This window comes from Sinohyriopsis cumingii, chromosome 5 (assembly GCF_028554795.1).
Source record: "Sinohyriopsis cumingii isolate HCF-2022 chromosome 5, ASM2855479v2, whole genome shotgun sequence".
NCBI lineage: Eukaryota > Metazoa > Mollusca > Bivalvia > Unionida > Unionidae > Sinohyriopsis > Sinohyriopsis cumingii.
Window position 1 is genome coordinate 54,180,806 of NC_142965.1, and position 60,948 is coordinate 54,241,753.

The following is a 60,948-nucleotide window of genomic DNA, read 5'->3' on the forward strand; positions in this document are numbered from 1 at the left end:
AATCTATGATATGTATCTTCTCAAATGTGTATTCAATAACCCACTTGTAAACATATGCCAGACTTGAACCGTCATGTGACAACAATGCGTATTTCAATATTCTGAAGGATATTATCCACTGGATCATCACAGAAATTGTCTGGATCCTTAGTCTATAAAAGTATACACACTTACTGAGATGAAGAGACAAATTTATACAGCCAACTGGCATTAATCAAGGGGTTCAATTTTACATGTCTTGAATAAACTGAATGGATTCCATTAGTTTTTGTTCAACCTCACAACCTATGAAACAAATATAGAAAAATATATTCCAGTACATATCTGTCCATCAATCCATCTTTTGTGGACATTGCAATGCACATTTTCATTTACTTTCTTTGAAACTTGATTTTTATACCTAGCAGATTCGGACATCCATCTACTGCAGTGTCATGCAAGATAAGGTCGTACTTTATGTGAATTCAGAGATAGAGAGAGAAGACCCCTGGGGATTGATTGTAGATTTGGTGTGTCTCGTGTGCTGTTGTCTGACCAAGGCAAAACAATTTGAAAGTCCTATATTTAAAGAACTTTGTGACATGTTATAAATTAACAAAACAGGAACATCTCCGTCTCATCAGCAGTACAATTTTGATGGTGGAACGATTTAACCTAACTTTGTGCCTGATGATGGTTACAAAGGCTGAAGATAAACTAGAAAACGGAGCCAGTGCACTCCTCTTATAAGTCTATCATGGACCCGACCACACTTTTGGATTCACTCCAACCAACCTGATGTTGGGTCTAGAAATGAATCTTTCTACGGACTGTTTCGTTGGTACACCAAAAAAGGCCCAGAAGAAACTGTTGCAATTCGTGCCAAAATATAGCATGGTTGTGTGACCGGCCACCAAGGAAACACGTGACTAAATATTATGTCACTTGGAAAATTACAACACTGATTAAAAGAATTTAAAGCTTCAATGGAGCATTATATTTTCAGACAGAGTATGATTAATAACCTGTTATTTAGTCCATGTATGTCCATGAAAAAATTCGATAAGAGGCGTACCAATCTGCGGTGCAAGAATTTTGTGCTTTTTATTTGTCCCCCCCCCATTTGTCAACACACTCATGCAAAAAATGATGAAATTATGTATTTTTGTATTCAAAGCTTTTTCTAATTTAACAGAAAAAAGGAGGTTCCAATAAACTGCTGGTGCATGCCTAATAATAAAACAAAATTTAGATCACATACATGCAAAATGTTTCTGCTTTTGTTTATGTTTTGCACCAACAACATAAATTGTATATGGGGATAATGGTTTCTGCTTTCACTTAAAACTCCTGCAAAAATCGATAGAATGCCATATTAGTTAAGGACTGATGAGGAACTTTTCGTGACCTGCAAATAATGCAACAGTAACATTCATTATATGTCTTTATTAGAAATAAAGTTTAGGCAAATGTCACCAGAAAAACTGTTCATATCACCCTTCATTTTCATTGGCATAATGTCAGGAAATTGAATATAAAAATAATAAAACTCAAAAGAAAGCACATAAATATATCTAGACTAGTTCCTTCTGATTCAGAAGTAGCAGCTTCATTCAAAATTTCCTGTAATGACAGATGACTTCCATAGTCTTTCAGCAGGTCTAGTACCACACCATTCGTCCATCCAAATCCCTCCTGTTATGAAAGAATGATACAAATCTTAGAAATAAACATCAACAAATATTTACTTTTATATATAGGCTGGTAAATATATTTTCTAATATAACTATGTTAAGGAATACATCTAATGTCTTCCAGCAATAAACATAATAAAACAATATAATACAGCAATAATTATGATAAACAATATAATACAGCGATAAACATAATAAAACAATATAAGACAAGGATAAAAATACTTGGAAAATTGAGTACAGTGAAAATGACAATAGCATAGCAATTTTTTTTTCTGTTCGGAAGCTAATTCGATCTTTGTTGAAAATTACATTGTGAGTTGGCAGGAGAAAATATCAATGCAGTTTTTTTCAGTTTGTTGAGTATGAATTAATATTCTAAAGATAAATATAAGAAAAAACAAATATAAAAAATTTTTTGGCATCATACTATATTGTCAGAAGAAATTATAATCTGGATAAACTGATGTTAAAACATGTACATGTTTATGAGTGATTTACAACCCATTGTCAAAATGTTTTTCTTCGTGCAATGTGATATAAAAATGGATACAACTAAATGATAAATCATCATTGAGCATGTTTGTGAGCAGGCTATAATTAACAATTCATGATAATAAAGATCATACGCATAAAAACAACAACATAGCAGTAACGTCATCGGCAACAACAAAATGCGAACAACAACAATAACTGCAATAATAATAATAATAATAATAATAATAATAATAATAATTCATATTATCAATGCATACAAAGAAGAGTTTCAACTTTGTTGATAGGTGTTTGGCTGTTTTCTAAAGCCTACAAAAAGCGACACATATGAACTTTTGAACTTTTTTTTAAAGATTAATTTCCTTGTAAATAAGCAAACAATATTAACTAGAGATAGTAGCATGATTTAGTACCTCTCCCCATTAAAAATGCCTCCTCATCCATCTGATTAAAATAATAATAATAATACAGTTGTTTCCAAAAAACAGAAATAAATTTTAAAAACTGTATAATAATACTTTTAAAAAAAATCATGTTTCTAAAACGTGTACCAGGGTCAGTACAAAGATAGTGAGATCATGTGTTGTACCGAACCTGTCTACAGGAACAATTAGCATGTAAATGACCTATTATGATTTGTATTGCCCATTTCTTCATGAATGCTGTATGTGATGTAATTAACCGAAGATAACCAGTGTGACTCATGAAATAAATGAGTTATTCTTTTATGAAACAAAAGGTGATGTCAAAGGTCATGTGTATGCATTTATTTTTTGTATTAAACGACATTTGGTTATTAATGAGAGCTTTGAGTTCATTTCTCCCTGAACTGTGACGTAGAATGCATTAACAAATGCCAACTACTTGGTATGGTAAACTCATTCCTTATACGTTGTTATCTATTGGGCAGACAGATAGGCACACCAAGTGTGAATCTGAACTTCAGACTATCATAAAAAGACAAAAACAAATATATTTTGTTTACATAAATGGATTATGTTACGTGCTTGATGAGTACGTGAAAACAGATCCCGTTTAAAAAAGAGGACATTTGCATCTAATTTACATATTGTTGATAGCCACACCATACCCCTCATCCCCAACGGGCCACCATAGGAAAAATAAAAAAAAAAAAAAAAAGTAAGTACTGATAAATCAAAGAAGATTTCGAAGTCAATATTATCCTTCTCAGTATTTAGGAAGTTCAAAAAGCAGATACCTTATCTCTGTTTCAAATTAATTATGGAAGGAATGGAAGGGAAAAATTATGCTAAGTGTATTACAACCATAGAACAAAATGTCGACTAATCCTTGCGAATATTCTAGTCATTTTACAACAGGAATTCTTACATTTGTGAATATATATGTATTTTGTATTACTTATATCTACTATTTACCTGAACATCATATTCTCCTCCACCACCCCTCCTACCGATTGCTGTGGCATCATACTGAAAAGAAACACACCTGTATTTATAACTGATCATCTACTTATCTTCCTCAGAAAATTACTGTGTGCATATATATATATATATATATATATATATATATATATATATATATATATATATATATATATCCATATTTTTTGTAACTCCTGGTACATGATTTTATCTAATTTTTATAATTTTTAATGATGGCTGTAAATTATACACCATATCTTTAGTCAAATTTTACATACGTGACTGGAGTATCTTAACAGTTTAGTATAACATAGGATCTATAAATAAATGCTACTGTAAGTAGTGAATTACGTATGTGCTGACGATTATTAATAATAATCCTAATAATAAGACTTAAATGGCGCTTATGGCTTAATTTCTCTGTGGCTGGTAGGGTTTCAACGTTTCTGTATTTTCCCACTGCTTGGGCTAGGTCACATGAATAAGCCAATTCGATGAGAAGTGTATTCTGTCATGTGGGGTCTGTAATATTCGAGAGTAAAATCATTTGTTTGGACTGTTCAGTGGGGAAAAAAGTGCTAATTATTTGGACTATATTATTATTCTGGAGCTGTTATAAATTATTCAAAGGTATTCTGGACAATGCCATATCGACAACGTCAAGGTTCTTGAAGGACCAGTAGATTTCCGGTTTTGAAATTTATAAGGAACTTTTCGTTCATTTTGGACTTTCATATACCATTATATTGGATTCATGACATTGTGCTGGAAGGTCCTCTGACATTTTTCATTTATAATCTTGATAATTAAATTATTTGTTGAGATTTACAAAATTTGTTAGTTTTGGTTTCTTTACATACATACATATATATATATATATATATATATATATATATATATATATATATATATATATATATATATATATATATATATGTATGTATGTATGTATGTATGTATATATATTCCTGGCGATTTAGAGGGAATACCTTCTCAAACATCTTGCCAGTCTGTTTCCATCCTTTCCAGTTGCTATAGATCCATTTTGATGTCAGGTTCAGGGCTTTGTCTCTAGTAGCCTGTAGTTTACCTCGTGCAAGAGACTTGATCATCACATGTTGAAGAGGAGGCCACGCATTGGGGAAATCCCATTGTTGCGTTGTGTTAATAGTGGAGGCAGGAACTCCTCCTTCATAATATAAAACTTGATGTTGCTGCAAAGATTGATTTCTGGCTGTATGAAAAGATGGACCGAAAATTGGGCAAATAATGAAAAGACAGATGAAGGTTTCAGACTGTAATGCATCATTCATATGTACTGGTATTCGAGGACAAATTACATCACATCAACTTGTCAATATTTAAGTCATACATAGATACATTATTGTTGTTTGTATATAAAGAAATACTTCAACATAGTGCTTAACCACTGTTAATAAGTTATCGATTTAGCCTGAGATTATCGCGAATAATAGTTTTCTGTCACAAGTCGTCAATATATTGATCTGAAGTGTCATTAGTCACATCTTCATTTTCCTTTTGATCGCATCTTTCAAATATCGAACTGAAAGTTCCATTTAAATTATCAGCAATTTCTATCATTTGACCAAAAACAATAATACTTAAAATGTCCATAATCGTTTAAAGTTAATTGTTGTTGTTGTCTACAAGAAATTAAAATTTGAACGATTGGGCTCGAGACAAAAAATTAAGTTTTTTCTCATCAGTTGATGGACATAAAATCTCAAAATGCTTGAATATTTATAAGTACCTCTAAATATTTCATAATTCTTTTCTCACTCTCAACAGAATTCTGATCTTCCGAGACACAGTCTGCAAATAGCGGGTAAATATGGGAGGCATAGAAGTAGTCGCGATGACTGTCACGGCTGATTGAGTAATCTTGCCATATGCCGGCATCGTTGTTCCACAAAACATCCTGTATAGATGCTCGTCTTCTATTATGTTGATCTTGGAAGAAAGCTGACTTGGTAACATTTCCTTCAAAAGATAAAACCTTTTTCTTCATACGAAATGAACCATATTTTCTTTGCAACTGAACGGAATGAGAAAAGAAACAAAAATTTCTAAGATGAGCTCGGAAAAGAACTGATTTCATAACATTTCCTTTGAAAGATAAAACCTTTTGCTTCAAGCGAAATTAACCAGATTTTTGGGGTTAGGATTCAGCAATTTAATATGATTAGAAAACAAAATGATTTTCCTGTAAAGATTCATAATATTTTCCTTCTCGATATTTCTGTGTTTGTGTTTTCAAGAAGCAAATAGGTTACAACTACATTTTTCTTTGCTCATACATGGATCGCTTTATGTGTACATTCAGGCATTTTGTAAAGACATTGCTACATCCCATTTACAAAGATAAACAGAATATCTTTAAACCTCCTTCAATTGTGCGAAATGGTACAATGATAAAAAAATTTTTTTTATCCAAATGAGCAAGAACCACATAAGTTAATAAAGTACTTTACGAAAGACTATTTCACAGTGAAGAAAATTTAGCAATTTGGCAGGTTCAAAATTAGATTGTAAAAAATGCAGAGGAAATATACAACTTAAATAGTGTAACCTAGTAAGGTTTACACTTGCCTAAGTAATACAAACCATATTAAAATCCTTACCTTCAAAATCATGATTTTTTAGCATCAGCATGAAAAATGCGACAAGTCCGGATATTTTAGGTTAAAAAATGCAAAACTAATTTTCTATTACTTTTTTATTTCAATATCAATATGCATGAAGTGCATTTAACTGCTGACCATGAAAAATCGAACATTGCAATGTTTAATGCATTGATGTGACCCCCGTGCGAAATAATTAGGCGGATTCCACTGAGAACTTAAGCAGATTCCAGTCAGAATCTGCCTAAAATGTTAAAAATCTGGTTAATAGAAAGGCAGACATGAAAAATTGGAGAAGTCAAAATTTCTGCTATATAATACATCTTTGGGCATCATTTTGGACTTGGTTTTATTTTCCATCCACCATCTATGTGGAATTAGGAACTTAGTCACAGGCATCTATTATATGAAAGGAGGAATCTGGACTTAGTTTATTTTCTAACCAACATCTAGGTGGAATGAAGAACTTAGTCATTTACAGAAGTTAAATAAGGCAGAATTAGGATTGGCTTTTGCGTCTGTAAAGTTAAATGACGGAAAATATAGTGATATTTTGTGATTGTAATATCACTGACATTTCAATAAAAATATCAATAAGATATAATAAAATGTATCGTTTCCTGTACAATTTTAATGATTTTCAGCAGCATTTATTGTTTCCTGTTTCTGATAGTGTAATTTTATTATTTTGGGCACAATTTATAACTTCTTTCCACATCTTTCCTTTTATATTTCTTTTTCAAATTTTTGTTGTTGTTATTGTATTTTTGTTTAACTTCAATTGGATTTAACTGCCTTCAAAAACGTTTTCATCTTGTTTTCTGTTTTAAAACGGAATTTCGCTTTCCTCCAGACCCGAATCTGATTTTCCTTGATATGGACCCTTTTTTTAATATGGTCTCCGAAACTGTTTTTTTTTTTTAATAATGCTCTATCCGGTTCCATTCCGCAACGAGCTTTCTAATAAGTATTTGTTCCGTTTATTGTTTAACAGATGATTGCTGTAAAGAGCTTTCTGATTTGTCAAAATGTTGTACTTGCCCAATGAATCGTCGTGTAATGGAACCTGATGGGAATGAGCATGTTTGCTAAACATGAGGATTCGAACTTTCGAGCGGGATACGAGATTGAATAACCATTTGAAATATGTGCGGCAATGAGAATTGCTTGAATGCAATGTCGATGGGAACATAATTGGTCAATCTGTATGAAAACTGAACGCCAAGACTAGCATTTTGCTTTTTGTGCCATAAAGAGCTTTACCGTAGCGACTAACGTGCTAAATAGGACAAGGAATTGAACCAGGATGATTTCAAAGTTATATAACTCCAAACTGATTAACTTCAGAATTTAAGGAGGGACAACGTATAGATCACTGGTGGAAATTGTTGCCAGATACCCATGTCTATCTTTGCGGAATTTTCTTGGTCGAAAAGTAGAATCATCTTTTAATATCGTGAGAAATTATTGTGTATATTATCAAAATATTCTAGGTGTGTTAGAATTTCATTGTAAAATAAGAGTAATTATATCATGATAAATGTTTGTCATGGCTGCTTATGGAACAAGGACTAATTCAAGAGACCACAACAACATCATAGTTTGTACAATAAAAAATCAAGTCTACGGTACAAATGACAAGGCCAGCTCCTAGCATTTCTTCTTTTCATAATCAATGTCTCAAATGGATGCTTTTCTTTAATTTTGCATCATTTTCACAGTTGAATTTTGCAATGCAGATTAGTATTTTATATATGTTTATGTGTTCACAGGTGACTATGCATGTTTCAGGCTTAAATTAATACATGATGATGTACTTTGATTTTTAAAATCACTTAATTATTTAGTGTCAAGCCAGATTCTTCACATCATGTTGTATATACTGTAGATGTTGTGCATCACAGATAGAAGGCCTCAAGGTAGATTAGTTCTGTAACTGAGTTACCTTCTCTAAAAAAAGGCTTTATTATTATCTTTATTATTATTATTATTATTATTATTAGCTCATATCTCTTGCCTTGGATGTCATATAATTACAATATCTGTATATTTTTTTTTATGCACACTTAAATATCACCTTGGTTAATAAAGTCCTGTTTAAATCATATCCATTATTTCTTTGAAATGTCTGAAAAGCTACTGAAACTTCAGTAAAATACTATATAATGATAAAAATTTTAGTGAAATCTCATTTACGTTTATGTCAAATTTCAGTGAAGTTTTAGTGAGATCTCACCAAACTTTAAAGTGAAATGGAAAAGACTTAAGTGATGTCATCATGGCATAGGTTTTGTATGCAAGAAAGAAAATGAGGACAAGAAAAACCTAAATCTTATTTTATAATGTCTGTCAAAATAAAATTTATGATCCATTGTAAAAATTATTTTGAATATTTATCATTGATTCCCAATAATGTCTAAGAATCATTAGGCAGTTTAATAGAAATCTGAAGTATATTTTTTATGGTTTAGGCAGAAAGGGCTTAAAAACCCCATCTGAAATCCACCTTGACATTTTCATTATTGGATGGGGTTTCAGCAGGTATTTGCATCTAATTAGACAGAAGTAAAGATTCCACCTAGTAACAGCCAGAGTAATTTGCATATTTCGAGCTATATTCTACCCTGAATCCGCCCTGAATCTGCCTATAAGTGATAATAAGGGGAATCTAGGCCTTAGATGAAATCCGCTTTAAAATTCCACCTGGAATCTGGTTAAAGTCAGGGTGGAAGTTTTCGTACAGGGGTCACTTATTAAATAAGTTCTATACTCTCCATCAAATGAAACAGCAAGTCAGTAATGAACATAAGACCAACAAAAGAAATGTCTATTTTATGTGGGAATAAATGTTTTACTTTGAAGAGGCAGTTGTCCTAATGAAATGGTATCTTGTACATTTTCAATACCTGGTGTTTGCTGAGTCATACCATATTTATCCTGGTAACTTCATAAATTTACAGTATTAAAAGTACCATTCTGGAGTTAATAAAATTGAAGCTATTTAGTTTATGGTGTCATCATGAACAAAATGGGTTTACGGACTAAGGGCATCTGCAGGTTAAAAGATGATACATAAATCTCGTCATTTCACTGCCTCATCAAAGTACCAATCAACAGATACTTTTCATCAATGTATTTTGTTAATTGTGCACTGTAATTGATGTTCAGATCGATGCTTTTGACTTTGTCTCAATCATTGATCACTATACATAATAAAGGAAAACTCACGCACGTCTTACAAATAGGTTTTGAAATATTTGCTCTCAGGTTTTAATCTAATTATGCATACTTCTTAATGTGTATGAATGACAACTACAACCAGTACAAGATGAGAAATTAAGGATTAAAACAAAAACCAATGGATTGTACGGTTATTTTCCTTTCAATACATAGTCATATAATTATAATTATTGACAGAGTAAATTATAGCATGTTGAGAATAAATTATATCACATTATGATGACTCAGTATAGTCATATTGAAAGAGTAAATTATATATGTCTCAGTATACAGTTAGTCATATTGACAGAGTAAATTATACCACTGTATGATGTCTCAACATTAAAATACTATATATAATGCTAGAACCCTCTTCACTATATATATATATATATATATATATATATATATATATATATAGTATAATCGGTTCACGATAACATATTTTTGCAAAATTACAAGGAAAGAATAGAACGTGAAAAAGAAAAGGTTACGGTGAGAATGAAAGAGAAACAGGAGAAAAGGAAATGAATAAAAAGAGAACTCACAAGATGTATACAGAGAATGATACCATCTCGTAGAATGAATCACTATAGCTACGATGACCATTGCTTCTTTTTATTAAATCAACTACAGATATGCATGTTCTCAAAAACTCACCAAGTGAATATCATGATTTTTTTTAACCAAATTTATGCAAGGCTTCAAAAATAGGAACATTGGCTTCATATGATTCAAACACTTTGTTATATGAGAGATTATCTAGAGTTAAGTTTCTTTGATGTGTTTGGGTTTGGAAAAGCTCATGATGTTGTTCACAGTGTAACATGTTTTCTATAAGAAGACATCATTCTATAATCAGATAAATCAATTAAAGACTAGTATTTTCTTATGCTAACTCTCAGTGACACTGAAATCGATGAACAATTCCAAAACAAAAACGTAAAAAAGGCTTTCCGAAGAGAAAGAACAAAATAGTGTTGCTCTTGAAACATTAAAGAATCTGAAAATGTGAAGTCTAAAAATGTGAACACTCTGGAAATGTAAACAGTCTGAAAAAGTAAACAGTCTGAAAATGTAAATGGCTCAAAAGACAAAACTCTGGACATAATGGCCAGAGTACTCACAGAAGCATATACAAATCTTAAAACTGGCAAATGTGTTCATCTATTTTCGTATTCTACCGATGTGAGCATCACCAGGGGTAACTTTGTAGTACAAATATAATTGCAATGTGAGTAATAATGCAAGTGAACAAAAAGCTGCTTCAGGAAATTTCCTAAGTTAGAAGGAAACACAGGAAAACAAATGAAATATACAAAATATTTCCAGAGATAATAATAATGCTGCAAAGAAGAACAGAAAACAACAAAAGAGAAAACAATGCAATAATGGAAAGTTGTGACACCACCTGCATAAACAATGACAAGGACTAGCTTTGTTTCAGGCTGTAAGATGAAGATGAGAAAGGGCACGTGGACATGTCGTTTCCATGGTGAAAAGGGCAATAGGCGTAATGCTCATTCTGTTGCAACTAATCTTTTACATTCATTATTTAAAATGAAGCATATATATCTCTCAATTATTTTATGTTGCATAGCCTATTTTGTACAATAGTCTTCGTTCATCATTTCAAATTCTGCCCCTATTTAAAATGCTTATATGGCCAATTAAATGTGAATACAATGATAGGTTGGGTCAGCATGACGTCACAAGCTTAGCGACCTACTTTCCGCTATATTGCAGAGGTGAAAACAATTGCTTAGTAACAGCACAGTAGCGTAAGTTATGTTCGATATGCAAACCATTTTAGTTTACCTATATTTTGTTTATTATTTCTGTTTTCTGTTCAGAATTGCTGCATAGTCTTCTGTAAAAGCAGGATATAAAACCATGAATGTTTCTGTTGAATATTTTTATAGACGTAATATATTTTAGGTTGATAAGTGTGGTAGTGGTGTGTACGTGCACAGGAGTCTGACGTTTTATCAATAAAGTACGGCGAAATCTCAGACAACATGAAATCACCTTATCGGTAATATAAATGAACACAAGGAGTGCAAGCGTGACCACAACCCTCCGCTCGATTAGACTTTTCTCACGCGTCTTTTATCGCTTCAGAATCGCAAGAAGACTGAAAAACTACACATATATATTCAAAAGACAGTGACGTACGCATAACACTCGGATGATCACGTCATGAATCCAATCCACCGAATTAACCATTATTTTGACCATTATGGTCACAAACCCTTTCAGTTAGAATCCACCAGACAGAAGTAGCCCAATCTACCAATGTGTTTGATTGATTTTCTAGAGGTTGCCACCTGGTAAGATTATCTGTTGTTTCTACTGATATTTTTTTCATAACAGAAAATAATAGTGGAGAAGAAAATATGATACTTATATGAGAGATGTACTATTTATTATGATGATGATGAAAATGATTGACAGAAGAAGGGTAAAAAAAGACAATAGGAAAAGAGAATATATTACCGATAAGGTGATTTCATGTTGTCAAAGATTTACCGTACTTTATTGATAAAACGTCAGACTCCTGTGGTACGTGTCACGTACATGTGTACACGACAATATACGCCAATTAATGTCAAGGCAGTTTGAAGGCTGTTTGTTTTATAGTTTGTGTATTGTACACTTTTCTTTTATAAAATGAATATAAATGCAAGGTTCATAAGATCAGTTGGCCATTCTTGCAATGTCTTACGTTTACATAGAGACGCTGGATAGCGATGCTAATGCACAATATTTACAGAAACTTAAAAGTTGTGGAAATTAATGATTGTCCTTATAAATTTCCAGCAAATATTTGGGTAAATTACCCGACAAAATGGCCTGAAGTGACTTGGCCTGACATTTGCAACTGTCTTACAGATACTCCTGGTAAGTTTGTTTTTTAACAAAATATTTTGTTGAAGTAATTGAACACCTTTTTCTCAAACCTATTTTTCTTTAATTAAACTATATCAAAATCTGAAATTTTCAGTCAGTATTGCTTGTGAATGTGATCCTAATTATTTTTTGAAAGTTCTCATTAATTTATATTGTTCGATAATTATTATTCTTTATTTGTCCTATTAAACCTTGATTAATAAGTACTAAAAGTTGTGTATTTTTCAACCTATGTACATTTATCCACACTGCCTTTATAACAATAATTGCAAATCTTAGGCATATTTTAAAATGTTGTAGAGATGTCACCCACACGTTCCTAAAGTCACTAGAACAATGGCGGTCGTTTTCACCTCGGCGGTCGCAACTATGCACTGAAAATGCCCGGATGTGAAAAAGTGTCCGGATTCCCGACCCAACCTATCTCATCTGCACACATTATGCTCTAAAATGTAATGCTGCTCCTTAACAAAAAAGGATTCTCAATGTATACTTAATATAACTTAATTTAGGCTTCTTTTTACAAGGAAAATCAACGGAAGCATGTGATCTTTAGCAACAACTCTTTTGAACATAGTACATACTTAGCTATTGTTATGCATCATCTTGGCAACGAGTGTATAGGCTAATTAATGTCGGATATTTACATGGAATAAACATGATTTTAGCTTAATCAAATGTCAGACCCTTCCAGACAGACACTTATTGAAATTGGGTTTACAACTCAATGAAGAAAATTAAAAGTGCACATATTCAATTGCATTTCTTTTTTTATACATTAAAATATTCAGTTTTTCATGTAGTTATTTATTATAAGTTTTTCTTGTAAATTTATTTTTTCTGCATGTATCTTTAGTCTTAAAATCAGATTTTTGTTTATTTCACTTTACACATAAGAAATAAATATAAATGTATATGTTAACCAAGATGATGTTACAAATAATTATTATTGTAATTCTTATTATTGTCATTGTTATTATCGGTGAATAGCTCTGACAAGCAGATGATTCTGTTGTTTCAATATCGAAATATCGACTTTAAATAGGAACTTTATTTTGCCTGTCAATGAAGCTATTGCATGCTTCAAATATTTACTTGAAAGACAGTTTAACTAATTTCTCCGCATCGATAAAGCTAGTTTCTCCGCATCGATAAAGCTAGTTTCTCCACATCGATAAAGCTAGTTTCTCTCCATCGATAAAGCTAATTTCTCTCCATCGATAAAGCTAGTTTCTCTGCTTGGATAAAGCAAAGGCACAATCTGCTTGGTTTCCTTACTTTCTGATAGCATGTGTTCAATTGGAATGTATTCCATTTAATGATATATGCATTTTCAAGCTCAACTTCCCTTATATTACCATAATAAGAAAAAACATCAGACTGAACCATAGTGACTATGTCAATACATGAAATGTATGTTATGGATTTCAGGTAAAGGGGCTTTCAAAATAGAATATGTTTCAAAGAAATAGTGAGATGTTCGTCATTAAAAAGGCCTCAGAACTTTCCTCCGCACATCCCATCAGACCTGAAAGACAATTAAACTCATGGAGCTTGTTCCTCACATCCCAACTGACCCTAAATGCCCAAGTGATAGGTGATTGAGCCCTCAGGACCTATCCTCACTCCCTATTTGAAACAAGAAACCTGATAGAATACCTGATATGTTGTAAAAATAAGCCATAATTTTCTCGTTCCAACACAGAACACTGTTGAGATCTACAGGTACGATGTCCTTGGTGATTGTAGTGTTTAGCGTCAGGGGCTGATGAGGGTCCCTTGTCATCCATCGGGAAGAGAAATCCCAGCCTGACTCACAGGAGGAAGCTATATGTGGTAAAAGAGTCCTCTTCTCCACTGAAAAAAATTTACTGAATGTTTTTCATTGAGAGTTTTAGACAGAATTCAAAACAATTTACCTTTATATTAATCTACAAAATTTCCATGCTTTCAACATTTCATAAAAAGAGTAGTTGTACTTTCAGAAAATTGACTTGTAATAATATCGCCGCATTTTTTTATGTTTGTTTGCATGTCTTTTTGTCCTAACAGATATTATGTCATGATTAAACTCATTGCTTCAGACACAAATTATCCTTTACAGCACTGAAAATACAGCAGCCATGTTTCAGACACAAATTATTCTTGACAGCACTGAAAATACATCAGCCATATCGCCCATGATCAGCGTAGACAGCATGAAGGTATTTCAAACCAATTTGCAGACAGCATTAAGTGTATGTGGAACTTCATTATTATACAAAAAATTGAATATCCTTTTCATTACATCAACGAACCAACAAATAAAATGAAGATTATTACCAGGCCTCCATGTGTCCCTCTATTGTTTACTTAATTTGATAAAAATCCATACTGACCTTCTGTCATTCCATTGAATGTGATAATATCCTCTTTGTAGGACTCTGGTCTGCAAAATTGAGGAAATATATATAACTATCTTAGTGCAAAAGCACATTAAATGGAACAGAAAGACCGCAGATAAGGAAATGTATGGCCACTTGTAAGTTTACAAAACCCATCATGCTTTTGAAAGTAACCATACTTAAGCAAACTAAGTAACAAACAGTTAAGATTAGGTGACATAAAATCATATATATATATATATATATATATATATATATATATATATATATATATATATATATATATATACCTTGTCATTCAAATCAGTCATGTAGTGTAGCTGTAGTTACGTTAAAAGTGTTGTCATAGGTATTAGAGATACTTTGTATTAAGATAGGGTTTAGAGTGTGTGAAACAGGCATCACTTTTGTATAAAAGAGAAGGAACATATAGGAGACACAGCTAGAAGTATTTGAATTATATACTTACCTTGGCCTAGTTACTGGTGATGCATAATGATTCAGTTGATGCATTTTACCATTTTTCTGTATAGAAACAGTTCTATTCCGTTGCCAGAATTCATATTCAGCTTCCAGATATTGAATGTTATCTTGCAAGAACTTTAAATCGTGGGTTGTTCGGTAGTATTCATACACCATCGGAATCAGAAACGGTGGCTGAGAACGCATCGCATAATATATTCTTCCACCATTGGGGATGAATCCAAGTCTAGTAAAGACACAATACCATAGAGATTGTATAATTATGGCCTCATACGGCAAAATCAGTAGGATCATAAAGTAATTACTTTGTTTTTTCTACCAGTGTTACATCTGTCAACAATTCAAAGTTGGATAATTCGACTGGTAATAAAATTTACTATCTACCCTTATAGTGATAGGGAGTGGAAAGAGTTCGATTTTTCAGTCTTGTATGTCATCAACTGAGGAACTATGAGACCTAAATGCCCATTCTCCTAACAAACATTAACAGGGCTGAAGTTTAATAATAAACATTTTATTTCAACCATATTTTGCAAGCACCCTTATAAGCACTTTCATAAGACTTAGAAACATTCTATTTCCGTGGTTCTACAACATCATGTCCATGAGATAGCCTCTGATTGCTTGACCTCCTAACATTGGTTTCCACAACACAACTTTACCAATATGTGTAGGCTTTTAATCAAATTAGGCATTAGCTTAAATACCAATAATGGCTGAGTTCGATTTTCAACCCAAAACATCATATACAGGAGTTATATCTCCTTATTACCTATTCCACAGACTTTGTTTTTCGCAGCATAACTTTATTATGGACTATTTGGTTTAAACAAAATTTGGTATACAGATTTACTGTGATGAGAACATGACTGAGACTGGTTTTTAATATTCCACGATAGCATTTAAACTGAAGCTATTTTGCCCTAATTACCAGGCATAACATTCAATTCAACAACATAGCTTTACAAACAATTGCTGGATTTCAACCAAATTTAGCATTATCTTTATATTTATCAGACCTGAATAGAGTTTGATGTTCACTATTTTTATTTGTAGAAGCTATGGCACCCTAGCACTCTTTCTGTGTGCGATCATTTTCCAGCATAACTTTGATAAGGATTGTTGCATCTGAACTAAAATAAACATGTAATTTTTGTTTGTTAATATTGTTACACTGGAGTTCAACGATATACTTTAGATGATTAAGTTTCGATCCTCCTATGTTTAGTTTCCACAGCATAATCTTATGCTACGTGTTTAGGCTCTAATAAACAGTAACAAAAATGAGTGAAAACAACAAGCTTTGAAAAATTTAACAAAATAATTTATTTCCCTAGAAAAACAATGTTAAAATGAAAAAATAAGAACTTAAGGTTTTAAGAATCAAATCCAAAAATAATCCAAGAATAATCAACAAGTTAAAGTTTAGAAGTCCTAGTAATGAAATATTCTAATGAATTCGAGTTTGAGTCCCAACGAAAAATCCAAAATGGAAGGCAATGACGTATACTGTAGTTAGTATAGTGCTGACATGTTTACAGTTCTTTGTGAACCACAGAAAATAATATTCCAGTGTTTTAGTTGTGAACAAAATTTAAATAAATGTCTTTGTCCAAGAATTCTGTATGAGCACTAAAATATATCCAGGAAAAAGAATGAATCTTTTAGAATCCAAATAATATGAATAAAAAATTAAAATGTTACTCCTAACTGGTCACAACAAAATGAACACCTTTACGTACCAGTGTTTAGAAGCCCGAATGAGATTATTTCTCTATAGACAAAGGTTATACAGTCAAATAATGTGCAAAACAGATACACGTATGAGGGTCACATGATCACATTCCAGAACAGTTTAAAAGGTATTTACATGTCTAAAGTCATATATTCCAGTACAGCCTTGATTTCATTATTAGCATTCACACATTAAGAATGAATTAAAAAAGAAGTTGTTTACTTGATTCTCAATCAAGGCCAGGAACTAGGTCAGCAAAAGATACAAAGTTCGGTGTTTACGACTAAACAATCAGGTAAAACTAATTTCTTGAAAGTATCAAATTTGGACAAGTAATGAAATTAAAAATAAAAAGATTTTAAAACTCACAAACAATTAAATTAAATTAAATATAAATAATTAAATCAAATATACATAACAATAAATTTTAGTAAGGATTGTTGAAATTCATCCTAATTTATCATGCATTCTTATATTGATTAGTTCTTAAATAAGTCAAGCAAATTTCAAGTCAACTTTGTATTGTGAATATCGTGCATGGGTTTGATTGCCATCATTTTATATCAACATTTACATAATTTTAAAGCATTTATATTTCTCTTTTAGTTTCATTAAGTGCAAATATAAACAAAAGACAAAGTCAAAGCATAAAAAGAGTTGTTAAACCATAAAACTGAATTAAAATTTCTGTAACATTTGAAAACTAATTAGCTGGCTAGCTAGCAAGCTAGTGTAGTACCTTTTTACAAGACTGATCATATTCTCCAGCATTCCTTTGACTGTAGTTTGCATTTGGCAGGCAAGAAGACCTTTGACAATCCAGTAGGAATCCCTGTAACACAATCAATATATCATTTGCATTAGGCAATCCAGAAGATCATTAACAATCAAGGATAAGTCCTTGTAAAGTTTTCATTTGCATTAGCAAGGCCAGAAGAAATTTGAAACTCTAGTAGGAGTCCTGTAAATTTGTCAACTAATTATTTGTATTAGGCAGGCCAGAAAACCTTTGACAATCCAGTATGAGTCCCTGTAACATAATTGCAAGATCTTTTGCATTAGACAGGCCAGAAATTCTTTTACAATCCAGTAGGAGTCCCTGTAACATAATCGCTGGATCATATGCACTATGCAGGCTAGAAAACCTTTGACAATCCAGTAGAAGTCCCTGTAACATCATCGCAAGATCATTTGCATTAGACAGGCCAGAAATTCTTTTACAATCCAGTAGGAGTCCCTATAACATAATCGCTGGATCATTTGCATTATGCAGCCTAGAAAACCTTTGACAATCCAGTAGAAGTCCTTGTAACATAATCGTAAGATCATTTGCATTAGACCGGTAAGAAATTTTTTTACAATCCAGTAGGAGTCCCTGTAACATAATTGCTGGATCATTTGCATTATGCAGGCGGGAAAACCTTTGACAATCTAGTAGAAGTCCTTGTAACATAATCGCTAGATCATTTGCATTAGGCAGGTCAGAAGATCTTTAAAAATCAAAACGTCCCTGAAGATTTATCAGCAGATCATTCGTATCAGGAAGGTCACAAGACCTTTGACAATCCAGTAGGAGTCCCCGTAAATTTATTGACCGATCGTTTGCGTTAGGCAGGCCAAAGTACCTCTGACACTCAATGGGAGTCCTTGTATATTTATCAACCGATCACTTGCATTAGGCAGGTCACAAGACCTTTCACAATCCAGTAAAATAATAAACAATGCATGTTGTTAGATCCGTGGGACAGTCATCCAGATGATTAAAGTAGTATCATTAGTAGAAATCGAATGATGATTATTATTATTGACGTTATCAGAGTTATCATCATTATCATCATCATGGGTATTTCCTTCTGTAATTGATGCAGCTGCTCATACTTTGTTGCTGTTTTCAGTTACTGAATGTAGAAAGTACATTCTTGATTGACAGTTCTACTTGGTGTCTCAAACGAATCAAATTCAAACATTTCACTGCAAGCATTACTTGAAGAGTTTGATCTCAAAGAGTGAATTCGTATTTTCTGTTTATTTCTGTAAAGATACTCTGTGGGTAACATTATATTATGGAACACAATAATGGATCTTTATCTTGCATCATAGTTTCTTAGTTTGTGCATTGGCATGGATTTAGTCTCTATAATACATTCAGATGCATTAACCTACATCCTTGAAACACCAAACTAACTTAAATATTTGAAAACAAAAGTGTGTAACTAGTAGACTTAGCTTTAATTAAAAATGTAGAGTAAAATTCCATGATGTATAACTTTAACTTTAGGCATTAGCTGTATGTTTTAAAACAACTGAAACAATACTCGACATGAAGTATTGAAAATTAAATCGCTGATAATAGCCTATGTTCTAACAAGGTAAAGCCAAAATCTTCCCCTGCAAAAAACACCGAGGAAAATGCATCATTTGTAATTTGAATATTTTTATATATGTTAATTTCGGACTGAAAGGTCTAAGCCAGTAAACAGATTAGATTCAATAAATTCAGTTTGTAGTAATATGATTACATGGTAATATTTCTAAATCTGAGCATACGTACCAGTAATATACCTCTCTGAATCTTTTTCCAGGTACAATAAAAGGATGTTCCAGATATAGCAAAGAATATTTTCCAGGATTCTGTTTAACGTCTATATTAACCTGTAGAATAAAGTGATCATAATTATGTGTGGCCTCTAAAGCCAAGGAGTGCTAGATGAAGAAATGAATGGCCTAATAACTGAGCTTAAATTCTTTCCTGTAAAATAATACTACCTTCCCTTCTCTTGGTCAACAAATTCTTATTTGTCCTTTTCAACAGGCAAACACAAAGTAAAATATAAACTTAAAAATGAAAAGACAGACTGCATATTTAACTAATTACGATAGGTACAATAAAATTAGGTTTTCGCAATAATATTCTTGCTATTAATTTTCAGTCAGTGGTGATCTTACCGTTTTTCCCAGATCAGACCAGATTTTACAAAGGTGTTTTGCAAAGTCCTTTAAATCAGCATCTCTGATGTCGGCCAAAAACGAAGGACTACAAACGAAACAATATTATGTAACAATGAAAAGTACATGAATTTGATAATGAAGTATATTACGTGTACAGACACACCTATATGTATGCGGAAAAAGCTAAACTTTCTTGGCAAAACTAATTTTAGTGTCAAAACTGCTGAATATAGTTTAAAAATGAAATTTTTTTTGATTTTTCAAATAAGATTCTGTAGATAGGTTCTAAGTGACACAGGTCAAAATTGCTCAGATAGTATTTTTTTCTTGTCTTTTCGTCTTGATGGAGCAAACTCCAAGTATGAGATAACCATTCTACTATCAATTCTTCGTTAGGCAAAGATGAGATAACCTATCTAAATATCAAGTCGTCCTTAGGCAAAGATATGAGATAACCTTTCTAAATGTCAAGTCATGGTTAAGCAAAGATGGCATTGATAGGCATCATATTGCTGTTAAAGTTATCCGTCAAAGAATTATATCATACAGTTTAATTTTGTTATCCGTCAAAGAATTATATCGTACAGTTTAATTGATTAAACATCTGTACCTCGGCTAACAGTTCTTAATTTTTCAACAGCGTACAGTGATTTTCTATACAAAATGAGTAACAAAACTGAATGAATAATAAACGAGCTGACCAAAAACTCGAATACTAACAGCATCGGTCAATAAACGATTTTTTAATATTCTTGCTGACTTGGCAGACGTATTGCAACTTGCAATACTAGTTCATGGTAAACAATACTTCTCAAGGAATAAATGAGATATGATTTAACAGGTTGCAACTGACGAATCCTTGAGAACCCTACCACCGTTTCCTTTAAAACCCATATTAACGACATGAGGTATATATTCAGAAAAAAAAATATTTCTAATGGTAGGATTACACTAATTTAAGAGAGTAATTTCAAAAGGTTTCTGAATGTAAGAAAAGAAGCTAAACTGAAGATTTGTCAGAGATAATCTGTTGGCAGATTATTTGTTTGCAATCTGTAATCGCTGGATCAGATGACTTGTCCACTGGTAGTTGACAACCAGTTTCGATATATATATATATGTGTGTGTGTGTGTTCTTGTTTCCTACATACTCTGTTTGTGCGGATTTGTTGCAAGCAACTATCACATGAAAGTGTATTACAAACGAAACATTTAGTGTGTATGAAAGAGAGAGAGAAAGAGAGACTTTTCGACAAAATCTGGAGGTTGCCACTGCTGCAGTTCCTCTCCTGGCCCGGCGAAATGATCTGTCACAAATTTGTGTAAATCATCCTTGGAATAGTTCCCAAGCAGTTTAAATTTTGCAAGGACATCATCTGAAGAAAAGAGTGAAGCGGTAATAGCAATGTATTTAAGTTATGTGATATTAATTCTTTTAAATAACATGTTCTATCAACTGATTTTTGTGCGATGCATCTTGTGCATGACAACATCTACAGGCATAGTATAACAAGCAAACTTGTCCGCAGATGGCCGTCCTCTATCCCCTAAATCTTGAATTGGCATTTACGTCCATTACAAACCAGCACATTTCTCAAATGGTAATTGTAATGTTCTAATATCTTTCCATCCAAATCTAAAAGCTCCATGTGTCCTCTTAGTAAAGTGTTTAGCCATCCAATGAGTTTCCGTATGACTGATTGTATCTCTTTTGACAATGTAGATTCTTGTTCGTAGAGAACCTAAGCGGGTAGCTGATTGATCGTACAAGTGAATCTAAATCATTTTCTCGTCTTAGGGTCTGCGAGAAGAACCTTTATCAGCTGTAAAGTGTTCAATATTTATTCTGAAAACAGGTTTCTGCTCACGTCTACTTTCATTAGAATCGCTCCGGAAACTTGGTGCACACAATCATAAAAGCCGTCACTCATGTATTTGTGCCAGGGGTTTGATATTCACCCGCATTGAGGGCGTATTGCATGTAAATATCATTGAAATGCAGTGTCTATTCCGGTCAATAATTTAACCTTTTCTGGTATACCCTTTGGTGGGAACGAAAGCAATCAAACTTAGATGAGTTCCTTCGTCGACCACATTTCATCTACAGCATTACTAGCGGGACACACATGTCAAGGTTATAATCCATTGGTAAGAATGTTTCTCCAGGTTCAAATACGACGAGTCTTCCCCCATTTTATCCGACTGTGCGCTTGATGGAAAAGGAAATTTCGTTTGAAAACGCCCAAGCACAGGCGCGGGCAAGTGAAAAACTGATTCCTATCTAAGCAAGGAACAAAAAATACATCTATCTCTGGTAGCTTGCCGATCTGAGACAATGGTTTTGAATTATATTATCTTCCGCAAAAGCTTCGCAAATGGCATAACAGAACGCTGCAAGATATCCAAATCTGTTGCGAAATCCCCACCCCCCAATTTATCCATCTAAATTAAAATGTGAGCCTTATCCTTTTGATTCTCAAGCGATTTCAAATATTCATTTTGGCCCTGTCCTTTACATGGTGTTGTCATCATAATATGATGGGCTTGGATAGAGACTGACATAACTGTTATATTATTACGTGTTGAAGTCACATGAGTAGTAACTTTTCTGTTCGTCAATGTGAAACATTTCAGAAGATTTTATCATTTAATATTGAAGTTCTCAATCAGCATAAAGGTACACTATCATTCTCCCATTATGTATATGATTTTCTGTATAATACAATTCAAAGTGGGGTATTCCAAAATGAAATAACATTAGATTCCTTTAAATTGTGGGCGAGTGCAGCTCTGTTCTCGTGACGTTCAGTGAAAGTCAAAATAAAAAATTGTGAGGCGACTCTGTCTCGGCTAAAGTTGATTAATTTGTTTGCAAAGATGGCATTGGATTTCATGTTTTTTTCTATACTATACAATCAGCATAGCGTAAACCACAAAGATAATCCTTAGCGCCATATTGTAACGGTTGTTGTGGAATCAATCACCTTCAATAGTAGTGGTAGTAAAATGAAGCTTTTTAACCACTCGGTTTGAACAGTTGTTTTTTATTTAAATAATTTTTTAAAGGTCATAGCCTCAATCTCACATGACTTTTGTTTACACTCTAAAACGCCACGTGTGTATGTGCAACGTATGGATCATAATCAGTGAAAGTGATTCATAAAAGAGGACAGTTACCGGGCATAGAACGCGGAGACTTATATTTTTAACAGACAAAACCCCCATTATGATACTTCAATGGTAAACGCCTTTGAGACTGTGACATGGTGTTCATTTATTTAAAAGGAAATTACTTGACGTTTACTTCCTGTGAATCTGCCACCACATGGTTCATTGTTTGTGCTTGGAGTTGTCTATGATTTCCCATTTCCCAAATGATTTGCCTCGAACTCAGCTGTAATAATTATTTTATCCTCCATTCACCTATGAGGGTTTGTTGTTGCTGTGATTCCAGCCACACTAAGACCAACTGTTGTTAGCGCGGCAAGTCAACAAATAGCATATGCGACCAAACATGCGCGTATGTATTTCATGATCAATGCGATTCTTCTGGTGATTTCATTTTGCAGATGATTTTCCGCTAAGATGATTTTCCACTAAGATTATTTTTTCACGTCGATAACGTTGCGAAGTCATCACAGTTCTTCTATTGCCTGAAAATCATATAAAGAAACTTCGCTTAGCTTGCTTTAGAATATAATGTGCTACGTCTATTATTAATTAGCGATCTTTTCGAAATTCAATAATGATTCTCTTCATTCTTCCTTGCTGTACGTTTGTCCAAGTGACCATGCTGGGAAATATTGAGGTCAGAAGAACATGCACACTCTTATATACTGTTTAAGTCAAGTTTACCAAATTACATTAGCCTGAACATGTGTATGCAGTAATGAGCTTCAAGAAACATTTACGTCAGCAAACACATCTGTTGAAATCCTTGATTCATGCATGTATTTAGGATTCGTCCCATATTAGAATAAGAGTAAATAAAGAAGCGTCCAGCATTTAAGATCTGTTGATGAATCATGACGATTGTTCTACTTTAAGACAATGAAAGTTTAACTCCATCCTGGTTGCACATGGGTTGTTTTCTGACGTAGCAGCAGAGAAGGCGAACAGACCGACTTTGGGAGCGTCCAAAAACCGAAATAAGGCTTCTAACTAAAAATATTTCGAGCTGAATATTTGCTTGAAATAAATGATTGTCTAAACAAATTGAGGATTCTCCGGTTAGTTAGACCATTTATTTTCGTAAATTGCTTTCCTGATCTGAAATTTCTTCCTGTTAGAGATTCATTCAGAAAAAAACTACAAGCGCAGCAACAATCACAAGTTGAGTACGAAGAAGATACTGAAAAATTATTTAAACCCGTCACTGCAGCTACTAAGAAAGCTGCAGCGGCTGTTGAAAAAACTATATGGGGAGATATTGCGAAGGAAGATGAGAAGAGGAAAAAGGGTATTTTTCCAGTATTAGAACAAGCTGCAGAGCAGACTGAAAAAATAGCAGCGAGAACTAAAAAAAACAAAACAGATTTTATGAGATCTTCCAACTGATATAGCTGCAGCTCAACCTCCACTCGTTGGTGAAGAAATACTTGAAGGTATTGGAAAACTTCGTACTGAGATAGGTGATATGAAAGATTGTGAATTAATAAAACCAGAAGAAGAGAAATACGATGAAAGGGAAATGATTACGCTGAGCGATAAATTTACCAAGGGGGGTATCACATTTATAAGAGAAATTAGGGATATTGATACGTTATGAAAACTTGCAGCAGAAAGTAAGGATAAAAAAGAACAATTTTTAAAACCTGAATATAGATCCGCTTGTATTAGTAATCCCGAAATCTGGTATAAATGGATATATCGTAAATATTACAATAAAGATAGAGTTTATTCCAATGATGAGGTATATAATGAGTATCGCAGAAAAACAGACATGTATCTTGCACAAAAAGAATCAAAATTATCACAATCTCTCAGAATAATAAGTGAGGAAGAAGAAGGAGCAACTGGAAGTGGTTTAAATATCCTGATACAGCCGGAAAATAATCTTGTTTGTCCTGATAATATCCTCAATGACGTGTCACGGATAGAAGTTCTCATAGGGGGAAACGTGCCGGAAATAATTCAACAGAAATAACCAATGAAGCAGCTGATATTTGTCGGCAGTTATTTCAAGGTGGTATCATGGATATTGGCGTTTACCGAGAACTTATTGATGAGCTCGTTGATGATTAGTCACCGCGATTAGATAAATGGTAAATAAAATAAGATGATCGTGCACAATAATCATCGTAAATCCGTAAAGGTCAGAGCGGTAAACTCACGATTACCAATCTATAGAGTTATTTACGGAGATGGACTTGGTGATGTTATTCAGGGATTATTTACAAGGATAGCTCCAAAAGTAGCACCTGTTGCAAAACAATTATCGATGAAAGCTATTGATATTGTTCGTGAAAAAGCTCCTGGTGCAATTGTCAATGTTGCTGGTAAGGCGTTCTCGGCGATCAAAGATAGACTAGCACGATTAATAAGACGAAAACAACAACCAGTAAAATTGCCAAGTATTGAAGTGATGACCGCAGACATAAGTAAAATAATAAATCAAGCTGCAAATCAAAAACTAGCAGCGTTAGCAGATCGGGGACTCGGTGAATCGGGAAATAATATCTCAAGTTTAATATCAGGATGTGGAACTTTCCGAAGTGGAATTATCCGAACGCGGTAATCAACGTGTTAGACGAAAATAATTACAATAAAATGTTCAAGCACGTATCCGACACAGCATTTGACATGGAAGCACCTGTCCTTAAAGATGAATCAGTACGTGATTATAAGTTTTATTGTTATGACGCACGAACACCAGATCAACGTGGAGGAAGAATTGAACTACAAGTTCATGACACAAGTAGATATTTTCTACCCGTTGAGGCTTTTATTGAGGTAGAAGGTACAATTGTAAGAACAACCGATGCTAATTACGGAAATGAAGTAAAAGTTGGTTTTGTCAACAATGGGATCATGGCATTATTTAGTAGCGCCACGTATATGATTGATGGAAAAAATATTGAATCGATTCAGAATGATGTCGACGTTGCTACAACAAAATAGGGTTGGCAAGATATTCTGATGATTATACAAGATCAGCAGGTACCACAATGATGTTTGTGAAAGATAATTCTGGTCACCCCAACGATGATCCGTATAATATAAGACGACCAAGAAATTTTGCCGGAAACGCTGATGCTGATGTGACGCCGGTTGTTCATGGTTCTAATCCAGATTTCAACTTGGGATTTGCAGCACGTTGTAGGAATATTAAAAAGGTTATTTTTGGAGCTAGACACACAGTTGTTCTTGTAAGAAAGGGTGATGATAACGATGCCCTGTGGAGACCCGCTGGTGATGCTGGTAAAGTAATATTATCGAAACTTTCACTGTGGATGCCGGTAATGACTCCAACAATCGCAGAAGAACAAAAATTGATTTCTTTCATGGACACAGGCGGTAAATCCTTGTTGTCATGGTTAACAACAAGCACAGATAGTATGCAAACTGACGTTAGCAATCACTTTACATGGCATATAGCATCACAACAAGGTGTTTCTGCACCACGGGATATTTTTATTGCGTTTCAGAACCATGATCATTTAGGTAATCAAGAACGTACTCATATGATATTTGATAAACTAGGTATCACAAATATTTCCTTACGGATAAACGGACAACAAGAACCAACAGAGAATATACAACTAAATTATGAACAAAATAGTATAGGACGTGTATATCATCGTTTGATGTCATTCATGGGACGTGATCAAAATGTTGATACTGGGTTGCAAATATCACAGCATGATTTCAGAACTTTGTATCCAATTTATTATTTTTCACTGGAGCATCTTGATCTATCAAAACAATCTGTCGTTGATATACATCTTAAAGCAGCATTAGATACAGGTGGTGGTGTTGATTATAGAGCAATCGCGGTTATACTCAGCGATAAAGCCATGTTACTTGAAGGTGGTAGTGGTCGAATGAGAGTCGTTGATGCACCAGTGGAAAATCTTTAATCATTATTTGGAGCGTGGCAAGTATTTATCATAAAATGCCATATCATCATGTTAGTGTCAGTCTTACTCCTGGTCAGATTAAAAACCTTCAATCAAATTCAGCAAAAAACTGCTTAATGAAAATATCACTATAGCGAGATCAGATCACGGGTGGTCAAAATAAACTATCATTATCAGAACGCCAGCTTAAACATTTCAACGGCGCTAAACAATCAAGAACAGGCGTCAAATTTAATCTCTCTGCGGGTGTGATTAAGGACATAGTTAAAACAGGCGGTATTTTTCCACTTCTCGCGGCTATTCCAGCATTAATAGCTGCTGCCGCTCCAGCCATAGCAAAAGCAGCCGCGTTAGGTGCTGTTGGAACAGCTACTAGAATGGCTTTAAAGAAAGCAACAGGAAATGGGTATAAAAAAGGGACGCGGCCTAAGATTACCGAGATCTCGTTGGGGAAGAGGTCTGAGGCTTCCAGGATCACTTTGTTAGACGCTGAAGCATCACATTTTGATTTACTTGATGCTGCTAAGCGATTAAAAATAAAAAACTTCAGAGGTGTTTTTATGCGAGATCAATTACCAAAACAACCGAACAAACTCGAAACAGGTATTATTAATCTTGACTCGAATTCAGGACCTGGTACTCATTGGGTATCATACACGGTTGATCCACGTGGAATCGTTTATTTTGATTCATATGGGTTAGCTCCACCCATTGAGTTTATCAAGTATGTTGCACCACTTCACGCGCAAGTTTGGTATTCAACGCTACCCATACAAACAATGATAAATCCGCCAATATGCGGCCATGAAGTAATTAATGTACTTAACGCTATATTAAAATCATCCAAACCGCCACATAAGGTCGTAAATGATTATACAAGCAACCGCTTCATTGCGCGTAAAGCATTTTAAACAGATCTTAGATTATAATGGTTGATATTTACAGAAGAAGATCTTCTTCTACGGTTAAGAAAAAGTCTGATAACATTGATCTGTCAAAGTACGCGACTAAAAATGAACTCGCTGATATTATGAATCTTGCTGGAGTTGACCCAGATGAGGTTGTTATTTTTCAGGACCGATACGGAAAACTAAAAACGAGCAATATCAAATGGAATGATATAATTCAACGAGTACTCGGTGCGGTCACGGATAATATACCCGTGTTTACTGACAGCGGCAGAATTAGGGATTCAAGTATATCGTTTATAACCATCAGAGATCAAATTAGACCAAGTGTTGCTAATCGCGTGAAAAATACCGGTGACACAATGACAGGTGAACTCAGCATGAACGGGAATAAGGTAGTAGTTTTGACAGATCCAACATCCGACGAAGACGCAGCAACAAAAAAATACGTTGACGTCAACTACAACACCGTAGATGGTAAATTATCCACGTTGCGGGCCGAGTATGACAATCACGTAGGCGCTTTTGGAAGATTTTGAAGAAATTTTCAAAAAAAACGATGAATCCATAGATAAATTCTTCGGCACTCCGCACGCCATTGACATAAAACTCGTTGATATCAAGACGAACATCAACACGATCAAACAAACACAGCAAAACATCGTAGCGGGTATTCCTGAGATCGTTAATAAAACCAGTCTGATTAAAATCCCACCCTGAGTTACCCCCGGGCATATTACCAACATCGTATACACGGTATCATCGGGATTTGCATCATGGTGTCAGCAAAATAAAACTATCAAATATACCGCAACAGTCACTGGCGTGTACAGGCTGTCTGTGTTTAGTGCTGCAAAATTTAAAATATTTACATAGTATCCATGGCGTCATTCAACTGATAAGTTTTCCGGGGTTGTATCTGTTATATTAAATAACGGAAACGAGGAAATATTTATTCTGGAAGCAGTTGATAAGAAATTAACCGCAACATCTTTCTGGTGGTGTTTGGAATTTGTAGCTGAAACACCTCAATTGGTTACTGCATAAAATATAATGAGTACCTCAATCGACGTTCAAAAATTTAGGTACAATCAAGCGCGTGAATGGCAGGCAGTGTTGAAAGATCGAATCGAACAATATACAGTAAAAATAAAAAAGTATCAACGAAGATTAGTTATCATCGACGTTGTTGTTTATTCGGTATCCGCTGTTGTTGCTGGAGCTGGAATAATATTATCCGCGGTAACAATGATGGCACCAGTAGCTGTGACTATTTGTATTTCAGCTGCAACAACCATTGCAGGTGTGCTTAATATCATTGCAAAAAAAATATGTACTTGCACGAATGAAAAATTATCCGATTACATGATAAAATTACACATAGCAACTGTCGCATACTCGAAGTTATCCTCGTTGTTATCAGCGAGTCTCAGTGATGGAATTATATCCGATTCTGAATTTTCAGAGATGATTAAAATATACAACTGCCCTGGTATTAAAGGTACGAGTATTAATAATGACGGAATTACTCCAGCAGATCGTGACGAACACAACCCCGCACAAGACCACGATGATCTCGGTAAGCTCGATTAATCCTGAATTTAACATCAATTTTCCAACTGCGATTCGCGCGAATGAAATTGCACTAGCGCAATTACGAGTATACCATAGTTGGCCAAATATCAGATCGAGATTATTTAATGGTACACCAGCAAATAATTCGCTTGTATTTGCTAATAAAAACAAACCAGATGGAACACCTGATTGGGTCGTTGTTGGAATAGCAACTGGCAGTTATGAGATCGCACAAATCAATGATGAATTTGCGCGTAGAATAAAATCAATAACAGAAAAAGAAGCAAAAATATCAATTACTGTTCATGAGCCGACGCTATCTTCTGCAATCGAAATAAACTCTCCTGATTATGCCGTTGATATTTATCAGTCCACGATAAGATCCGTACTAGGTTGGCCTGATATTGCGCCAGAATATCATGGACCACCAGAACCAAAATTAATTGAATTTCTCACTGACGATGCCAAGTTTATAGCAACTCCAGAATACAAAGAAAACTTTTTCCAATGATTATTTTTTGACTGAATATGGTACATCATTAAGATTTGTTTTATAAACTATTTAAGTTCGCAACACCACCGACTCATCTGGTTGTCCAAGATGAATATTTTGATTTTCTTTCAGGTATAATTACTCCTGAACTTACACGCTCATTTGATAAATTAAGAAATTTATTTGCAGGTATTATGCAGTATTATTCTGATGACCTAAAACAACAAACTATCGAAACAACTCAGCATGTGAATCAAATTGTGGACGATATCGAACATACTAATCGAGAAATTCGTGACTCGGTAATTAATGAAGAGTATTATAGATTCCATGGAGAAAGAGAATCGTCGTATTATGTATTTCTTGATTATTTTAAAATAACCGAGCAACAATTACCGACATTTGTAATACCAGCACTTGCAACCGAACAAATAAAGAAAAATCTCAAAGATATTATCAACAAAAACTTTCCTGAAATACTAGCTGCGTGGAGAAAAATAGCCCCACCAGCAACTGTTCTTAGATATAATAATGATCCACAATGCGGCGGCAGACACGTATCTCCGGGAATCGTTAATATAACATCGACAATCGCGGTTAATCTAGTTTGTGACGTAATCGAAGGCAGTTATCAAATAGATATTGGAAGATCAAATCAGGCTCAACCAGGATATATCCTATACACGTTCACACCACAAGTTCCTCCTGGGGATTTGATCGTGCAAGTACCAACCAATCCTGTTTATCTACGTACACATAATTAGTATTTGTCACGAATAAATTTCAAACTCACAGACCACATAGGATGATTAATTGACCTGCGTGGGGAGCAATTGATTGTCAATCTACATGTAAAATCATAGATTTCTGATCGTAGATCTTCGTCTTAAAGAATTTTATCGTAATGAGTTTTGATCAGAAATATTTTATTTTATTTTATCATATATCTTTGATCTTAATATTTTTATTTTATTTTATCAGAAATATTTTTATTTTATTTTATTTTATCAGAAATATTCCAACATTTTTAGTCAAATTTGTTATTTTTAGTCGATTTGTCAAATTACAGTGTTTCGTCAGGTCAAACCTCGAGCGGTTCTCTAATTGATTTATCGATAAATCGTTAAAATACTCATTTTTTTTCGAAAATTACCAGAAAAATTAACAAAAATCGCATGAAAAATCTCATTTTTTGAGCTAATTTTACTGATTTTTAACGATTTATCGATAAATCAATTAGAGAACCGCTTGAGGTTTGACCTGATGATATTGGAAAATTCATCAATTTTCCTTAACAAATCGACTAAAAATAACAAATGTTGAAATATTTTATTTTTTTCTGAACATTTGATCATTTAACATAGTTCTGAGTGCAACTAGCCCATCAAAATTACGAAATTGATTGGTTTGCATGATTCTGAGTACCAACTAGCCCATCAATTTCAGAAAAAATAAAATATTTCAGAATAAATATAAAATATTTCAGAATAAATATAAAATATTTCAGAACAAATATATAATATTTCAGAATAAATATAAAATATTTCAGAATAAATATAATTTCAGAATAAATATATAATATTTCGGAATAAATACATAATATTTCAGAATAAATACAATTTCAGAATAAATAAAATATTTCAGATAAAATAAAATATTAAGATCAAAGATTTATGATAAAATAAAATATTAAGATCAAAGATCTATGATCAAATAAAATATTAAGATCAAAGATCTACACGTGGTCAGCGTTGACAGGGACCCCAGTCACCGAAACTTTCATTTTCATTTTCACCAGAATTATTTTGTACTACTTCACCAACGAGGTTACTTTGGATCGTTTCACCAGTAACGAGGTTACTCGCTAACATAATTTTTCTTAATAGTCTTATGCGAGTACTAATTGTTTTTTTTTTTGCCTCGTACTCGTGGGATAACTCCAATCTAACTTTTTCTACTGTGGCAGAGAGAGGAACGAATTCCTTCACCTGATTATCTTCTACAGTAGCTAGCCACCGGAACATCGCCGCCTGAATCCGTTTCATGAACTTGTATTCAGATGATAGTGTCTGTATTCCTTGGTTTTTACGTTCTTGTAAAATTTCAAAATCAGAAACTATTTTTTCAGGATTTAGTTCATCGGATATATTAATTCCATCTTTTTCCAATTTTTTAATAGCAACAATTACATCATTAATATTTTCGTAGTTCATTATTTAGTGTATATATATATATATATATATATATATATATATATATATATATATATATATATATATATATATATATATATATATTTCCCCTATGAACATATTCGAGTCTTTTAGCAAGTTCAGGAAGGGGCACAGCACAACATATACAATGAATGCAATGAGTGAATGAAATGAAATATACACAATGAATGAAATCTTAATTAAGGACGGCACAACCCAGAACTCGTAGCTTGCCACCGCATTCTACCAAGTTCAACAGGCACACGAAATGCTACCCCCTATGAGAGCCCCTAACCCGTCAAACAACGGTCTAGAGGCCCAAAAGGGAGGACGGCACAAACATATGTTGAATGAATGAACCTCTATTCGAGTGTTTTAGCAGGTTCAGTAAGTATGCAATGAATGAATGAAATGGAATATATGCAATGAATGAGTGAAATGGAATATATGCAATGAATGAAATCTTAATTAAGGACGGCACAAACATAAATGAGGCCATTTTCTACGCTCAACAGAACACACCCCCAATAATCAGCCCGTGGGTGATACAAAACATGTATCAACCACCAGTGACGTGTGGTTGGAGGGTTCTGTTGAGCGTAGGGGGATGGCGGTGCCCCAATTCATTATAAAAATCGCTAATATGCGTAACCACCGACGGTTGTCAGTCATGGGATTCGATTCTGGGACCGTGAGCATCACGGCCAGATGCATCACCAATTGAACTATCGAATCAACTAGCAATATATCTTTCAAAGGTTATTATATAGCTACAGATCGGTTTAAATATTTCTGCATTTCTGAATAGATTGTAAATTTCTGTATTAGAACAGCGGTTTCTGAATAGATTGTAAATTTCTGTATTAAAACAGAGGTTTCTGAATAGATTGTAAACATTTGTTCATTAAAAACAGCGTGTTCTGCCAAGATTTCTCGTAATATCTTTGCACTAACAGCGTGTTCTGTCTATTTACATACTACCACGGCACAATCAAACGTTTTACCACCTACAGATTGGTTTAAATATTTCTGTATTTCTGAACAGATTGTGAATATCTGCATTAAAAACAGCGTGTTTTGCCTCGATTTCTCATAACAGGTTTAAAAATAACTCGCTATAGTGTATGATGGGAAATACGTTTATTTTTCTATTTTGTAAGTTAGAAACCATAAATATCTTTCTTTGGTAATTAATTACGACGTAGATGATTAATTAACCAATTATGACCATAAAAAATCGGAAATCTACGAAGAAAACTATATACTACAGAAGTAATCTCCCTTTAGCATAATCAAAAAATCAGTAGTGTAACAATGAGGCTTTCTGACAAAAAAGGATAAATGGTTAAAAAAATGGTTATTAAATATAATTCGAGGTAATGATGATAGTTTATCTCATTAACAATACTGGAAGGTGATTTTCTGTTTATATTTACTGGAAAAAGTAGTTTTGGTCATATTTTCTGCGACGTATTTTACCACACGCGAGTTAATTTCAAAGTATTTCGCAGCTGAACACATTGATTGAAATGTAATTTCTTCACCCGTCTCTATGTTTGTGGACTTTACCGCCCTCCTTGCAATTGTTCTGTCATATTTACCAGTACCTCCCCATGCAGAGTTCTCGTTTTGTGTAACAGCTCGAAGATTGGATAAAATATTGTCAATTTTCACGCCGTTAATGTGATCGATCACAAGACCGTCTTTGATCAACCCCTTGTGACACTCGTATGTGAAACGATGACAGAGATAAGTTTTCTTTCCAACAGTAGACAATAGATAACTATGATTATTAATACAACCAACTGGTACTTTTTTCTGACAGTGTCTTATCATACCATCAATATTTGATTCGTAGTTTGTTATTGTAGGATGCTTTATAAACTTATCTTGCTCCATTATACAATATTATTTGTTTAAATCATAATTTATCTGAAAACTTAGTTAGATAATCCTCCACGAATTTTATAGCGTTGTTATTGACGTTATTTTTTTTTTGTCATATTATCTTTTAAGCTTTCTGTATCGTTTACCACCACAACACGCACACAACTGTGTTTTTCCTCGCACTCCAGCACCACATCGCAGACATGGTATTGGTCCTAAGCTTCCACGGTGAACGCACTGCATGTGTTGTCCGCAGAATTCTTTTTTACAGGATTTATTACAACGAGTCAATGAACCCACCATGAGCCATTTGCATTGAGACATTGTATACATAATACTTTAATTTAAATATTTGTTTGAAATATAATATGAACGAATTCGATAGATTATCCCGAATAAAGCCCTTGAGCGGAGATAAATTTAATCTCGACAGAATATCTCCTAACCTACCGATGCAAGATCTGGTTGATCCGAAAAACAAAGGTTTGATTAATAAAATTCACGACGCCAAGAAAGAATTTCACAAAAATGGTGCATCTCATATCTGGTCAACGTTCAAGATTATACGCAACAAAGACATCAATGACGCTGTGATGAACGACAAACGAGCAGCAATTATCATCAACTATCTTGATAATCGCAAATATCCTTTCAGAATAAAATTTGTCGTGTTGACAGAAACAGATGATTGGATTATCCGTGACAATATGATCCTGTCCACGGTAATAAAAAAACTGTCATACTAAGTAAAGATTCCAAACCAGGTCTATTGACAGGTATTGACAAACCGTATTATGAACGAGCATATCCTGTGACAGCGGTTATTTATGGAATCTATGTGATAAATGAAAAACCCAGCATTGATAAACTGGCGCCGATGAAATTTTCAAAAATAAATTGTGTGGCTGAACGAGTAACAGAACATTTTACCGTTTCGACTCGTGGAAACGGTCTAACGGATAAAAGACGTAAAATAATAAACACGTGGGGAGAAATGGTTAAAGATACCGGTACGTCTATCAAAGATGTCGCTGAGTTAGGAAAAAGATTAAAATTTCCAATAACCGTAGCGACGATAACAGGAGAGATTTTGTATGAATCAAAATATAGATCAAAAGGAGCTTCGATCGAAATTATTGATCATAACGCACACGCGTGGACTAATGCAGTAACAATATTTCCACGAGATCGAACTGTTAAATGTTATCCCGGAGATAATTCTGATGGAGGTATGTTTGATTTTATTAACGAAATAAGTAAAAACGATCCTGTGTCAGTATGGTTATTTCAGTCTTGCGTGGAAGAAAAAAATAAATTTGATCAGTTTGTGAGACCAAATGGCGTTATTTATCGAACAGATCTTCTTCACGAGAAAATGAAAAATCATGCACTGCAATATACTGATGACACTGACGAATTATTGAGCAACTGTTTTACTGTTTCGTCAGTTGCGGCTCATTTTGCTAGAAAGAAAAATTCGTGGAAACCAACTAGGTTTGATTTTCTTGATGACATAATACTGAGTTGTGTCGAATATGGACACGGCGGATTGTGGAATACTAAATACAATCACAGAGATGTTATTTCAGTTGATATGGTCGCGTGTTATCCCGGACGTTTTCTTGGATACGGAGATTGTTCTGTGTACTTTAAAAGATTCGGTCATCCGACGCACGAAATGACGCTCGTATCGATAAATGGACCATTACCGGATATTGACCTAACTGGATTCGCTCGTATCGAGTCATTCGAAATGTCTAAAGGACTTCATCCAATTTGTTATGTTTGGTTTGGAATACATTTTTCATAAAAAAATGTGGACACCAATAGTACTATTACGGTATATGCTTGATTGTTTACCACAACAAAAGGAGTATTCGGATGAAACCGATTACGAGAACAAGATTACAAAAGAGCTTGGTAGAAAAATAATCGGCAAGTTTACCCAAGGTGGAGCATATGATCACAGACGACATTGTACAAGACTGATTATGGATGATGCTGAGTTAGATTTTATAATCGCTGATACAACAAATAGAAATACGTTTATAAGTCGAGAAATAGCTTTCTTGTCAAATAGAACTAAACTAGGTACAATTGTGAGCTACATGGACGGTGAGTCACCTCAGTATACTCATTTAAGATCATCTATGCTCGCGTACGTTTCAATAAACCTATTATCGATGATAAATAAAGTTTCTACACTCGCTGTCAGAGTCGCTACTGATTCGTTTTATATAAGTAAAAAATATTCAATACTGTTAGAAAGATTAAACATAGGCACTTATGCATCGTGGGGTTCATGGAGAATAAAAAAGGAATATATGCTCGATTATTCCGAATCTGCTGATGTTGCGGTTAAAGATATTTACCTGATAAAATCAGGCAAAAATAATCAGATATCGTCGACAACTTCGTTGTTACCATCGGTATACGATGCAATAACTAGACACAAAACAGTTTATCTAAACGGACCTGGCGGTTCTGGTAAAACCACTCGAGCTATCGAACTATTTCAGAACTCAGATATGATTGTGCTAACACCTACACACAGACTCGCGCGAGAAATGAAACAACGAGGAGTACAGTCATGTACTTATCACAGCTTTTTCCGATGGAAGGGTGATACATGGACATCTTTAAGGATGGGCGAGAAATACATTCCAAGGATTATAATATGGGATGAAATATGCACTGTACCGCTAGAAACATTAAAAATATTTCTTGATTGGTTATTAACAAGAAATACTGCTGTGATAATGTGCGGCGATCACGGTCAACCACAACCCGTAGCTGGACCATCTCCACATGGATGGCTGAAAAATTTCGTTGACCACTTCGAAGAAATATCTGATGATCATAGAGCACTTGACGCAACGTTGAAGGAATTTAAAAAATTAATCAGACTACAACCGAATAAAATTCAGTGTGAAGTAATGCGCGAGATAATTTCAGAAACACCCATGAAAGACTTTCTGCGCGCGTGGAGACCAAACGATTTGATAGTTGCAAGTAGAAAGATAGTTCGTGATACACTTCAGCGGGAGTTGTTTCAGTTACAACGAGAAAAGTTTCCAACGTTGCCAGTTCCGTTATGTTATCGACCAGCAGATACGCGACGGCAAAATATTGGCGTCGATATACCAGGACAGACCGAGTCAAGGAAACAGAATCTTGTGTTGAATGATATTGTTGCAGTTGATGTTGATGTTGTTGAAGATGCTTTACGTGCTGATAAATCCCCGTGGACGCTTGGATACGCAATGACAATTCATTCATCTCAGGGATTAACTATTACTGATACAGTTGTTTGGATCGTTGATGATCGTATCGAATGGTCGAACCTAGTTTATCTTGCAATGTCTCGAGTTAGAAAAATATCTCAATTAAGACGAATCGTCATGGACTCGTCAGTGATTAGTGATGATACTGACGAATGTCAAAGCGATATAATAAGAAAAAACTTAGCTGGTTATAAACAAGGTGACCAAAAAAAAACAAACGCGATTTTGATCTTGATGCTGATTTTATTAATGCGCTAAAACAACAACAGAATAATCATTGTGCAAGTTGTAATTGTATAATGTTATGGCGGTATCTAAAAAATGATCCAAGAAAATTTACCGTAGATAGAAAAAATAACAATCTTGGTCATACACGAGAAAATATCATGTTGACCTGTCTTGAATGTAACCGACGTAACGGAGCTAGTTAGGTGATTTGGGTGGTAATTGTGTATCATCGGGAATTATCTGTAATTGTTCACGTACAAATCCACGTTGAGGAGCAGTTGAATCCAGTCTGTAGATTGCAGGTCTACCTGAGGATCTTGTCACGGTGGATATTTTATGTGTGGTAACACTCCAAATAGGATCAGTCGCTCTTTTTTTACCGCCTTCAAGTTCACCGGGCTAGTATAAATACATGACAGTGATATTACCTAATACTGGCTGTGCTGAAAGATCACGTCGTTGTATTGGTATATTTTTTTTTTGTAATCGCATTAATAGGTTTCATGTTGGTTGTTCGAGTGATCTCATTATTTAACGCTGCTATCACATTTGGTAATCTTGCCACCCATTCACGAGATCTTTTATCCTAAATAAATTCCTTCGCATATTGATATCCAAATAACCGCTCAGCAAGTGTTCGATTAAATCGTTCAACAATTGCCTGATCACGATGAATTGCAGTATGTCCTCGTCGTATTTTGACATTATGTTGCTTCATTAACGATGATACTGGACCAAGAAATTCCTTGCCAGGATCAACTTGTAACAGCTGTGGCCATCGTAGACCACCTCGTTGATAAATTCGTTTAAACGCATCGGCTACCTCAGATGCTGTTTTCGCTGATAGCGGTTCTGCATCTTTATATCTACTTGCAATATCAACAACAGTTAGCGCGTATTTGTACATTTTTCTACGTACAGTATCATGTGGTAAAAACAGAATATCAGCTTGACGAACTTCATTAGGAACACTGACATTGAAATGTGCAAATCGAATTTGCTTAGGTGGCGATAGGTAAATCTGCCATATTGCCTGTTTGGATAACCACGCTTTAGCAGTAGAATGTTTAACAGCTGCAGCATCAGCAAGTTTACTAATTGCTGCTTTACCCTTCCAGTATCCAATTGGTGAATAATAAATCGATTCCATTTATATATTACCAGCCCCTAGTGCTAATTTACCTTTGATCGCAGATCTTACTAACCAATTAGCTAATTTGTCTTTGATATTTTTATTTTTTTATAGAATCTAGCGCATGAATTAATTCCACATCTGCAATATGCCTATGTTGTAGATCATTGCTTTTATATGCAACATCATGAGCATGGCATGCTTTATCAATAGCGTGTATTGGTTCCTCACCTGGTTTTGGTTGATCCTGATTATCAAGCCTGATATCAAGTCGAGTACCAGGACCGCAATAATTATATCCTGGTAGGTGTTTTGCTCCTGGGTATTTAGCCCACGGAGTCCCGGGTAATTTTGTTAATTTTGCTGCAATATCATCCCCGTGTTGCTTTTTTTTTAACGCTGACTTTGTCCCTGAATTATCACCGGGAATAAATTTAAACTTCTTTGTATCACACCGCGTACACTTATCCGTAACCGCTGATCTGTTATTTTTTGTGGTAATAGTTGTTAGTGTATCCGTCGGGGTACGCGTCCTGCACTTCACACAATATAAATCCATGGATATTTTATGCAGCATGGATATAATTGATTTCTCAGCGACAAGAAAACGAGAACCTGTCAAGCACCATCCTGTGTTACCAAATTCAATTAGAATGATAACAATAGGACCATCTGGAAGTGGAAAGACACAGTTGTTACTCAATCTTATAATGAGATGGTTAAAGTGGGAAAAATTGTATTTGGTAGCCCCGTCAGTTGATGATCAACGATGTTATAATGTGCTTAAGGATTATAATGAAAACGCGCAAATAGATAAAGATAACGATGTTATCGAGTTTATAACCGATACTGATGAAGCACCATCAGTTGATTCCATAGACGGATTTATTAATAATTTAGTTGTATACGATGATGTGATGCTGGACAAACAATCAAATCCAGCTAGGATTTTTTCTCGAGGTAGACATAAAAACACCGATGTCATTTATGTTACTCAACGATACACACAAATACCAAAAGTGATCAGAGATAACTGTAATATTTTAGTTGTGTTTAATGGAGTTGATACACATACGTTGCGAAATATTCATCAAACTTGGTGCAGCGGTGACATGAATATAATTAAATTCAGAAACTTCTTTTCACGAGCGCAAGCTGCTCCGCACGGGTTTATAACAATAAATTTGCACGATCCTAGAACAAGATATCGAATCGGACTCGATACAATATTTGGATAAATTAATATAGCAGCAGAGGAGACCATGACCTCAAGTTGGTTCGTTTAATTTCACGAGTTTTCAGATCAGGAGAGCAATTTACGAAAATAAATGGTCTAACTAACCGGAGAATCCTCAATTTGTTTAGACAATCATTTATTTCAAGCAAATATTCAGCTCGAAATATTTTTAGTTAGAAGCCTTATTTCGGTTTTTGGACGCTCCCAAAGTCGGTCTGTTCGCCTCCTCTGCTGCTCACGTCAATAACCCGAACAATCCCAAAACTGAGGCACTTCATGAACAACGACAGTGGCTCAGATTCAAACTAGGTCATTCAAGGTCACTTTCACCAACAGGTAATCAATGTCAATCCAAGAAGGAACATAAGCCGTCGTTGAAACGAAGGAAGTATTAGCCGATACACTGCTGGTCCGAGCGAAACACAAGGAGCGACTGTGTCAGGTCTTCTGGATCACGTCCTTGTGGCACTTCCAACGAAGACGACAGTGAACAGAATTTTGCGTTGTTATCAAAGTACTCGCATCCCGCGATGCTGACTGTGCATTTCCTCCAGGTCCTTCAGATACATTATTTACTATCCCAGAGACATTTGTCGACTTTGTGCTGTATTATTCTGGTGCATGTCCCGATTGCATTATAATAATGGGATGCCACTAGTTATTGGATGGCATAGACATAATACCAATCTATCTAATGTTAGCACGTCTTTGAAAGGGTGTCTACTATAATGTAAGTTTAATTATCCCACTTTTGTACACATTTTTTTGTCAAAATTACAACTGTAACAGGAGAGGATACTAACACTGTCGGGAATCGAACCCGGTTCGTCTGTCTCATAGTCGGGCGCACGTAACACTAGATTAAACCGGTCCGACCAACTAGAATGGTTAGTAATTGGCATCATAAACTTTGACCCCTACATTACGTAAACAACAATTAATATGTACATAGCAATACACAGCAACTTCATCTATTCCAAGGTACAAAAAATACATACATACACAGCAACTTCATCTATTACACACAGCAACTTCATCTATTACAAGGTACAGATCGTTTAATTTTCAGTGGGGAGAGGGTTCTCCTAACCTATCCTGGTTTCATTTTCTTTTTTATCTCAAGATAATGACCTTTTTCAGTTAATATAATGAATATTATATATAAATATTGTAATATAATGGATATAATAAATAAGTATTGTAACATAATGGCTATAATATGTAAGTATTGTAATACAATGGATATAATATATGAGTATTTTAATATAATGGATATAATATATAAGTATTGTAATACAATGGATATAATATATAGGTATTGTAATACAATTGATATAATATACAAGTAGTGTAAAATAATGGATATAATATATAAGTATTGTAACATAATGGATATATTATATAAGTATTGTAATATAATGAATATAATATATAAGTATTGTAGTATAATGGATATAACATATAAGTAATGCAACATAATGAATATAATATATAAGTATTGTAACATAATGGATATAATATATAAGTATTGTAACATAATGGATATAATATATAAGTATTTTAATATAATGGATATAATGTATAGGTATTGTAATATAATTGATATAATATAGAAGTAGTGTAATATAATGGATATAATATATAAGTATTGTAATATAATGAATATAATATATAAGTATTGTAATATAATGGATATAATATATAAGTATTGTAGTATAATGGATATAATATACAAGTATTGTAATATAATGAATATAATATATAGGTATTGTAATACAATTGATATAATATACAAGTATTGTAATACAAGTATTGTAATATAAGTATTGTAATATAATGGATATTATATATAAGTATTGTAATATAAAGGATATCATATATAAATATTGTAATATAATGGACATAATATATAAGTATTGTAATATAATGGATATCATATATAAGTATTGTAATATAATGGATATCATATATAAGTATTGTAATATAATGGATATCATATATAAGTATTGTAATATAATGGATATCATATATAAGTATTGTAATATAATGGATATCATATATAAGTATTGTAATATAATGGATATCATATATAAGTATTGTAATATAATGGATATCATATATAAGTATTGTAATATAATGGATATAATATATAAGTATTGTAATATAATGGATATCATATATAAGTATTGTAATATAATGGATATCATATATAAGTATTGTAATATAATGGATATAATATATAAGTATTGTACTATAAATCAGAGCAAGATATTTCTTCGGCTATTGAAAGACGGAATTCTTCTTAAAAATACGTCCGGCCTGTGCCCCAGAACATTTCTTGTTGGTTCCCGATATAATTAGATATGCAGTAAGTTCAGAAATACCGCAGTATACTGCTGTAAACAAATATACTGTCCAGCTTATATGTCTGTCTATCTGTCTGTCTTTATCTAATTCTGCTACTACCAGATATGTCCCAGTGCTAGACATCACTATAAGCTGTCAAACTGTAAACATCGTAGCGTTATTACTGAAACATTGTTAAAGCTACGTTAAAAAACCAAAATTGTGTTTGTGAGTGTCTTCTGCGAAAACTAGCCCTTCTCTGGTACTCTAACGATATATTTTATAATGCTTGTCAGTGTATAATTTCTTTCACTGTATTCATCTAGCAGTTTTAATTTCCTTTGTACATATGAGCAGTGTTCAAAAGCATGCTGTCAAACGTACCAGAAAACGAGAACATTAAAACTTATTTGTTTCCTGAATGAGTATCTCTTTCTATTTTCACTTTATAAAGGTAACAGCTTGGCAAATACCAAATAAAAAAAAAGGTTGTTTCTACCTGGCGATGATTTTAAATTCATGTCCACGAACGTCTTGGAGTCCGGGAAGAGATTTGCCATTTGCACAGCCTCCAGTATTGGACCATGACAATAAATCTGGCTGGAAAATAAATTTTAATGCAGTGATGTCTTCCTGTGACGGTCAATTCATATAAAGAAAGCTTTCTCAGAAAAGATATTTTTCAAACCCCTTTGTTCACTTCTTTATTTCACCCTACTATAAAATACATCTGCCTGTAAAGGAAGAACTCTCAAAGTCATTTGTGCGATCTTTATAGACAGATTCCCCCGAAGTTTAGTTACTGTTGTTTGTTCAGATAACTTAAGTAGTCTTGTTTCAGTTTATGAGTCCTGTCATCATCTGGCTTTTCCAATGCAACGTGTAAATACTTATATTTATCACTCACCGCCCGGCATTAACTGACAGACTTTTTAAGTACTTTTCACCCGAATAAAATCTACAAATCATTGGCCTCAGTATTACGCTGCTGTCTTGATGGATATTAGAAACTGCCATTTTATAGTACGGGAGGAATTAAATCTATATTTGTGATGTATGTATAGTACGTCATATTTGTTATCATCCATTAAAATTATAAAGATCAAAACGTTAGTAAAATTTAATGTAGCCGGGCTTAAAATAGCTTTTGCATTCATCCTCACCTACGTACATATGAATGAATGCATCAATATATATATATATATATATATATATATATATATATATATATATATATAGAGAGAGAGAGAGAGAGAGAGAGAGAGACAGACAGACAGAGGGAGAAAGAGAGAGAGAGAGAGATGCTCGCACACAACTGTATATATATATATATTTGGATTACGAATCGAACGCTCTACAAGTTACCGTGGCTTCCATCGATTCAAATTAATCTCAGTCAAATGTTTAGCTGTACTCTCTCTCTCTCTCTCTCTCTCTCTCCCACAGATAATACTTCTAAATAAACGTCCTTCTTGACATTAGATCTGATCCTATTTAAAGAAGTATCTCGGTATATGTATGCTGACATGAATAGGTCTTATATAAGCATTTGACTATTACCAGATATCTTGGTCCGGATTACCACAAGGTTTTAATTTTAACTCTGTTGAAAGCAAACTGTGAATCAAAAGTTTTCTGATCAAATTAAATAAGTTTAGCCGGTCCAATATTTTTCGAATGTTGTCTGTTGAAAGGGAAATTTATTATCAGTTTAAGAATATGAATATACGTGCTAGAAAATGTATTTTCCAATAGAGGGACATGACGAAACCGTATAATATAATATAATATAATATAATATAATATAATATAATATAATATAATATAATATCGGCATATTTGAAGACTGATTTAAACGGTGCGTTTCCGATGCAAAAGTACGATAAAACCGTTAGCAAAGCTGACAAAGAATCATGTTTTCTTTCCATTGTAAAAGGTGAAAAATATCCTATTATTTATCATACGCGTGAGGAAGTGATTTAGGTGTTCTTAAACCGTGGCGTTACTTTAATGAGACTTCATTTTATAAAGCCTTGGTATTCTTAAAGCGTGGCGTTACCTTAATGAGACTTCATTGTATAAAGCTTTGGTGTTATTAAACAATGGCGTTACCTTAATGAGACTTCACTGTATAAAGCTTTGGTGTTCTTAAACCGTGGCGTTACCTTAATGAGACTTCATTGTATAAAGTTTTGCTGTTCTTCAACCGTGGTGTTACCGTAATGAGACTTCATTGTATAAAGTTTACGCTGGCTGGACTTTCTCTACAGCAACGAACGATAACATGCACTTGGAAAGAAATAGTTGTTGTTGTTGTTGTTGTTGTAGTGTTTAACGCCATTTTCAGCACACGATAGGCTATACGTGGAGACAGTATTAATGGTGGAGGAAGAACCCAGGAAAACCCCGGAAAGAACCACCGACCCACGAGAAGCTACTGGCAAGCTTTCTCACATGCCCACATTGGTTGAATCCGAGACTCGAACCCACGCAGACAGAGGTGAGATGGCAGCGATCCGTAACGGAGAGCGCTTTAGACCACTCGGCCACTCGGGGCCCCTGGAAAGAAATAGTAATGGCTCGGAAAGCTGTTGCGAATAAATAAAACGAAAGTATTCTTGGATCCTGCATTAGTTGGTTATATTATGTAGATGAAATTGGTATTAAGTGTCCTTCCAAAATGATCCACCTATGCCGTCGACCTGACGTGGGCGGGTATCGAACTCGCGACGTTTCGAATTAATCTGGAATCAAATGTATCGTCCTATACCACTTTACTCAGTTTACTCATTTTCAACCCACCCACCCTTCTCTCTCTCTCTCTCTCTCTCTCTCTCTCTCTCTCCATCGTGACCTCTTTGTAAGATTGCATATGGCGCAACACACATTCATTATCCATGCCACCCCACCCCACCCCGCGCGCGCGCGCGAGAGAGAGAGAGAGAGAGAGAGGGCGCATACATTCATACAAATATTACTTACCTTTCGCAGGGATATATATCATCGTTCCCCAAAGAAAAATGGTCCCTTGTCAAGAGTAGAACGAAAACCACGAAGATGTAGCGTATATACATCATATAGCGTATGCACAGATTGTTTCAACTTCGTGCAACTCCAATAAGTTTTAAAGATAAATGTGTTAACTATACCACAGAGACCCTATGTATCCTTACACGAATGTGAAGATTGTAGGTATGCTTTCGCTGCACTGTCAGGTGAATAAGGTCTACTAATAAGTGTAAGGATAAATTTAGTAACTGGTCACATGCTACCTCAGTCATTCGAGAGTTGCCTCTCTTTTTCTATCTAATTTTCACGAAGGATGGTTTTTTTTTCTTCTCTCTGTATCTATCTAATTTTCAAGAAGGATGCATTTGTTTTCGTGAAAGAGTAGCATTAAACGTTGATGGAATATGCAGTGTTTCATGAGAAAGGGGCAATCTTCACAAAGAACGTAAGTCTATTGACCAGAGGCGTAGCTATGATATTTTGCGCCCGGGGACGAACTATACAATTGGCGCCCCAGCCCCCTCCCCGTTTAATCACATTTTTGAATATTACCTTTGTTTACTTATTATAATGTAACGTTGTAAGCCTCATTTTGGCGCCCCTGTACCTTGGCGCCCGGGGACATATGTACCCCCCTGCCCCCCCCCCCCCCCGCTACGCCTCTGCTATTGACTTCACTGTCTAGTTATCCGAGAAAAATTCTTAACATGGGGAGCTTTACTTCAAGCACACAAGACACACAAGAAATTTCAGCCATTCACAAAATAACAAATCGGATTATCAAAATCTCTTCATACAATTAAATGCGAAATGATATAAAGTTCTTTAAATATTAACTTGAAATATCATGATAATATGCTGGTACTCAGAGAAACTTCTCTCCTATTTCTTGTGTAAATCGGAACAAGAGTCCAAAGTGGACTTTAGTCGCCCACCTGATTGTCATTGACACAACACTGAGATTTAGTAGAAATGGGTAATGTAATCTTTGTAAAAGCATCTCAGTGCAATCAGTATCACAATAAACATTTGCTTTAAATTTGTTAAGTAGAAGGAATAGTAGTACTTGTTGCCGATGATGATACTTCCAGTGTTTATGTTAAAATATTGCTCTTTAAAGACACACACACACACACACACACACACACACACACATATATATATATATATATATATATATATATATATATATATATATATATATATATATATGCTTAGTATTTTAAGGAATTTCCCCATTTTGTTTTGTTCGCCTTTTTTATAATACCTAACGTAATGCGTTGTGTAGAGCCTGGTTTGTGCTGATATGATGTTAAATTCTGAACACCCGTTTTGTAATTGGTGTACATGACCAATGCGTTCAGGGTGCAATGCACAGTGCTGGTAGTAGACCTGGAGGAATGATATCTGTAACCTAGGTTTCACTGACAGAATGTGATTTTAATCACGCAAAAACATAGAAGAAAAACCATCTGCTTCCATTCCGTCACGGCGGGCATAGCAAATGCCAATTTTAGCGCATGTATAAATTAACTGCACAAATGCTAAATTATTGTAAAAAAAAGTCAGTCAGGATTGTAAAATGAAAGGATAATTACTGTGCTATACAATTTTCTTCTCTGGCTCTGGAAGTGAACAGATCTTTGATTGACGCTTAATTAATCCGTTCATGATTATTTCGATTGACAAGTCACATGACCAACCGGTTAGTTGGAAAACCCTTTCTCCAAGTACTTTTAGCAATTAAATAGCGGAAATTCCAATAACTAGTGGGTCTCCCAAATTAATATCGCAAATTAAATTTAATATATCGTCGCTATATTCTGCTCGTCTTTAAAGTCTTATCTGGCTAAATAGTTGGACCATATTAGCTAACCATCCCAGATTCTTTACTTAAAGAGCAGACTTTCTTTCTTTTACATCTACTTGCACAATTTTGCATCGTTTAAAATTGTATATGCATCCTTCTTTCTACCAACCTATGCATGAATGTCTGTCTGCATATATATATATATATATATATATATATATATATATATATCCATTAGCAATTCTTTTGATCAGTATAATATAATGATTCTTCACTAATCATCATTAATTTACTGCTACATGAGAAGCCGCACTGAAAATAAAAAGATATTTTTATGCAAACGCTTATATATTATATATGTGTAATATTCGTCAGTTAAATATTTTGCTGTAGTAACATCACTCTCATATGATGCCTAAGCCGTTATATTTGTTTAGGGCGGAGGGGGTCTTTCAATGTTAGTTTTTCTTCAATCCACGAGAGAGCTCGAAGATATTTCAAAGCTGTTACAGAAGCTGGAATTGTGCCTTCTTCCTGCAAGATATATTAAAATAAAGTTTATAATTGCTGTAGTGGATCTTTCACAAGTGCTTATTTCGCATGACATTTATAAAACCAGAGGAATAAATCTATCTTTACGAGCCATATTTATCGGCCTATGATATTTGCTTACCAAAGACTGGGTAATAACAAACCGGAGGGACATATAGGCTTGGGCTGTCTCTGGGTTTCGGTTAACAAGTCCGTCTGCAAACACTATCTTAATTCTCTTAACCTACATTTTTTTTAAAAATAATTCGAAACTAAATTGTCCCTCCAGACGATAACTAAGTTAATGTCAATTCAATGGATACTTAAACACTTGTCTAACAAAATAGGTGACACTGGTGCTTTATCAATAAAATTTATTTTCTCTAGAGAATGTGGAACTTGGCAACATGAAAGGAAGCGTTGACTGCCATAATTAGATATGACATTCATATTATCCACAAGCAGATCCGTTGTGTCTAGGCAGCTAGGAATTGCCACATAAGATGCTGTTCTAGAAAACGCCCAAGGACACAACAAGGTTAAAATTAAGTACTTATCTTTCGAAATGGATACATCATTTGGTTACAGTTGATATCCAGTGCCGGATTAAGGTCTTAGGGGGCCCTAGGCACTGAAAATATTATGGTTCACCCCCACCCCAATGTAAAGCTAAAAACAAAATCAAAATTAAAAAAGCTGAAAAGGTTGGAAAATATCAGTGTTGCCATCATTCCAAATGAAATTACTAGTACATGTAGATCGAAATGGTCATATATAATTCATTCAATTTATCACCAACAATTAATTTGATTTTTTTTTCTGATGCACGTATTTAGTGTACTTAATGGGTAATCCAATTAATTAATACAAATAAGATATAAATATAATATATAATATAGTATAATATGGCCGTAGATGGGGAAATAAGAACTTCACAATCAAGCTCTGAGACATGAAACCCATCGTTGCAATATGGACACACCTCATATGTAACAATTCATGGATCTATGGTATTGCCATGCCATCAGACCATAGGACTTGCATACCTCACCTATGCATAGTCTGAGCATAGTGCTTGCATATCCCACACATGCAAAGCTAATAATTGGAGACCCTCGACCAGCGTGCATGCCTTGCCAGTGTTCACTGTATGTACAAACTGAAACATTTTTTAAAAAAAAAAAAAATGAATTCAAATATTTGTTACGTGAAACCAGCCAATAAAAGATGAAATGTTTTTTTTTAAAATGTGGTTTATATGACAAATTTTCACTTTTTATGATTTTGTTTCTTCTTTACCTGTTATTTCATATACATTTTAAATTGTAACACCTTTATAGTGTAATCTTATAGAACCACATGTTAACATGTATTTTGGGAGGGTATATATTCTTGACGTATTTTGCAATCGTGACCCACACCGTTTCAAAATTTTATATGTCACTTTATAGCGAGGATTTTGTTTATGTGTCATTAAACCCTATACATGCAACTTACCCAACACCAAAACCATGACAGTGACCTTCAGTCCTTTGAACAAAATAAATACGATTATACAGTCCTACATAAGTGGCTCACTATTTAATAATATCAGTAAGTATTTATCAACACGGGACTGTGACCGTACACTAAATGTAAACACATATCTCACTTGCTCATTAGCAGCACAACTACATTATAAGATGCACAGGCAGAGTGTAAGAACTAAGTGGTGTATATATGTGCAACTCAGAATTTCTGTGCAGTGTAGGGTTGGCACACAGAGCAGATTGCTTCCTCTCTTTATTGGTTCAGGTTGCTGGGTTAACATAAATGTTTACATTCATGCAGAGCGCATGTATACCATCTGATCTAATTTTATCTGTACTGAAAGCAAAAGAAACACAACATGTTTTGCTGAAACTTGTTTGCATGCTGAAATAAATTTGAAGACAAAATCTATTTTTAGGTTAAGTAACCTAACCTCAAGCTACTTGTGCCAAAAGTTATCTCCCTTCTTGGGTTAAGGGGAACATACATACTACAGCCAGCTGAAATTGTCAACTAACAATCATTACTTATGCCAAAATAAATGTTTTCCCTTCTATGGCCAAGGGGAACATACTGCAGTCAACTGACATATTTCAACTAACAATCATTACTTATGCCAAAATAAATGTTTTCCCTTCTATGGCCAAGGGGAACATACTGCAGTCAACTGACATATTTCAACTAACAGTCATTACTTATGCCAAAATAAATGTTTTCCCCTCTATGGCCAAGGGGAACATACTGCAGTCAACTGACATATTTCAACTAACAGTCATTACTTATGCCAAAATAAATGTTTTCCCCTCTATGGCCAAGGGGAACATACTGCAGTCAACTGACATATTTCAATTAACAATCAAAAGCTGTTGTGTAGAAAAAATGGAAGAAGCAAAATATATTTTTTAAGTAACAATGTCTCTTACCATTAAGTTACTAATCCCCAAATTACAAGGCTTTTCCATTTTTCCTTGGGAAAGATCTGCACTTCAGTTTAATAAAACATTCTACCTTGATTTTATATTACTGCTTGGAAAAAAATGAAACCAACAATTAGTTTTTTTTGTTGCTATTATTGACCTTGACCTTCAAACCACTGCTCAGGGCAAGATGCCCATTTCAGGTGACAGCTACTTTTTAAGTGGAAATGGTGGAAATGAATTGCAATGGAAAAATCTTTTAGTGTCAATAACATTAAAAACTATTTAATCACTGTAAAGTTTTTATGCAATCATACTGAAAATGAAATGCAATGTCAAAATCTTATTTTAGTATATGTGAACTTGATCCTTAATGTACTGGCCTCTTTATTTGAGTGAAACATACACTGGTTTCATTGAAATCTACTAACGTTGATTTGAGCTAATGTGAATAAATAAAAAAGAATGGATGACCACAAGTCAGCCTGCACAGAAATACAACAGTAATGTATCATACCCCCCCCCAACTTTCTTTGGCAGGGCATGCATGTGTGTGTCTGTGTGTGTACATGACTTAAGTTGCATACTTTCTGCTCACAAAATGTGCAAATGAATATTTTGCTTAAAAGATTACAGATATAAACTTGCATGTAAAATATGTGACATCTAAACCATCCTTATACAAAATGTACCAAATTTGTACCATACGAAAATAAAACAACAAGCAAAATGATGTGTTCATAAAGTACAAACATATTCACTTGACTTACACATCATAGCTCTACCTCCAGTCCAAGTTCATAACTGTTGGTATGGATGGACACAGTGCACTTGCCCAGTTGACTTACCCATCATTCCCCTTATTACCTCCAGTCTGAGTCCTTTGGCTAAGCTCATAACTGTTGGTATGGATGGACACAGTGCACTTGCCCAGTTGACTTACCCATCATTCCCCTTATTACCTCCAGTCAGAGTCCTTTGGCTAAGCTCATATCTGTTGGTATGGATGGACACAGTGCACTTGCCCAGTTGACTTACCCATCATTCCCCTTATTACCTCCAGTCAGAGTCCTTTGGCTAAGCTCATAACTGTTGGTATGGATGGACACAGTGCACTTGCCCAGTTGACTTACCCATCATTCCCCTTATTACCTCCAGTCAGAGTCCTTTGGCTAAGCTCATATCTGTTGGTATGGATGGACACAGTGCACTTGCCCAGTTGACTTACCCATCATTCCCCTTATTACCTCCACTCAGAGTCCTTTGGCTAAGCTCATAACTGTTGGTATGGATGGACACAGTGCACTTGCCCAGTTGACTTACCCATCATTCCCCTTATTACCTCCAGTCAGAGTCCTTTGGCTAAGCTCATAACTGTTGGTATGGATGGACACAGTGCACTTGCCCAGTTGACTTACCCATCATTCCCCTTATTACCTCCAGTCAGAGTCCTTTGGCTAAGCTCATAACTGTTGGTATGGATGGACACAGTGCACTTGCCCAGTTGACTTACCCATCATTCCCCTTATTAACTCCAGTCTGAGTCCTTTGGCTAAGCTCGTAACTGTTGGTATGGATGGACACAGTGCACTTGCCCAGTTGACTTACCCATCATTCCCCTTATTACCTCCAGTCTGAGTCCTTTGGCTAAGCTCATAACTGTTGGTATGGATGGACACAGTGCACTTGCCCAGTTGACTTACCCATCATTCCCCTTATTACCTCCAGTCAGAGTCCTTTGGCTAAGCTCATAACTGTTGGTATGGATGGACACAGTGCACTTGCCCAGTTGACTTACCCATCATTCCCCTTATTACCTCCAGTCTGAGTCCTTTGGCTAAGCTCATAACTGTTGGTATGGATGGACACAGTGCACTTGCCCAGTTGACTTACCCATCATTCCCCTTATTACCTCCAGTCTGAGTCCTTTGGCTAAGCTCATAACTGTTGGTATGGATGGACACAGTGCACTTGCCCAGTTGACTTACCCATCATTCCCCTTATTACCTCCAGTTTGAGTCCTTTGGCTAAGCTCATAACTGTTGGTATGGATGGACACAGTGCACTTGCCCAGTTGACTTACCCATCATTCCCCTTATTACCTCCAGTCTGAGTCCTTTGGCTAAGCTCATAACTGTTGGTATGGATGGACACAGTGCACTTGCCCAGTTGACTTACCCATCATTCCCCTTATTACTTCCAGTCAGAGTCCTTTGGCTAAGCTCATAACTGTTGGTATGGATGGACACAGTGCACTTGCCCAGTTGACTTACCCATCATTCCCCTTATTACCTCCAGTCAGAGTCCTTTGGCTAAGCTCATAACTGTTGGTATGGACGGACACAGTGCACTTGCCCAGTTGACTTACCCATCATTCCCCTTATTACCTCCAGTCAGAGTCCTTTGGCTAAGCTCATAACTGTTGGTATGGATGGACACAGTGCACTTGCCCAGTTGACTTACCCATCATTCCCCTTATTACCTCCAGTCTGAGTCCTTTGGCTAAGCTCGTAACTGTTGGTATGGATGGACACAGTGCACTTGCCCAGTTGACTTACCCATCATTCCCCTTATTACCTCCAGTCTGAGTCCTTTGGCTAAGCTCATAACTGTTGGTATGGATGGACACAGTGCACTTGCCCAGTTGACTTACCCATCATTCCCCTTATTACCTCCAGTCAGAGTCCTTTGGCTAAGCTCATAACTGTTGGTATGGATGGACACAGTGCACTTGCCCAGTTGACTTACCCATCATTCCCCTTATTACCTCCAGTCTGAGTCCTTTGGCTAAGCTCATAACTGTTGGTATGGATGGACACAGTGCACTTGCCCAGTTGACTTACCCATCATTCCCCTTATTACCTCCAGTCTGAGTCCTTTGGCTAAGCTCATAACTGTTGGTATGGATGGACACAGTGCACTTGCCCAGTTGACTTACCCATCATTCCCCTTATTACCTCCAGTTTGAGTCCTTTGGCTAAGCTCATAACTGTTGGTATGGATGGACACAGTGCACTTGCCCAGTTGACTTACCCATCATTCCCCTTATTACCTCCAGTTTGAGTCCTTTGGCTAAGCTCATAACTGTTGGTATGGATGGACACAGTGCACTTGCCCAGTTGACTTACCCATCATTCCCCTTATTACCTCCAGTCTGAGTCCTTTGGCTAAGCTCATAACTGTTGGTATGGATGGACACAGTGCACTTGCCCAGTTGACTTACCCATCATTCCCCTTATTACTTCCAGTCAGAGTCCTTTGGCTAAGCTCATAACTGTTGGTATGGATGGACACAGTGCACTTGCCCAGTTGACTTACCCATCATTCCCCTTATTACCTCCAGTCAGAGTCCTTTGGCTAAGCTCATAACTGTTGGTATGGATGGACACAGTGCACTTGCCCAGTTGACTTACCCATCATTCCCCTTATTACCTCCAGTCAGAGTCCTTTGGCTAAGCTCATAACTGTTGGTATGGATGGACACAGTGCACTTGCCCAGTTGACTTACCCATCATTCCCCTTATTACCTCCAGTCTACTGTTGGTATGGATGGACACAGTGCACTTGCGCAGTTGACTTACCCATCATTCCCCTTATTACCTCCAGTCTGAGTCCTTTGGCTAAGCTCGTAACTGTTGGTATGGATGGACACAATGCACTTGCCCAGTTGACTTACCCATCATTCCCCTTATTACCTCCAGTCAGAGTCCTTTGGCTAGGCTCATAACTGTTGGTATGGATGGACACAGTGCACTTGCCCAGTTGACTTACCCATCATTCCCCTTATTACCTCCAGTCTGAGTCCTTTGGCTAAGCTCATAACTGTTGGTATGGATGGACACAGTGCACTTGCCCAGTTGACTTACCCATCATTCCCCTTATTACTTCCAGTCAGAGTCCTTTGGCTAAGCTCATAACTGTTGGTATGGATGGACACAGTGCACTTGCCCAGTTGACTTACCCATCATTCCCCTTATTACCTCCAGTCAGAGTCCTTTGGCTAAGCTCATAACTGTTGGTATGGATGGACACAGTGCACTTGCCCAGTTGACTTACCCATCATTCCCCTTATTACCTCCAGTCTGAGTCCTTTGGCTAAGCTCATAACTGTTGGTATGGATGGACACAGTGCACTTGCGCAGTTGACTTACCCATCATTCCCCTTATTACCTCCAGTCAGAGTCCTTTGGCTAAGCTCATAACTGTTGGTATGGATGGACACAGTGCACTTGCCCAGTTGACTTACCCATCATTCCCCTTATTACCTCCAGTCAGAGTCCTTTGGCTAAGCTCATAACTGTTGGTATGGATGGACACAGTGCACTTGCCCAGTTGACTTACCCATCATTCCCCTTATTACCTCCAGTCTGAGTCCTTTGGCTAAGCTCATAACTGTTGGTATGGATGGACACAGTGCACTTGCCCAGTTGACTTACCCATCATTCCCCTTATTACCTCCAGTCTGAGTCCTTTGGCTAAGCTCATAACTGTTGGTATGGATGGACACAGTGCACTTGCCCAGTTGACTTACCCATCATTCCCCTTATTACCTCCAGTTTGAGTCCTTTGGCTAAGCTCATAACTGTTGGTATGGATGGACACAGTGCACTTGCCCAGTTGACTTACCCATCATTCCCCTTATTACCTCCAGTCTGAGTCCTTTGGCTAAGCTCATAACTGTTGGTATGGATGGACACAGTGCACTTGCCCAGTTGACTTACCCATCATTCCCCTTATTACTTCCAGTCAGAGTCCTTTGGCTAAGCTCATAACTGTTGGTATGGATGGACACAGTGCACTTGCCCAGTTGACTTACCCATCATTCCCCTTATTACCTCCAGTCAGAGTCCTTTGGCTAAGCTCATAACTGTTGGTATGGACGGACACAGTGCACTTGCCCAGTTGACTTACCCATCATTCCCCTTATTACCTCCAGTCAGAGTCCTTTGGCTAAGCTCATAACTGTTGGTATGGATGGACACAGTGCACTTGCCCAGTTGACTTACCCATCATTCCCCTTATTACCTCCAGTCTGAGTCCTTTGGCTAAGCTCGTAACTGTTGGTATGGATGGACACAGTGCACTTGCCCAGTTGACTTACCCATCATTCCCCTTATTACCTCCAGTCTGAGTCCTTTGGCTAAGCTCATAACTGTTGGTATGGATGGACACAGTGCACTTGCCCAGTTGACTTACCCATCATTCCCCTTATTACCTCCAGTCAGAGTCCTTTGGCTAAGCTCATAACTGTTGGTATGGATGGACACAGTGCACTTGCCCAGTTGACTTACCCATCATTCCCCTTATTACCTCCAGTCTGAGTCCTTTGGCTAAGCTCATAACTGTTGGTATGGATGGACACAGTGCACTTGCCCAGTTGACTTACCCATCATTCCCCTTATTACCTCCAGTCTGAGTCCTTTGGCTAAGCTCATAACTGTTGGTATGGATGGACACAGTGCACTTGCCCAGTTGACTTACCCATCATTCCCCTTATTACCTCCAGTTTGAGTCCTTTGGCTAAGCTCATAACTGTTGGTATGGATGGACACAGTGCACTTGCCCAGTTGACTTACCCATCATTCCCCTTATTACCTCCAGTTTGAGTCCTTTGGCTAAGCTCATAACTGTTGGTATGGATGGACACAGTGCACTTGCCCAGTTGACTTACCCATCATTCCCCTTATTACCTCCAGTCTGAGTCCTTTGGCTAAGCTCATAACTGTTGGTATGGATGGACACAGTGCACTTGCCCAGTTGACTTACCCATCATTCCCCTTATTACTTCCAGTCAGAGTCCTTTGGCTAAGCTCATAACTGTTGGTATGGATGGACACAGTGCACTTGCCCAGTTGACTTACCCATCATTCCCCTTATTACCTCCAGTCAGAGTCCTTTGGCTAAGCTCATAACTGTTGGTATGGATGGACACAGTGCACTTGCCCAGTTGACTTACCCATCATTCCCCTTATTACCTCCAGTCAGAGTCCTTTGGCTAAGCTCATAACTGTTGGTATGGATGGACACAGTGCACTTGCCCAGTTGACTTACCCATCATTCCCCTTATTACCTCCAGTCTACTGTTGGTATGGATGGACACAGTGCACTTGCGCAGTTGACTTACCCATCATTCCCCTTATTACCTCCAGTCTGAGTCCTTTGGCTAAGCTCGTAACTGTTGGTATGGATGGACACAATGCACTTGCCCAGTTGACTTACCCATCATTCCCCTTATTACCTCCAGTCAGAGTCCTTTGGCTAGGCTGATAACTGTTGGTATGGATGGACACAGTGCACTTGCCCAGTTGACTTACCCATCATTCCCCTTATTACCTCCAGTCTGAGTCCTTTGGCTAAGCTCATAACTGTTGGTATGGATGGACACAGTGCACTTGCCCAGTTGACTTACCCATCATTCCCCTTATTACTTCCAGTCAGAGTCCTTTGGCTAAGCTCATAACTGTTGGTATGGATGGACACAGTGCACTTGCCCAGTTGACTTACCCATCATTCCCCTTATTACCTCCAGTCAGAGTCCTTTGGCTAAGCTCATAACTGTTGGTATGGATGGACACAGTGCACTTGCCCAGTTGACTTACCCATCATTCCCCTTATTACCTCCAGTCTGAGTCCTTTGGCTAAGCTCATAACTGTTGGTATGGATGGACACAGTGCACTTGCGCAGTTGACTTACCCATCATTCCCCTTATTACCTCCAGTCAGAGTCCTTTGGCTAAGCTCATAACTGTTGGTATGGATGGACACAGTGCACTTGCCCAGTTGACTTACCCATCATTCCCCTTATTACCTCCAGTCAGAGTCCTTTGGCTAAGCTCATAACTGTTGGTAAGGATAGACACCAACACCTCCACTCCCCAAAGAATGAGTACATCCATCAGGAATTAAGATGCAATTTTTTTATTTAACATCAATGGTCTAGGTGGGAAAAAAAGAAAACCTCTGGATGAGCTATTTTATTGGTGCTTTTATACACACCCATCACAACCCCAACTCTCTGAATGTCATAGTAAAGTGACTAACTTTGGATGCATATGCTGTTTTTATTTATTTCAGGCCAAGTACAAGTAAGCAGTGACGATCTCAATAACTATCAGGATTTGACTGTGGGGTAACAACCACACCCACAGGTTATGTCACAGCATAGTAATCCAGTCAGCTTACATGTTGCATTGCTGTCCTATAACATAGTAATCCAGTCAACTTACACGTTACATTGCTGTCCTACAGTGGAGTAATCCAGTCAACTTACATGTTACATTGCTGTCCTATAACATAGTAATCCAGTCAACGTACATGTTACATTCCTGTCCTACAGCGGAGTAATCCAGTCAACTTACATGTTGCATAGCTGTCCTACATCATAGTAATCCAGTCAACTTACATGTTGCATTGCTGTCCTACAGCATAGTAATCCAGTCAACTTACATGTTGCATAGCTGTCCTACATCATAGTAATCCAGTCAACTTACATGTTGCATTGCTGTCCTACAGCATAGTAATCCAGTCAACTTACATGTTGCATAGCTGTCCTACATCATAGTAATCCAGTCAATGTACATATTACATTGCTGTCCTACAGCGGAGTAATCCAGTCAACTTACATGTTGTTAGCTGTCCTACATCATAGTAATCCAGTCAACTTACATGTTGCATTGCTGTCCTACAGCATAGTAATCCAGTCAACTTACATGTTGCATAGCTGTCCTACATCATAGTAATCCAGTCAACTTACATGTTGCATTGCTGTCCTAAATTATTGCAGTTCATGAATTTCATGACCTCTGTACACACAACTTATTGCGGTATATGAATTTCAAGACCACTGTACAAACAACTTTGTCCAATACATCAATTTCAAGACTGCTGTACACACAACTCATTGGAATATATGAATTTTAAGACCTTTATTTGTACACACAACTCAATGCAGTATATGAATTTCAAGACATCTGTACACACAACTTTGTGCAGTGCATGAATTTGAAGACCTCTGTACACACAACATACTGCAGTACATCAATTTCAATACCTCTGTACACACAACATACTGCAGTATATCAATTTCAAGACCTCTGTACACACAACATACTGCAGTATATGAATTTCAAAACATCTGTACACACAACTTTGTGCAGTGCATGAATTTGAAGACCTCTGTACACACAACTCAGTCCAGTATATGAATTTCAAGACCTCTGTATACACAGTTTAGTGCAGTACATGAATTTCAAGACATCTGTACACACAAATCACTAAAGTACATCAATTTCAAGATCTCTACAGACAACTCACTACAGTACATCAATTTCAAGATCTCTACACACAACTCAGTCCAGTATATGAATTTCAAGATCTCTGTATGCACAATTCAGAGCAGTATGTGAATTTCAAGACCTCTGTGCATACAACTCACTACAATAGATGAATTTCAAAACCTCTGTAGGCACAGCTCAGTGCAGTATATGAATTTGAAGACATCTGTACACACAACTCACTGCAGTACATCAATTTCAATACCTCTGTACACACAACATACTGCAGTACATCAATTTCAATACCTCTGTACACACAACATACTGCAGTACATCAATTTCAAGACCTCTGTACACACAACATACTGCAGTACATCAATTTCAATACCTCTGTACACACAACATACTGCAGTACATCAATTTCAATACCTCTGTACACACAACATACTGCAGTATATGAATTTCAAAACATCTGTACACACAACTTACTGCAGTAAAACAATTTCAAGACCTCTGTACACACAACATACTGCAGTATATCAATTTCAAGACATCTGTACACACAACACAGTGCAGTACATGACATGTTCAAGACCTCTGTACACACAACTCAGTGTAGTATATTACCAGACCTCTGTAGGTACAATTCAGTGCAGTACATGAATTTCAAGACCTCAGCACACACAACTCACAGCAGAACATGAACTACAAGACCTCTGTACACACAACTTTCTGCAGTAAATGAATTTAAAGACCTTTATACACACAAATATTTGTAGTACATCAAAATTTCAAGACCTCTGTAAACACAACTCAGTGCGGTACATGAATTTCAAGACCTCTGTACACATAACTTTGCACAGTACATGAATTTCAAGACCTCTGTACACATAACTCAGTGCGGTACATGAATTTCAAGACCTCTGTACACATAACTTTGCACAGTACATGAATTTCAAGACCTCTGTACACATAACTCAGTGCGGTACATGAATTTCAAGACCTCTGTACACATAACTCAGTGCGGTACATGAATTTCAAGACCTCTGTACACATAACTCAGTGCGGTACATGAATTTCAAGACCTCTGTACACATAACTCAGTGCGGTACATGAATTTCAAGACCTCTGTACACATAACTTTGCACAGTACATGAATTTCAAGACCTCTGTACACATAACTCAGTGCGGTACATGAATTTCAAGACCTCTGTACACATAACTCAGTGCGGTACATGAATTTCAAGACCTCTGTACACATAACTTTGCACAGTACATGAAATTCAAGACCTCTGTACACACAACTCACTTCTGTACACACAACTCACTGCAATACATCAATTTCAAGACTGTACACACAACACAGTGCAGTAGATGAAATTCAAGACCTCTGTACACACACCTTTGCAGTATATGAATTTCAAGAACTCATTTGAGTACTACACATGTAATGCTGTGAAAATGTTATTGATGTCCCCACGATTCTAAAAGGATTTTATGTATCTATCAAACACCAATGATATTTCAAGGTTTTGAGGTCTCTTTCAAGAACATTGAATAAGTCATACATCATACACACACATACAAATCTGGGAATAATTTGGGTACTATGTATACTGGTGAAATAGTAAGTTTATATCACTATACTCGGTGTAAGAACATGATGTCACCCCACCCCCACAAGCCATTAGCAAGTTTATATCACTATACTGGGTGTAAGAAAATGATGTCAATCCCCCTCCAAAAGCCATTGGAAAGTTCATAACAGTGTACTGGGTGTAAGTGTTACATATATTTGATTTAATTTATATTTGATTTAATTTGTGTTTGATTTAATTGTTTGTGGGTTTTGGTATCTTTTTATTTTCTTTACATGTCAATGTAATGTAATTTTGTTTACTAGGAGTTTGATATTTTCCAGAAAATTCAGTTTTACCGGAGTTTTTAATTAGATACCTAATAACAGAAATACTTGTTTCTATTTTTGACTTAGTTCCTGGCCTTGAATGAGGGTCAAGTAAACAATTTTTTCTTGGAGTAAAATGATTGGTTCTTATCAAGGACATCCAGGAGCTATGTGACTTTTACATGTAAACATGATCACGTCATCCTCTATTTCGCAATAAGGCATTTCCGAAATTGCAAAATACTTAGTATTAATAGTGATGTTTAGAGAGATCGATCTGAGAGTCTGGGCTTTTAAACACTTGATGTTAAGTTATTTTCTTCTGTTGTGACCAGTATTGAATTTTTGAGTTTTTGAGTTATGTGTTAATTTTTCTTCAGATTTTTTGGACTCTAAAAGATTACTTTGTTTCTCTGGAAATATTATTACATTCATACAGAATTCTTGAACAAGGACATTTCTTGAAAATGTTATTTGGCTTTCTAAGGTCGGAGGATTAATTATTGTGCTTCTACAAGGAACTGTAGACTTAACACAGTACGGGTTACAGCATACCCTTCCATCTTGAATTCTTCATTGGGACTCGAACTTGGAATCATTAGACCATTTCAATATTAGGACTTCAAAAATTTTATTCATGGATTATACTTGTATTATTTTTGGATTTGATTCTGATTCTGGAAACTGTAAGTTCTCA

The 60,948-nt window shown here is 35.6% G+C and overlaps 1 protein-coding gene across 2 annotated transcripts; it reads right to left on the reverse strand.

Moving 5' to 3' along the window:
* Positions 1-1,410: 1,410 nt before the first annotated feature.
* On the reverse strand, positions 1,411-45,494 carry LOC149799194 (trehalase-like). Of its 2 annotated transcripts, XM_089958456.1 has the most exons (13): positions 45,258-45,494; positions 42,775-42,875; positions 21,140-21,269; positions 19,891-19,978; positions 19,496-19,596; positions 17,684-17,776; positions 15,196-15,435; positions 14,721-14,770; positions 14,002-14,199; positions 5,343-5,572; positions 4,561-4,785; positions 3,566-3,619; positions 1,411-1,674 (listed from the first exon to the last, which is right to left on the reverse strand). In XM_089958456.1, the coding sequence occupies exons 1-13, from the start codon at positions 45,350-45,352 to the stop codon at positions 1,486-1,488; spliced, it is 1,794 nt and encodes a 597-aa protein (XP_089814582.1). In that variant the 5' UTR covers positions 45,353-45,494; the 3' UTR covers positions 1,411-1,485. The 2 variants fall into 2 exon arrangements, 1 of the variants encoding a protein (XP_089814582.1); XR_016421105.1 differs by lacking the exon at positions 1,411-1,674 and having other exon boundaries at positions 4,561-4,805.
* Positions 45,495-60,948: the final 15,454 nt, after the last annotated feature.

Bases quoted from the DNA above. Each gene is read 5' to 3' on its own strand.
- LOC149799194 (XM_089958456.1), bottom strand. From the start codon at position 45,352: ATGATGTATATACGCTACATCTTCGTGGTTTTCGTTCTACTCTTGACA. The intron at 21,270-42,774 runs GTAGAAACAACC...TCTTTTCTTCAG, and splicing joins GAATTTAAAATCATCGCCAG to ATGATGTCCTTGCAAAATTT. The intron at 17,777-19,495 runs GTACGTATGCTC...ATTGTGTTACAG, and splicing joins TTCAGAGAGGTATATTACTG to GGATTCCTACTGGATTGTCA.